Below are 72,089 nucleotides of genomic sequence, written 5' to 3'. Positions count from 1 at the left end.
TTGCGCGGGATAAATGTAGCCGCTGCCCGTGACTCAAGTCCCAGACTTTCACAAAGCAATGTACATTTACTATACGCCAAATCACTGTGACACTAGACCCGTGAATATACGGGCAGAGAACAGGCATTCAGCAACCCATGCGTGTCGTACGAGACTTGGTTGAATTTAATTTATTTATAAAACATGGCCCAATTCTATCTAACAAGTTGCGCGGCTTGGTGCCACTGTTCAAAGTATATTTACACACATCAACGTGTTCAAAGGCTGGATCAAGTGACGAGCATCACATGTGACATGGGAGAGCACTGTGGTCAAAGGGGATGGGGAGTCAGGATAGTTGACCTTGAGCACAGATCGTATTTAATACTCTGCAAAGCCACCGTGCAACAAAGTATATATTCATCTCTACAATTATCCCCGACAATTAAGAGTTAATGAGTGAGTTATAGTTTTACATTGCATCGGTAATATTGCAGCCATATCGCCAGGCATCTTGCAAGTACCACCCGGTTTTGTGCCACGGTTTTTGAGAATGTTATTCAGGCTTTATCGGTTTATATCTCCGACAGATCTGGGCCTGACTGGATCCCAGCTTCCAGATGAATTCCTTGCCTCGTCCAAGAAAGCAGGATTCACCACTCCCTACCTCACATGTGTCGGCCCTGTCAATCTCAGCGAGGCCTACAAGGCCAGGCTATGTAAGTAACGACACATTAGCAAAACTATTACCATTGACAGATTATGGTCAAAGTAACTGAGGTGCTAAGTGTTAGTATAGAAAACATCACACTTATGTCGGGTGTCCCTGTGAATCTCCCTTCTTTTAAAAAGAAATCATACTGAACATCGTCACGTCGACGACAGCACTGCTTGTGTCACGTCCAGGTTGATCTGCTCAATACCTGTATCATCACTATATGATAGTGATTCATTATCACAGATACTATAGTCGGAATCGTACGATGGACTTTTGGTAGATATTTCTTATTCTTATCATGGGTATGGAAAGGGTTTTGTCGTTTTATATTTACGTCCATAGATGGAAACCGCCTCCCTGGTCTAGTGGTAGAGCCCGGAGAGCGGAAGGTCCGGGGTTCGATCCCCGGCCGCGTCTTACCAAAAGACGTAAAAGATGGACCCTGCAGAGCTCCAGATAAGCTGCGTGTCTGCGTAAAATACGCATCAGAAATGCAGAAATACGCAGTGAGACAAAATCCAAGCGTATCAAATACGCAATGAACATTACAGATACGTTACAAAAATAAAACTTGTGCGTATCAACAAAATATTGTGAAGTAACCCTGCGTATTCGATTAGCAAATCAAACTTATTTTGAAATTATATACGGACATTCCGTCAACCTTGCCAAACTACACAATGACAGTTACATCATGATCATTTGCCACACACTCTCTTGTGGAAGTATCGCGGTATTATTGAGTCCTATAAAACTCTCGAACCCACAGTTTGCAGGGACAAGATGAAGTGTATAGTGTTTTTATTTATTTAACTTAAATACCCACATGTGTAAAAACTAGTGGGTAACAGAAATTTGAATACCCAGATAGAATTACTGATACCCAATGATTTTAAAATGCATGAGTAAAATACCCACAACACCAAAAGCTTATCTGGAGCTCTGGTTGGTACTTGTTACACTGTTTGGCGCTCGGCATAAAGGGGCTAAAACAAGGACTGGTCGGCTCGGAGTCAGAATACTGTGTCTGAGTGGGGTATTCAAGTTAAACTGCGGCATGGTATCTCAGTGAGCTAGCACTATAAATCGGCATTCGTCCTGACTAGTACAAACAGCCACACAAACACACACACGTGCATGCACGTCGCTATATAAGTGCAATAATCTTGGACGCAACCTTACACCCAATTTCACCTCTCCATAGATGGCTTGCGTCACTTAGATGTCACGTCTGTCGTGTTTGTCACGTCCCAGATCTCTTTGCATTGCGTCTATTGGTTGATAGTGTCACGTCCATGGGCTCTGTCACGTCCCAGATCTCTTTGCATTGCGTCTATTGGTTGATAGTGTCACGTCCATGGGCTCTGTCACGTCCCAGATCTCTTTGCATTGCGTCTATTGGTTGATAGTGTCACGTCCATGGGCTCTGTCACTCCCAAGATCTCTTTGCATTACGCTTATTTGTTGATAGTGTCACGTCTAGGGATCGTTTGTGTCATTTCCATGAGTCACGTCTCCTTGTAACATGTGTGATATCCAAAGGTAGTATTCATAATTGTATCGGCAGAACAACTAGCGCTGAGAGGGGACATTATTTACTGTATCAGATTAAACACACTCTCTTGCTCCGTCGTATCAATGCATGGCCACACCCTGTAACTGTGTCAGTCAGTGAGGTTTTGTTAACGCTCAGGCGGAAGAAGGTTCATTTGCGCGGGCAACCGGATGTTCCGTTTGGGAAGCGGAAGTAACAGAGGGCCGGCTGCGGTGACGTACAAAGGAAACATCCAAGGTCATGAGTCAGAGTTCAAATGGGACATCAATCTGACCTTTAAGGTGAGATATTTGATAGTAGTCGTGTCTTTTTCGTTTAACGCCCCACTCGGCAAGATTCCAGGTTTTATATGACGGCGGTCTGTAAATAATCAAGTCTGGACCAGGAATGAAGTAATCATCGGTCTGCTCACGACATGCATCAACCAAGTCACCGAGTGTGGCCCCCGATCCCGTTAGTCGACTCTTACCACAAACGTGGGTTGCTGAGACCGATTCTATCACAAATATTATGGGGAGTGTGATAGTTGAGGAAAATGATTGACTGAACAGAATTGTCGACCCCTAATACAAATAATGTAGATACTCAATTAGTAATTAGGGTAACCATCAACTGATTGATTAGAATAAATAATAGAAATAATCAAATTGCCATACGAGAAATTTTGTGTTTGAACGACTTTCATCAGTTTCTAGGACTGTCAAACCTCGTACCCTTTAAATGTAATTTATTTTTCTGATGAGTCTTTATTTGTGATCTGTGTTTTCGTTCATAACTAGTATCCTAACAATAGCATCAACAACGGGCTATTGAAAGCACTCATGTTTCCTGTTTAAACAATTCAATGTTTCAGACTGGGGAATCCGTATCGGTAGACGAGGAACTTGCCACAATTTTGACCCAAACTCGCTACAGTGCATTCTTCGACCTGGCGGACGCTATCGGTTCTGTCAACACTCTGCGGGTAAGTGTGTGTTCGCCCTTCGCTGGCGAAGATCACCACGAATTCGGGTCAGTGTTGGCAGGGGTGTTGTGGATGCGGGGGTGGCTGATCGAGCCAATCCGCGGGGCGAGAAGCCCGATGCAGCGAGGGTACGGTATTTGGGGAGGGGGTTGCAGACGCTGCTCTCCTGATCATGTGGTCATTGTAGGCGGACTCACCGAAGTTGGTGAGCAGGCCTTGCAGGCTGATGCAGTTCTGGCTACATCTTCACAGTTGTCGGGACTGATGACGTCAATTGAAGGAGACCTTGAATCGTCACCTCTGACCGCCATGACGTCACTTGCCTGCCTTCTTCACACTTAGAGCAGACTCTTCAGGCACACGTGTCCCGTGTCCCATTTGGGTTGAAATAATCCTTCACAGTGTAACAATATAACACCACGTCACATGTTTTCGAGCATCACCTCGTGACCACGTGCTTAATGATGTAATCAAGGTAGACAATTGGGTGAGTGAGTGAGTATGGTTTTACGCCGCTTTTAGCAATATTCCAGCAATATCACGGCGGGGACACCAGAAATGGGCTTCACACATTGCACCCATGTCGGGGATCGAACCCGGGTCTTCGGCGTGATGAGCGAACGCTTTAACCATTAGGCTACCCGACTGCCCCTAGACACTTGAAAGCCCACTGAAGACATCAAGGTGTTTTCCACTTGCCGATGAAGTTATGTTACTTATTAAGCTACACGAAGTAAGATATTCATTAAGTAACGAAGACGTACATCAAAACCTTTTCACTAATGCTAATTTTTATCAGACTTTATCTGATGGTAATCAGAACAATCGTACGCCCCGATTATGAATCGACTGCAGTTTGTAAACTTCCTGTCTGTAATGTCATGTGACTGATCATGTTGTGCATCTATTTTTAACTTGCTTGTTACGATGAGGCTCGAAATCATGTGACGGTAAAAAGATGACGACTGACCAACTCGTCTCGCACAGCGAGTTATTTTCACTACAAAATTAACAAGACATGGTCATTTGACTATCCAAGTGTTAACGGCAATAAATGTTCACAAAAGTTAGACTTAATATTAGTGTATTGGGATTGTTATTAGACCTGTAATGAGAAATACTTCTTAGGGGCTCGAAACTCCATAACACGAGGATAAAAAGAGATGCTGTTTACTGAACGCGCCGCAACTAGTATACGTACATACATGTCAGTATCCACGTCTTATTTCAGGGTCAAAACCCCTTCACATACCTGGACCAGATACAGTCTCTGGGGAAATGTCCTCCCCATATCTACACAGTGGAGTAGGATGACGCTGGCCAACAGATGCTGCAGGAATGGAAAACGTCTTTGCACTCTTGCACGTCTAGCAGAAACTTATTACCAGTTATTCGTAACGGAATACTGATTTATGACCGCGTTACTGACTCGAGATCTCAGCTATCCAGGTTGATAAACTCGTTGCCGTTGGGACACTGGCTATTTTATCAAGAAATGCTCACGATTTCTCATTCAAGCGCAAACTTTAACCCTGTAATCACCGTTCTTTCACAATTAAAACCAACATATTTTCTTATCCTACTACAATGTCCTTATAATTGCCTGATATCAACGAATTACTTTGGTAGGCATACTGTGATAGCAGCTGACACTTTACCGCGATTACCTTCACTCAAATGACTTTGAAATAGTGATAGCATACTTGTGTACTGGTAAACATTGATCTTTGTTTAGTATCTTGTTCCCTGAATATTCTTACACGAAAGTTCTGAATAGCCATGGATGAAACACAGACAACTTATGTCAATCAGATTCAAGATATCAGCCACGTGACCTCGTCTTGTGAAAGCTTAGGAAATATTTGTCTTCACTTTTCCCAGAACTAAATACGTGAAGTTGAGATAACATGGATGTCCCCGCCTTCAATCTTTAAGATATGACAAAAGGTATGTGAAGACGAAGACGAGAGGAAACACCTGTTAAACCGCCGCACCCCCGGGGATCCATACCTCTAAATACCAGTCCGTAAAAAAGTCACTCCAGCATACGTTGCTTGGGATCATTTCTGAGCCGGAATATTCAAGTGAGTGAGTTGGGTTTAACGCCGCTTTGAACAGTATTCCAGTTATGACATGGCGTGACAGCTTGTGCGGGAGGAAAGCCTGAAGTGATGCAAGTTTCAGACGTTTACCTCTTTGGTGAAACACACGAGCACGGATATGTTGCTGCCAAACTTAGAAACACAAACAAGGCGAACCAGGATTCGAACACACGATCATAGGTTTCAGGTGCCTGGCGTTCCCAAGGGACGCCACTCTGCACTGATGGAAAATATGGGTACCGTTGTGATCAGATACATCTTATTTATACGACCAATGGCTTCTGCATGATCTTTTGCGGTGGTTTTAAGAGAATGCATGATCCTGGGAAATGTTATTGTCATTGAAACGTTTGTGTGATTTGACATCTGTCTGCAGAACAACTTCCAGTGATTATATATGTGAGCTTTGGTGGGACTTTGTTTCTACTGGACCCGAATTATTCAATGACGGTTTTGGATCTCTTTGTCTCAGTTCCATAACCGTGACGCTGGAAAATAGAAGCATTTGATTAATGAGAGTAGGTTATATCATGGAGGATACATTTGAAGGAGAGGGTTCTACTGATTGCCGTACCACAGGAAGAGACCAGTGGTCGTGAGCGCGCGGGTGTGTATAAGATGGCCGTTGCACAACGTCCACCAGGAGAGGTTAAATTAGAGCTTTGACTTCGTTAGTTAAAAGGGATAAAGTAGTGCTGTTTTCACAGGTCTGTTGAATATACTCCAAACGCTACTGTCAATGTATCTTCTACTCAATCATTGATACGTGATTTGGGCATTTACAATATATATTAGGGAGAAATACCGTGCTAAAATCACCAATTCTACCAAAATGTAACCATCTATTCCCATCTCTACCAGATCCACCACACACATGTACTAAGCTTAAACGTTTCATTTGGGGAGGTAAACCGACAAAGTAAAGAGAAGTCAAATTATATGTGACACATCAGATGGAGGTATAAAATGTCCCCAAATACTAGAATTAATGCACTCGCCAAAAATATCAATGGTACGTAGAACATCACATCGATATCAAAGTAGTGTCCATTCTTCTTAAAAAATGCCACGTCCTGGACCCATTCGAAATTACCTGCAAGACATTAAGATTACAAATGATTACCAAGATAAATAATGTATACTAAAAGGCCATTATCAAGGCCTGGTGGAAATTTATACATAACATCCACGTCGAGCGTATAAATGACAAGGGTATCCTAGCACAATTATATGTTATATAGGGGAGGGGAGGGGAGGGGAGGGGAGACCCTTGTTTGTATTATGACAAGTAACACGTGCTCACACAAATTACCGGTTCAAAGTGCGGAGCAAGGTGTGTCAGTAATGTTTATATACTGATCCTCTTTGAAAACTCACCAACATGAATCCATGAGTGAGTTAATATTTAACGTCACATCGGCAATATTTCATGAATCCATGTAAATATCCTGATAGTTGGCAAAGAACAACGAAAATACCCCCTGGTTAGAACTTAAAACGTCACGTTGTCCTCTGTCCCCGTCAACACCAAGAGCTGCATACTTTCCAACAGGACGCCGGAGCGGTTTCTCTTCTCTGGGGTAATTATTTAATCAACGATTGAGTTATTACTTTAGATGTCATCATTGTTGTGTAGAGTGTCTTACTGTAGTCGGAAAGAATTAAACAGATTAGATGTGTTGTGCAAAATATTCATGGATGTTAAGTCAACAAAATCTTTTAAAACAGTAACATTTAGATAGATTCAAACGATTGTAGCTTATCACACTTGAAATTGAAAGCAATACAAAAAGGTATTTCGTACAATCGATGTTACAGAATCACATTTAGAATATTTGTCGATTCCTTTTAATATTAAAGATCTCTTTTCAGTTCAGTTACTTCACCACTATACCCACATAAATAATTGCCAGCTGGGGTGACAAGAACCAAGTGCATCTTCCTGAGGCAAGGGAGTTAAGTGACTATAAAAGTCCAGTTTCCACCCTTGCCGAACTAGGCTGGAATTTCTGGCATCTATCGCAGGGCCACCAGTGGCTACTACGAGTTATGTCCCTTCTATAGACCAATCCGATTTCATCTATCATATGCATATCACATGCATTTGCTTTAAAAAATGGCGACTCCTAGTGAAGACAATAATCAAGATCTATATTGTAACAAAACGGATCTTCAAATGAATCAAATCACGTAAGCAGCTTGATTAAAAACATGAAAAGATTTGGAAAATATTTTTGTTGACGGTACACATGCTTTGCAAATCCTGCAATCGACCGAAATCTTCACGGCCGTTTACTAACGGGATATTGATATCGTTAAGCGATTTTGATTGGACTATGCGTGGACTCGTTAGTCCAGCCAAAATACAGCTCAAAATTCCAGCCTTGTTCGGCAAGGGTGGAAACTGGACTTTTACAGTCAGTTAACTCCCTTGCCTCAGGAAGATGACCAAGATAGGAGGTATATGTGCATGACATGTGATAAGCAGCAGATTAACATTGGCAACAACAGGAAATAGATATCAAGTAGCATACAGATAATTGGAAGAAGTCAAATGTACAGTAAGAATAACAAATAGCACACAGGTAATGAAGCCAGATGTAGAGTAAGGATAAGGATTACACTATTTGAACAGTTGACAAGCTGATTGGATACTTATTGAAAAAGTCTATTGCTTGATTAGATCTTCACAGGCAGACAAGATGTAATACCCTTGATCTCTGTTGATCAAGGTTTGTGGCGGCGGATTTCCAGAAGTTGTCATCCATAAAGCTGTACGTTTTCTTACTCACCAACTGCTAGAATGCCAATCAAACACTTGAAACATTGTATATATTATACAGGTTATCTCCCAAAACCCGTACATCCCATTTCCTCTACAACCCAGTTCCCCTACAATTAGTTAAAACAGCACGCGGCATTTACCTGTCTGACATTATGAACTCACCTAAAGGAGAGATTAAGGCCTGAGGTAGTAGAAATGAAAGGGGTAGAGCTTTACGGGATTAGGGGACTTAAAGGAAAGTTTAAAAAAAAAAAATTAACGTAAGTGTAATGAAAGATTCCTGTAGGCACTGTATATCATGTAGGCACTTGCACAACAATGCGAAAAGCCCCCGCGGAAACTACACGGGAACTACACAGAAAGTTTCATTCATAGCTATATCTACTATAATTTGGCTCCTCGGTTGAAAACAGGAAAGCTGTTTAACAATCCCGACTAAAGGCTAATTCATTGTTTTTCATCATGACTTCTATACAATTATTCATGCATTATTATATTGCTTAATTAACATAAGGGGGCACGGGTGGCCCAGTCGTCTATGGCGCCGCAATTCACTGTGCAGAGTTGCGTCCCTTTGGCACGCCAGAAACCTATGATTGTGGGTTCGAATCCCGGTTCGCCCCAATTATGTTTCTAGGTTTGTCAGCACCATACCCGTGCTCGTGGGTTTCACCGAAGTGGTAAACGTCTTAGACCTGCATCACTTCGGGCTTTCCTCCCACATTAAGCTGACACGCCGTGATATAACTGGAATACTGTTAAAAGCGGCGTTAAACACAACTCACTCACTAATTAACTTAATTTCGCATTTAGTGACTGATTTCATAACACAAGTTTTGGTGTAACCCACCAGTGTCCCAACTCTCATGTATCATAAAACACTTTTCGTCCTCGTGATCTAACGGTAGAGCATGTCAGGCACAACAATCAGCCAATACATAACAGATGTTTCCAGAAAAAATATTATATTTTGGTTCCTTTACCCAAAACTGAATTTATTATGCTGACAATCTCACACAATTTGGTATCTTTATCGCACGTCATGTCAAAATGAAAACTAGACAGGACCAGTGCACGTGGTTCCGATACGGTGCTTAGTTACAATACAAAACAAGTGAACAATGGAATATATAATGCACTCAATGTGAACGTTTAATTAAGTATTCTAGCTAAACTGAGTAGAATTATCATTAAAATTCCCGCATGCTATTAGAAATACGCGGGCCGCTGTAACTTGATAGCAGTCCGCAAACGACGGGCTGTTATCTATTCTATTGCACGTTTCTTGTTTGTGACGTCATCCCATATTATGTTCTATCACGTCTCTATTTACAAATCAGTAACCACCATTGTGAACTGTTTTCCTCTATATCATTTATGAATAAAGTCAAGATCGCGGTTTCTTTAAAAAAATATGCCTTTCCACATCACAGGAGGGTATTGGAAAATCCAAGATGGCTGTTACTGACGGTATACAGTCTCATATTAAGTCAGTAACAACCATCTTGGATTTTTACTGACAGTATATGGACTCAAGTGGGGTCAGTAGGTCTGCTCTCTTAGTCAATCTCACTTTGAGGCATAATAAAGCTGTATACACACACACACACACACACACACACACACACACACACACACACACACACACACACACACTCACTGGGTGTCAGTATACAACGTAGATATATATAGTGGTACATGTACACACATATGTTGTCAACACATGAAACAAAGCTGTATATGGACAAGGGACAGATGTGTCAGTCAATAAACAATATTAAGGCATTTTGTAAATTGTCTAAATGAAACACATTTTACACACTGGCTGTAACATTTGTGTGTTTCTTTGTTGTTAAACGCCGAACTCGGCAATATTCCAACTATATGACGCACGGTCTGTAGAAAATCGAGTCTGGACCAGACAATCCAGTGATCAATTTCAATGAGTACTGATCCACGCAATTGGGATACATTGACGTGCATCAGTTAAGTCAGCGAGCCTGACCACCCGATCCCGTTAGTCTCCTCTTACGACAAGCACAGTCGCCTTTTACGACGAGCATGGAATGCTGAAGGCCTATTCTACCCTGGATCTTCGCGTGAAACATGTATACTGGTACGTGTACATAGGGAGCCAGTATAGAACATAGCAGGCTGCGCAAGCGCCACAATAGCACGTCACTGAAAAGAGTGCTTCGTCAAAATCGCGGAACACCTATATCATTATCAGATTATGTCGCGCAAAAATAAGGTCATGTGACTTAAAGCTACCAAGAATTGGTTCATGTAAGCGAATCATGAACATATGGAGGGTTGTGCTTAAAATCATGTGTCCTAAATGTATACAAATGTGAAAGACAATTTACACAAATATTGCTGTTGCTGATTGACTGAGTTTCCGGGTAATCAACAAACAATGATCAGCCCACACAGTAGCATTGAATACCTCTCAAAGAATGAAATTTCTTTCGTTTGAATAGAAAGATTAGAATGAAATTGATTTCTCTTCTTGCGCAAACCAGATACAAAAGGGAGTAACTCATGTATAGAGGGCGCTTGTATGGAGTATATACGTGACGTCATAGTGCGGTGAGTTCATCCTCGTCTGCGTCTAGCCACAAAGCAAGCAGCTTTATTCCCGCCAATGTATGGAGTGTGAATTGAACATTCCGCCTGATATCAACCAAAAACTTGATAGCATTTTGTCACAGTTGGTATCCAAAGAAGACATTGACAATACAGTGGATGCTAAACGCACCGGTGGCAATGGTGGTTGGAATAGAACTTCATTGGAACTGCAGAAAATTAAATCAGAGAAAGATTTCTTGTGGAAACGTGACGGCCATAACATACAACTTTAATGCTGACACTATAGACAATTTAAAGCAAATCAAATTTTTGACTATGGTAAAGCTGATTATCTTCATTTCATTTCTCATTTCATGATATTTCATGCATCGAAAGAAGAAATAAGCACATTAAACTAGCAGATACGTTAAAGCTGGATGGAAAACAGTGATCAATATGAGAACAATGAGCTGGCTGTCAGTTCCGCCGATGAAGAATGTTTCGAGCTGAAGCCAGAGCTGTTGAGATGATTGAGAAGAAGCAATCCAAGTTTTGACAGTTTCTTCTCCGTATAGGAACCTTCAGCGACTGTTATCCAGTCTAGTTTTCCTGAGGCTAGTCCTCCAATTCCCCGAGGCTGTAGTTTGGTGATGGTGTTTCGTGTATACAACCGGCAAGATTATATCAGATGTTTATTGTACGGGAGATGCGGGATGCAATACACAACATTGAAAAGGTACCTTGAGAACTGTGAGCGACATGCCGGCACAAGAGGGAGCAAGCCATGCATGGCAGTTTATGAGTTTACGTTACATATCAACCACGACTGCTGTTATTGTACTGTATGACTGAGCAGTGTTTTTGCTTGTTGTGATATTGTGTAACATGATCTATATTGGAATAAAACGGGCCTTACCTCGCGAAGTGCATTAAATCACATTTGCAAAATATCTGTGGACGACCATTTGGCGGTAGACATGCCTTGGAAAGCTTTTAGTCATGAGTTACAACATCTGAGCGGCAGTTTCTCGAGGATGACAGAATCGGAGTTGTTCAGGAGGATTGATTCTATTCCCCAGATTCCCCTATTATATAAGATTACTGGCTCGAGTAATGTTTTGAATAATTTGCAAGCAAGAGTTTTAGGTATATCTTGGTTACAATTGGTAGACTGAAGCTTGTGTTGGCCCTAAGGCATTTTTTCAAGCGAGATATAGCACTATTTTTAAGTTTACCAACTGCTTCAAATGTAATTCCTAATTTAAAAATAAATATTTTTTTGACATCATTTATTCATGTTTATTGTCGACGATACATGGCCCTGTACATTGCCACGTGGACTGGCATGCCAGGTTTTATAATTGGGTTTGAGTTGCTTAAAGCAATAATACTCATCTAATTGTTCAGTACACATTTAATTTTTTCTGCAAGATTAACATTGTTATGCTGTAGTACCTTGTATTGTATTTCTAGTTCTCTTTTAAATATTCTAAAAAGGCACTCGGTTTCAGTTACTTTACATCTGTACACAATATACTTTGCTAGCAGTAGTAAATAATTCATCAAAGTACACTCCTCTGTGCCTCCTTCTATACCATACAATACAATATCTCTGTAATTATCATAATCTGATTATGTACATTAACCTTCGCCCACTTAAAGAATTCTATCCAAAAGGGTCATACATTTGAACAGTAAAACATGTAATGTCTAACAGTATCTATACTACCACAATGTTCACATACATTACTTTCTTTAATGTTAATTCTATTCAAATACTGATTGCAAGGAATGATTGAGTGTAGAATTTTGAATTGCAGTTGCTTATACTTGTTTCCAATTCTCATGTCCTTTAAAATTTTCCATTTAAAAACATCTCCATTAGCAACTTGGAACACTTATAGATTGTATTATACCAAAATTTACTTTTACAAGGTGTGTCAGCAAGTCTGATTCCTTTAACTTCAGGATGTGGTTCAATTTCTATAGGACCCGCGTTTTGGAAACTAAACATGTTCTGCCCTATTGCCTTCCTAATAGCATTGATATACCTACTATATTTTCTTGGTGTTATGTCAATTCCATATTTCCTAGCAATTGTTTCGCGTTGAAAGAAATCCCCATTCTTTTTAAGTAATTGCCTTATATAAATAATGCCCGTATCTTTCCATTTCGCATCAAATATACTTTTTCGATTGATTAAGATATTTTTGTTATTCCAAATTATTTCATTATAGATGTCATCTTCTCTTTTTGCAAGAAAGGTCTTCCACAAGGATAACATTTCTTTATAGAATAATGGGATTTTTAATTTTGATTTGAACACTTGGAAGTTACAGTTAAGTAAGAATTCAAGCGAACCAATGCTTATAAAATAATGTGCAATAGGAACTGACCAGATCTTCTTAGAGAAATACTTGGCGAGCCAAACTTGTTTTAACGCTGCGTTAAAGGTACCAAAATCTAGAGCGTTAATGCCACCTTCTTCTTGTTTTTGGATTAACCGATTTCTTGGTACTTTTTCTGACTTGCTGTTCCAAATAAAGGTAAACAGTTCTCTATTGATTATTTTGATTATTTTTGGTGAAAAGGACTAACCTAGAAATTCCTTCAGATTTGCTTAAAAGACAACGTCCATATATTGTTAAATTTGTACTTTTCCAGATTTTTAAACGTCTTTTAATTTTTTCTAAAGGTCTTTCAATATTTTCCTCGTGACACACCGTATCATTTACATCTATCATTACGCCAAGAAACTTATATCTAGACATTTTCTTTATTCCAAAAGGAGGAATAAAATTGTCTTTTCTAAGTGACATTACGACTGATTTATCTAAATTCAGTTTTAAGCCGCTGTAGGCGCTTTGATTTAAATAAAATTCCAGGGTTTTCTTGACCGATTTTATATCTCTTAGAATGGGAGCCGAATCATATGCATAATATATTCCCCTTGTTTCTTTTTCTCCAAATATTAGGCCCTTAATGTTTTGATCTTTTCGAAACTTTGTATTTATTAACTCTGCACAGATTAAAAAGATAGGACTTAGGGGACATCCCTGTCTGGTACAACTGAGGTTTCCAAACCAACCTGTTGTCTGACCGTCATTTAATACACATGATGAAATATCAGTATAAGACAAATTCACTAAATTAATAAATTCATCTGGAAAACCAAACTTCCTTAGAGCTGCATCTATCTGCTCGCCCGATTGAATCCAATTGCAAGCGGAGACAATATTATCTCCCTTACCCAAACATGATCGTTGCTCAGAAATGTTCAAATCTATCTTCAGTAAATCATGAAATTAAGGCGAGCATGACATTTATGCAAAAAATGCGATCGTCAGTCCCTCTGATTATTTTGATATGTTTCATTTCATCATGATAAAAAAGTTAGTCACTTATAAGGTTACCACGTTGAAAATGGAAACGATCGTTAAACAAAAACAACAAAATGTATTCACATATCAGTCAGCCTAACAGTGATATAACTGCACCTAAAACAATCAAGTTCGCTAAAGTATTCCACATGGTGGGTGGACGAACAGGGGCACTTTGAGTTTGACAGGTGTCATCAACTGGTGAGGTGAGGTGAAATGGGGTTTAACGTCGAGTCCAAGATTATTGCACTTATATAGCGACGTGCATGCACGTGTGTGTGTGTTTTGCTGCTTGTACTAGTCAGGACTAATGCCGATTTATAGTGCTAGCTCACTGAGATACCATGCCACAGTTTAACATGAATACCCCACTCAGACACAGTATACTGACTCCGAGCCGACCAGTTCTTGTTTTAGCCCCTTAATGCCGAGCGCCAGACAGGGTAACAACAAGTACCATCTGTTAACGTCTTTTGGTATGACGCGGTCGTGGATCGAACCCCGGACCTTCCGCTCTCCGGGCGGACGCTCTACCATCAGACCACGGAGGCGGTCCATCAACTGGTCAAGTAACATCACGGTTTGTATATTCACGTTGATTGGACAGTCTAGACTGGCGCCATCTAATCATGACGGCGTCTTCAGAACAGAACAGAACTTTATTTCTCCCAGGTTTAGGCTGACGTGGACAAAAAATGGCAAACATATCCCAAAAAATCCAAACAAATCCAAATGGAAATGTGACCTTGACAAATTTTGGAATGGTGATATTTCCATTTGGAATGGTGATATTTCCAAGTTTTGGATTGTTTGGAATGGATGATATTTTGTCCAGTGTGAAATTCAAGTTTCAGACACGTGTTTGCATTTTGCTCCTGTGTGAGATTCCCCTTCTAATAGAGGTTGAAAATCAGCCATGGTGAGGAGAAAGTTAACGAACGCTGAAAGATGGCAAGCGATAGGCATGAAAAATGCTGGCATGTCATGCAGGGCCATTGCAAGACAAATGGGTCGTCATCACAGTGTTATGACTCGTTTGATTGTCAAACATGGTCAAACCAATGATGGCACAATGACAGGCATAGGTCTGGTAGGCCAAGAAAGACCTCTAACAGAGAGGATAAACGTCTTTTCAGGATAGTCAGACGAAATCCATTTACCACTTCAACAGATTTAAGGCCCATCAGAGATTCTCGACGATGACCGTAAGGAGTCGCCTCAGAGCGGCTGGTTATAACGCCAGAAGACCAGTAAAACGTCCTCAACTGACTGAGAGGCACATGCGGAATCGTCTGATATGGTGTCGTGCCCGTAGTCGATCGAACTTGGCCACCTGGAGAAGGATCCATTGGTCTGACGAGTGTCGAATGCTGCTACGTTGACTTGGTTGATTCATGTCATCGTATCCAAATTGTGTGGATCGATGTTCATGGTGTCAATCACTGGATTGTCTGGTTCAGACTCGATTATTTACAGACCGCCGTCATATAGCTGGAATATTGCTGAGTGCGGCGTTAAGCAACAAATAAACTATCAACCAACACTGAGGGATATATTAAACAATAAAACAGCCTTGTCACTATTCCCCGCCATTGGGCACATTAGATTTTTGTTTGTTCATATAGTAGTGACTATAAAGTATAAAAAAAGAGTCATATAAAGCCTTAAGAAGAGATCGGCACTTGGGGCGCTTAATGTTTTAGAAAAAATGATTAAGTGTGTAATTAATAGACACAAAAGACCCCTTCTAAAAAAAAAATAGGTCAGTCTTGATAAGTATCTCTCAGAAAAGCTAACTTAAGTAGTTTCTGAAAAAAATGTGTCCCCATTGCAGACCCTATGCACCATGTAAAATAACATGGATCAAGGACCGTAACTCTGTAAAACAAATAATTGACGGGACCAATTTTCCAAATCAGTCTTGACAAAGATCTCTTAGATACACTTGTTAATTCAGTAGTTTCTGAGAAAACTTGGCCCCATTGCAGACAAGTTGACAATCACGGCGCAAGGGCAATAACTCTATAAAAAATATAATTGACGGCATCAATTTTCGAACGCAAACTTGTAATTTCAGTTGATGCTGGGTATCCACCATTGTCTATTAACATTAATTGGTAAATGTAGGTAAATATCAAAATACAGTCCCATGATAAACATGATGATTTGAAAAAAAGTACAGTATTTTCAAAATTATCATAAAACCAACACAACAGTCCACTCTCTTACCAATGAAAGCGTATCAAAACAGCAATACCACTGTATTGCCCCACTTATAAGTCTTGGGGAGGAAACAGCTTAAGAAAACCGGAAGTCCGAGAATTCATTGGAACGTCTCACAGAACGAGATCAAGTTTAATTGTTCACAAAAGCCTGGAATCATATTTTCGAAGTCCATCTATATTCCACGAGAGAATATCAAACGCTGGGCCGTGGCCGTCACATCACTTACCAGAATTGTCCACATTGAGTTGCCTCCCCTGTTCCGTGTTGCTTCCGGGTACAAACAAATCACTCGGTGAACGATCGCAAAAAGAGGGCCTTGCATGCGCACCGCCTCCCATAGATGCCTTTCTCACACAGTTGTCTTGTCGATCGGTCGTACAAATATATACCTGTTCTTCAACAATAATATTGTTAACGCACATTTTCTGTCGTTTCCCGCTATCTCTGGCTTCTTGAAAGTAGGCCGATAATGCACGTCTATTGCCTCGGATTGCCTGTGGCAAATCCTCAATTCGCAGATCTCGCTTGCCTCTTGGATTATTAGGGTTAGTTGTGTTTGGGCAGGGTAGCTTACCCCCAATACTATTCTTAACCCTTGGATCCACCTCCGATCAGGCACCCCTTTGCGATTATAAGGGTTAATTGTGAGGTATGGTGTGGATTAGCTATATCTTTTAACGATGAATATCCAATGTAATTTGAGGAAACTCGGTACAATTTTTAACATAACTATGTCATTTGCCTTTCTCCACATGTAGACTCTGCAACCAGAGTGTCTGCTCAGATAGGGGAAGGTCTTGGGTTTGATCCCCGGCCCCGTCATTCCAAAAGATGTTAAAAGATGGTAATTGTTGTTACGCTGGCTGGCGCTCAGCATTAAGTTTAGCTTACCCACCATTGACTGCAAAGCTTTTCGAGCGACTTTGTGCTTAATAGCAAAGCATGTATGATCGTGGTAATTCTTTTCTCGTGGTATTCTGACCTGCATTCTGTTTGTATAGATTTCAAGCCCTAGGAAAGTTAAACAAGAGTTTCATTCCCAATGGGTACACCAAAGTCCTGGAACTGGGGCCTTTATCCAGGTTACCACCGAAATCTTTAATCCCTGCAGTGCCGCCTGTAAGAAAATCATCAAGGTTACACATAAGCTGCTTTTTTTGCCACTTTTGCTGAACACACAATTGCACAAAGGTACTGAATATTTCAAACACTGAGCATGATGTCGAGCAGCCAAATGGCAAGTATTTATCAAAGTCGTATTTATCTCTAAATGACAAATCAAGTAAACATTCTTTTGATTTTCATGAGTACCTGACTTTATTGAAATAAGAAAACAGATAAATGGGCAATCGCTGCAGTAGACTTTGGTGACTCTGACAAGGATTTCTAAAACAAAATGACAACAGCCATGGAGATCATCCTTAAAAGGACGCCATCTCTATGGCATCAATCCTTCTATTACAAGTATATCTAGAAACAAACAAAAAGAAGAGTTTCTCTTAACCAGACGTCGCCTCGGGAATTGTGGTTTTGCAAATTGTCTCCACATTCTTGTAAATGACATTTTTGCAAAATGTACAGTTTGTAATCACCTTGAAAATGTGGCTCATTTATAATATTTACAGAATTGCCCCCCCTCCCCCCACAAAAAAACAACAACAAACAAAACAACAACTCTATTACAGTTGAGTGAGTGAGTGAGTTAAAATTTAACGTCGCATCGGCATTATTTCAGCCATGTAGCGACTATTACAGTTGACCTCTTATTGGCTAGCCTATTATGTTCCAGGAATATATTTTGCCATGGCATGCAGAATGTCATTCTTATATGTTCTCAAAGCGTGGGGAAGCTTTCTCTTCTTTATAACCTTTCTAGGAATTTAGCAAACCTTTATCATGGGCACAAAATAAATAAGCCTTATAGCCCCAATACCTACCAAGGGGTCAGTCAGTCAGACAAACCTAGCAACTCAAACTCCTGAGAGTGAACAGGTTTTATCCTGAAACTTGATTTGCACATCCAATTTTGCAAACAGTGCATTTGGACCTAGTTGGTGCACCACACAGAACATGTAATGCTTCACTGTCAATGTGGTAGTTGATTGTTCTGCCATGTTGATACGAAATGTGATGTATATGAAAATCATCAGTCACATCCAGGACTGATAGTTACCCGTTGTATTTTTGGGACGAGAATGATAGGTGAAACTTGTAGGTTCGGCAGAGGCTGCACATCAAAGGGACCTGTGACTCAATCTCTTCAAGTCTACTTCCTTCTTCATTTTGGCTCGTCACGATATGGCTGAGATACTGCCGATGTGACGTTAAATATTAACTCACTCACTTCTTCAACTTGGCAGCTACTAGTGGGGGCCACTATATTTTGGTTGAAAACCTGATTCAAAACATTGTAATAAATGGCACGAACATGGTTAGACTGCTTGTACAGTTGCAAGTGCGATTTAGATCTAGCAGACATGAGCGGAGTTGGGTCAGTGCCTTTAGCATGAGTTGGCTGTGAAGAGTTAAATTGTTTGGCCTACGACCCAACATTACGGAAAAGCAAGAACAGGCTGGATGTGGTTACCTGCATTTGGGGCATTTATGAGTAAACTTGACCTGATCTGGAGCACCTTGACCTGTTGTAGACACGACGTGCGTTGACTGTAAAGTCCTGCCTCCTGCTGAAATGTCCTCTTGGACATGGGGTAGAGCCTGTGTCTTGTGCTTCAACCACAGTGTTTCCATGCATGCCAACGTGCCCTATATGGTCGGCTGAAAAGTATGTTTTATCACATTAATACTCATGTTAATGTGAGAAGCAGAGATCTATGCTAAATATCTTAGCATTTGTCTGCTTGGCCGGCAAAAACTCAGATTACCTGACAAATCCATTTCCACCCTAAACGAATCGTTATTGTCATGCGACTGTTTCTTGGCAACAATGAAGTCAAATACACACTCACCTCTCCATACTTTCTCTCATAACACTTGCTTGATACTAAAAGTTAATATGGGCTCAGGATCAATTTTCAAAGAAGTACAATTTTCAGAGAAGTACATCGTACCCATGACAATTGGACAGAATATATGTGGGCCATCTACACAAGGATGAGAGATGGCAGTGAGGCATGAGAGGAGCAAATATCTAAACTTTCACAATATTACAAAAGACAAAAAGCTGAAGGAAGGAAGCATTTGGCATATGAAAGTAGGGCACTTGTACAACAAGCATCAGCTCAAAGGGGTGATTACTTGAAAGACGACCTGAGAAAATCCTGGTTGGAATAGGTCTTCAGCAACCCATGCTTGCTGTAAAAGGCGACTATGCTTGTCATAAGAGGCGACTAACGGGATCGGGTGATGCGTGTCATCGATCCCAATTGCGTGGATCAGTGCTCATGATATTAATCACTATATGTGGGTGTGAGTGTGGGTTAAACAACAAACAAACAAGAATTCAAGTGTCATTTGCACGGTTCTATCGTGTTTTGTTTGCACCAAAATTTCCCCCAAGCGTCGTAGCTTTTGGCACAGATGTTGTGCCATGAAGTTAACGTGCCGTTGAGCATGGACACATGGGGTTGTGGATTTCTGGACCATAGGCCCTTGTGTCGTACTTACTTACTTACTTTGGAGATTTAACGTGCGCTTTCCGACTGATGCGTATTTCGCACACGGGCCCGGCCAGGCCATTTAATGTGTTTCCGAAAGGGGCGAGGGTGGTCTGTGCAACCCAAGAGGGGGCTTTAGGGGTTGCTTATATAGAATTTGGGAATTTTGAGATTTGGAATAGATGCCGATGGGCTTGGGGAGGAGAACTAAGGGAGCTGGGTATGGTGGATGATTGTTTGTTTATGTGATTTTGATTTGGTAGGTTATTATGGTTTTAGATGCGTTTTATTAGTTCCGTTTTTATTAAGAATACGCCTAAGGCCTTGAAGTTTTCTAGTTTATTTTGTGGGTTTAGTATTGCTTCTAGAGTGAGAGCCTTGTTTAGATTGAGGGTGGTTTGTAATGCGGTTCGATGTGTGAGGTAGTGTGTGCAGTGGATGAGTGCGTGTTCTGGGGTTTCTGGTTGTTTGCAGTGTGGGCAGTTACCTGTAGTGTGTTTTTTAAATTTTTTTAGGTGGTTATTTAGGTTGGTGTGTCCTGTTTGGAGTTTAGTGATTACTCTGTCGATTTTTTTTGATGGATGGAGAATTTTTGGTTTGGTTAGTGGTTTGCTGAGCACTCTTTTGATTTGGCTATTTGAGTTTAGATATAGGTTATGCCATTTTTTTGTGATTTTTTGTTTGTTTACACTTTTAATTTCTGATTTTGAGATGGGTAAGTTTAAGCTTATTTCTGGGATTTTGAGGGATAGTTTAGCTGCTTTATCGGCGTTTTCATTACCGTATATTCCTACGTGGGCGGGTATCCACAAGAAGGTTATTTGTTTGCCTGCTTTTGTTAGGTCGTTGGAGCTTTTAAGTATTTGATTTATTAATTTAGGTCGGTTTTTGGTATTTTTGTTTTGGAGGGCTTGTAGTCCACTTAGGGAGTCAGTAAGTATTAGGATTTTTTGGTTGTTTTTGGATTCTTGATTGTGGAGGGCTGAGGCCATGCCCATTAGTTCGGCCGTGAATATTGATTGGTTATTTGGGAGTCGGAAGGATTGTGTGGTTTTAGTTGGTTGTGTGGTATGGACTCCGAAACCCGTGTGTTTGGAGGTCGGATCTGAGGATCCGTCCGTGTAAATGTGACACCAATTTGGCCAATTTTTGTGTATGTATGCTAGTGTGGTAGTTTTAGCTATGTTTGGGTCGGTTTGTTTATTTATTTGGCTAGCTAGTGTTGTGTCTATTTTGGGTATTTTAAGTTTAGGGGTGAAGATATTTGATTGTTTGCAGTTTTGTTTAAGATTTTTAATTTGGTGTTCATTTAGGTAGTTTGTTATTCTTTGGGATATTGGGGTAAGTAAGGGGTGTTTACGAGCTAGAGCTTGGTTTTTAGGGCTGATGTTTTGGTTTATTAAGTTTTGGATGAGAGGGTTTGATTGGGACGCGGCCCAGAAATTTAAGCTTAGCTGTTCCCTGCGTAGACTTAGTGGCATTTCTCCTGTTAAGGCCTGAAGTGAGGTGTAGGAGGTGCCATGTTGGGAGCGTGTAATGAGTTTGAGAGCCTGATATTGTATTGAGTCAAGTTTTTTAGATAGAGAGTTGTTTAGGGTGTTGTATATGGCGCAGCCGTAGTCTAGTTTTGATCTAATTAGGGATATGTAGAGAGAGAGGAGAGTATCTTTGGAGGCTCCCCAGTTAGAGCCAGTTAGGCATCTTAGGGTGTTTAGGTCTTTACTGCATTTAGTTGTTAGGTTTTGGATGTGAGCATCCCAGGTGAGATGTTCATCGAAAATAAGTCCTAAGAATTTGGTTTGTTTTTGAAATTTGATTGTTTGATTGTTTAGCTGGAGGATTGGGGAGGCGGGTTTCATGTTTTTATGTTTGAATACTATTCCTGTTGTTTTTTCTGAGTTAAGGGAGAAGCCCCATTTGTCAGCCCATTGTTGTATTTTATTAAGAGATTTTTGGAGTAGATTTTTGGCCATTTTCATGCTTTTAGTGCGGATCCAGATGGCTCCATCATCCGCGAATTTTGATGTGTTTACTTTAGGGGATAGACCCTCGAATAGATCGTTTATCATTATATTGAAGAGGGTGGGGCTGAGGATACTGCCCTGTGGAGTGCCATTTTCTAGGGGACATTGGTCCGATAGAGTTTGGTCTATACACACGGTTATTTTACGATTGTTTAGGAAGTCCTGGATGTAGTTTATTATCTGACCTTTGAGTCCTATTTTTTTAAGTTTTTGTATTAGCCCATCGTGCCATACCATGTCGAAAGCTTTAGAGAAGTCTAAGAAGATGCCTGTGGTATATTGTTTATTTAGTTGTCCTGTCTTAATATCTTGTTCTAGTCGGGCGAGGTTATCTAGGGTTGAGCGGCCAGGAGTGAAACCGCTTTGATCTGGGTTTATGGTGTTATTTTGGGTTAAGTAATGTTGTAATCTATTTTTAGCCATTGATTCCATTACTTTACATAAGTTTGAAGTTAGGGATATTGGTCTATATGAGTTAGCTTGATTAGCTGGTTTATTAGGTTTAGGGATTGGTATGACTAGGGCCTGTTTCCAGGGAGTAGGAACCTGTCCGTTTAGGTAGATGAGGTTGTATAGTTTGAGTAGTGCCTGGAGCAGTTTTAAGGGGAGTTTTTTAATTATTTGGTAAGAGGTTAGGTCTAATCCTGGGGCTGTGCCCTTTTTCCTGTTTTGGATTACGTAGAGGAGCTCCTCCATTGTGTAGGGTTGATTTATTTCTAGATTGTTATTGTTTGGTTCTTTTGTGGGTTTGTTTTCTGTTTTAAGTTTATCTTGGAATTTTTGGCTGAAGTTGCTGTTACTGCTAACGGCCGAAAAGTGGTTGGCGAGATTATTTGCTTTTTGGGCGGGGTTGGTTGAGTTGTTAATGTTAGGTTTTTTTTTATGTCGTTTTAAGCCTCTAATGGCGTGGATTTTGCGCCAGACCGTTCTGGCATCTGTACGGTTATTTATACCTTCGCAGAATTTTTTCCAGTCTCTACTTTTGGCTATTTGGACTAGTTTTTGAACCTGGTGGTTTAGTTCGTGGGCTATGTTTAAATATTTGTAGTCGCGTTTTGCTTTATTGAAGGCTGATTTACGTTTTCGTCTAGTCTGTTCTATTTCCTCATTCCACCATGGTACCGTCGGTTTGCCTGTCTTAGATGTTTTGAAGGGGATGGAGGTTTTGGCTGCGTTTATTATATAGTCTGTTAGGTTTTTACAATAGGTTTCTGGATCATTATTTTCTATTTCGTTTAAGTTAGCTTCGTTGCAGATATCTTGGAATTGGTCCCAGTTAGCTTTGTTGTAATGGAATTTTGGTTCTTGGTTTTCTGTTTGGATTGGTACGTTTGTATTTCCTATGGTTATGTTTATGGGGAAGTGGTCGCTACCTAGCGGGACGTCGTGCACTTCCCATTGAGTGCTTTGGGCTAGATCTGCGGTGCATATGGTTAGGTCGATAGCCGACATTTTTTGGTTTATCTTATCGTACCTCGTGGGTTGGTTGCTATTAAGGAGTACTAGGTCGTTTGTTTCTATCCATTCGGAGATTAATTTGCCATGATTATCTATTTTATCATCTATGCTCCATGTAGGATGGTGAGCGTTAAAGTCTCCTAGGAATATAGTAGATTTATCGCTTATTTTGAGTAGTTTGTTTAGATCCTCAGGTTGGACTTTTTGTTCCGCCCAGTGGTAAATATTTATGATGTTTATGTTTCGGTTATTTAATGTGATTTTAATGCCGTTGGCTTCTAGGTTTGGCGTGTCTATTTTTATTTCTTCGTAATTTATATCTTCCCTGATAAATATGATTAGTCCTCCTGCGGCTCTTCTTGTTTTCGGTTTAGCTCTGTGTCGTTGCTCAAAGGGGCATTTACCGCACTCTGAGTGGGCGGAGCTTATACGAGTGATCCGACAGGTCAATATGACGTCATGATAACGCACACATTTGTGCCCCTATCCAATTCGACAAAGGCTACTTCCGGTCTGACGATATCGTTGAGAAAACAGTGCTCCTGTGCCCACTTCTCATATATTCTCCATACAGGTTTCAGATAGGTATGTAAGATATTTCACATTAAAGCTCTCAACCATTGGAAACGAGCCAAATATGACAAATTGGTCTGTATTTGAAGTAGGGGAAGCGAGGCAAAAATGTAGGTTTCGTTTTAGGGTGATGTGGTGAAAACGAGCGTAGTTGTCAAGGAACAACAAGACATGATATTGTCAGCATGATTTATACATTTCCACCCCGATTGTCAGTTCATTGCGTTTAGCAGCATACCGATATTTTGAATTACTCGTACTCTGATTGCTTAATAGGTTATGCATATTTTTTAGATCGCTTGTATCACTCACAAGAGGCCCCAGTTCAGTTTAAATAAACACTCGGAATGGGAAGGGAGAGAACTCTTGTCCTTTCGAGTTTTTAATTATGTATCAGATTTTTGTTTCATATCTGGATATCATTATGGATTGATATTCATACGCTGTACGTTAAGCTGTGCATAGTGCAATTCTGCAGTCGAGAACAGCGATGGGGTCCTACAGACAAGACACTGCCGAGATGTAGGGTCCTGATCCCATATTATTAATCGGCGTGTGTGTGTGTGGCGGGGGAGCGGGGGTCTATTCCCACCAATAATTTGTTTATTTCATCGTGTTGATATTTCCATGACTTTCGAGATGCCATTTCTACACATACATATCTGTGGTATATTAGTTAAAGTAAATATAATATTATAGAACTTCATCTGCTTGATGTCTTTCATCGTACGATTATCTTTGCATCCAAATATTTTCATCAGGTTAAACATAAGAATTTCTTGAAAAATGGATATATTTGAGCGATAGGTAAATATGAATGTCTGCGCAAGAGAATAACATGTCCAGATGTTAACAGATTAACGTATAATGATACTCGACAGCAATGTCATATATGTACAAAAGATGGACATGTCCTTTCAACTAATGGTATTTTTGGCCAGCGACCTTCACTGGACAAAATAGCATCCATTCCAAACAATCCAAAACTTGGAAATACCACTATTCCAAATGGAAATATGACCATTCCAAAATTTGTTAAGGTCATATTTCCAAGCTTGGATTTGTTTGGAAATGTTTGGATACAACATGTCATAATCTGTTAAACGTTGTACAACTTTTGACCTTATGTGAGATTAGTAATGACATGAAAGTAAATAATTAAGAGTATTTTGACACTATTTACCACAAAAAGACCAAATCATGAGCAAATTTAACTAAAAGAATTTCTGTCCATTTAAAGTGGCTACTCTTTATATTTAATTTCTTATCTTCCTTGTCTATAGTCAAATGACATTGACTATGAACTTTGAACAATTAAACAAATATTTTGTTTTCCCATACCGACTTACGGTTGTCGTAGAACAAAGACCGTTTCGAGAATAGAGGGACTCATTATTATAATTTGAACTAATATACATATGTACAAAATAGTACTAGGTATAAATGAATTTTGATAAGTGTTCGTACAAGAATATGAACTTCGAATTATCTCGGAATTATGCGCAACACATAGGGCTGGAAATTTTATAATTGGTCTGGAACGATCTGACGGTAATTCAAAACAGGGGACAAGATCTCGTCAAATGAATCATTGAGCCAGGAATGCAACGATTTAAATGCTGACAAAATAAATCAACATATCTGGAACAGAGTAGACTGTTCATGCGGACAATTATATGCTATGGCTATTGCCAATGAAGTTTATCACCCCATGTTATAGCATTTGTTTCATATAAAAGATAGAAGCCAAATGAATGGAACAATTAGTTTTTATGAATTAGCTTTACCTCTGTGACATATTACGCATTAAAGGAGAATATGTTTATCAAATAATCACTTACAGTAATTAACCTAGTGTCCTTATTTATACACAATTTAATTACGTATTGGGGTACAATATATAATACATATATACACGGAATGATTTCTTATTTTGTCAATATAATCATAACCCAAATCATACAAATCGAACATGTGAAAGTAGTTACTAACTCTATGATCAAGGGTATAAATACTCAATTGTATCTATTAATCCTAAAAGTATAACAATAAACCCTGTGTATTTACTGTGCATATTTAGATACATCCGGATCTACGACCGCAGCCATATAATCAACAAGGAAAGTATATTAGAATGAATTACAAATGTGCTATCACTAAAACCAAATTTTCCGTTATCCACGTAAGCCTAAACCTGGGAGAAATAAAGTTCTGTTCTGTTCTGAAGACGCCGTCATGATTAGTTGGCGCCAGTCTTGACTGTCCAATCAACGTGAATATACAAACCGTGATGTTACTTGACCAGTTGATGACACCTGTCAAACTCAAAGTGCCCCCTGTTCGTCCACCCACCATGTGGAATACTTTAGCGTACTTGATTGTTTAATTTGCTGCACTTGATTGTTTAATTTGCAGTTATATCACTGTTAGGCTGAGTGATGAGAGAATACATTTTGTTGTTTTTGTTAACGATCGTTTCCATTTAACCTTATAAGTGACTAACTTTTTTATCATGATGAAATGAAACATATTAAAAATAATCAGAGGGACTGACGATCGCATTTTTTGCATAAATGTCATGCTCGCTTTAATTTCATGATTTACTGAAGAGAGATTTGAACATTTCTGAGCAACGATCATGTTTGAGTAAGGGAAGTAATCTTGTCTCCGCTTGCAATTGGATTCAATCGGGCGAGCAGTTCCGAGATCGCAGCTTGACTGTTACGGCCGAAAGGCGGCATCCATGTTGTTCACGCTCCGCTGATCATGGGGCCTCATTTGTCTGTATTGTGATTATGAGCCGTGATGCGCATGAAACACGGGTGTCAAAACGAATATATTTACCAATTATATGTACGGTCAATTAGCCAGTTCAAGAAACAATTCCCTACCACCTTTAGGTGTACCTACGTCGCATGCCCCTGGTTCACGGTTCGTCTGATCTCCCGTCATAAAACAACGATGTTTATTTACCTGGAGCCTCAGACAGTGCCGGCCCATTTCTGGTGTCCCCCGCCGTGATATTGCTGGAATATTGCTAAAAGCGGCGTAAAACCAAACTCACTCACTCAGACAGCGCCGACTTCCTGTGTACATGTACGTACATGGCAATAAATGGTTTGACAGTTGTTTGACGGAATCAGTCAATAATTATTGACACAGTGATGTAATTCAAATTTGTCACTATTCACAACTCCTATTTTGATTTTTCTATTGTTCAGCCTGTATTTTCGATCAGTTTTATATGTATAAAAAATCTTCCCTAGTATTTATAAAACCAAACCTAAAAACATTATATAAGAACAATTGTGTTTTTAAAACGTAAGTGTTCTATTAAAACAACCATGCAAGTAAGATTTCAGCCGTAATATTACTTTAGTCACTCCACAGATTACACATCTTATATGCTGCAAACGCAGCGAATGTAATGCTACTACGTCACAGCTGCCTCGGTAAATTAGGGCTGAAATGTTTTTGTGAAGGCAGTTAGAGCAGACGAATTTCTCCCCTCGCTGTATAATGACGGTTGCTAACCATATATATATGTATTTTTCGTGTTTTTGGCTTGATTTGATTGTCCTTTGGTGAAAACAAATGTTCAATTGTGAAAGCAAACCCTTTTCCCCTGAACGTTAAAAGACAGGAGACTTTGTTTTTGTGTGAAATATCAACGTTGAAGTCGTTTATATATTCGGAAATCCATATTATGGTAAATATTTAATAAATGCATGTCCTGTTTTGTATATATGTATATATTATTATGTTAATATGGACAATGTAAAAATTCATTATCACAGTTTTAAGTGCTATTCACAAATGTATGTAAATCTACTTCGTGATGAATGAAGCATGACAATAAAAGTATGCATCTGATTCTTCATTTGTTTTGTATTCTTTGATGAGAATGAGTGTTTCATTAATGATGATCACTCTCACAGATTGTTTGATAAGAGGATAGGACTTTAACTGGAGAATAGTTATGAAAAATATATATATAAGTATAGGCGGTCTGTGCACATGTGGTGAAACTGATACCTCATTGATTTGATAATCGGGACTCGGAAATCAATAGTCCAGAGCTCCAGATAAGCTGCGTATCTGCGTAAAATACGCATCAGAAATGCAGAAATACGCAGGTGAAACAAAATCCAAACGTATCAAATACGCAATGAACATTACAGATACGTTACAAAAATAAAACTTGTGCGTATCAACAAAATATTGTGAAGTAACCCTGCGTATTCGATTAGCAAATCAAACTTATTTTGAAATTATATACGGACATTCCGTCAACCTTGCCAAACTACACAATGACAGTTACATCATGATCATTTGCCACACACTCTCTTGTGGAAGTATCGCGGTATTTTTGAGTCCTATAAAACTCTCGAACCCACAGTTTGCAGGGACAAGATGAAGTGTATAGTGTTTTTATTTATTTAACTTAAATACCCACATGTGTAAAAACTAGTGGGTAACAGAAATTTGAATACCCAGATAGAATTACTGATACCCAATGATTTTAAAATGCATGAGTTAAAATACCCACAACACCAAAAGCTTATCTGGAGCTCTGGAGTCTGTCATTAAATTGATTATAAGGTTGAATATATGGTTTTGACTGAAGTACGTCCTGACATCATAATATTATGTTGTAAACAATTTATGTTTCTTATGTTAAGTAAAACAATTATTGATAACTTCCTGAATTCCAATTGTTCAATGAACAGAATTATTCACAGCTCTGGCGTGAGACAACAATAAATTAGATGTTACCAAAGATTGTCCATTTTATTATCTTAGGCACATGTCGGCGCACTTACATGTGAACCGTCTAGACGACTGTCTGTTTTGTAATTAAATGAGAGCTGACATCCAGCCGAATACTTAATCTTGAGACCTATTAGTGTCTTGCCGAGTCAAGTGCGGGTCTCTCTCTCTCACCTTAGGAGAGAATGCGACTGTAAAAGCCCCTCGCTAGACAGACAAGTAGTGAATGTTTGAGATAAATTTAATATTTATTATATATAGTTTAAACTAAAAAAATAATTCATAGTCTTATTATCGTTTAAATTACTAATCAAACATATTTTAACTTGTTTCTTCTAACCATATTTCCAAACAATTACAAAACCATTCCAAGTCATTCCAAACATTTCCTGTGTTGGAAATATGTTTGGAAATATTGCCAATCCAATTTTGGATTTTCTGGAAAGATCGATCCTTCCAAGCTTTGGAAAGTTTGAAATGAGCGATCTTTCCCAAAGCAATCCAACGTTCATTCCATATTGGAATGGACGCTCCTTGGCCCTGTGCTTTTTCTTTCAATTGGTAGCCTGTGACAAGACAATCTAAAATGTAATAGTGGCATGTGGTATCATTCTGGTAACTTATCCGCGTAGAATTCTGTTTTAATTCATATTTGATAAGCTTGAAGAATCTAGATTTTGTGGATGCCTCCATATCAACGTGCCATTGTTGGATGAAACTGATCTTCCACGGGCGTCTTCATCATACATTTAAAAGACATTGGTATGCATGGATATTTATTCATTCAGAAAACATTGTATCCTGTTTTGAAAGATATGCAACCGGGCGCAGCTTCGCACTCTACCAACTGCTCAATTACCGCGCTATAGCGCTTCCGCAGTCTCGCCTTGGCGAGCCAACCCATGGGCGGATATAGAGGAGGGGGGTGGGGGTGGGTTTTTTTATTTCTGTATAAATTACCACCAAAGACAATAAATAGATCTTAATTGTGTAACCCCCCTTTTCAAAAAAAGCTGTATCCGCCCATGCAACCCCCATATCGATCTCAGGTTAGCCGGGCTAGGGTTAGTAATAGAGAGAGAGAGAGAGAGAGAGAGAGAGAGAGAGAGAGAGAGAGAGAGAGAGAGAGAGAGAGAGAGAGAGAGAGAGAGAGAGAGAGAGAGAGAGAGAGAGAGAGAGAGAGAGAGAGAGAGAGAGAGAGAGAGAGAGAGAGAGAGAGTATTTTATTAAGATGTCACGTGCAAATAACATATACAATATAAACAATTATCAATTATCATCATTATTGCACCCAGCCTTTACAGGCTTTTGAGACATCGTATGTACATTAAAACATGTATAAAAGTATCTAAGTAAAACATTGTAACATCATCCTTTCGTATTCCAGCAGCCAAGGAACTGTCAATTTTGTTGGACACCATATTTTAACGTTATATGTGCTTATTAAGATCGTAAGTTACCAAATGGCTGACTATTTTTAGTACCAAATAATAGGAAAAATAACCATCAAAACACCTATTTATGTGTATGTTAACACCAGTATGGTTAAACCATTTGATTAGTACCTACGAGCAAGTTTTAAATGTTAAGGAATATCTTCTAGTAAGAATACCAAATGTTAATTTCAAAAGACATGGTTTTAGATTGTTGTCGATGTGTAGATATCTAATAATATGAAGACCGTTACTTTTCAGGGAAAGTGACTTTACATCTCAGACAAGCACGTCTTTAGTCTGCGTCCTCCTGCGAAACATTTTTACAATTGTTGTAGCTAAAACACTTTGTATATGTGGGTTATTCATCAAGAGCTTAAGTTTATCTACATCATGCACGGTCGCGTTGGCCAGATTTGCTTTTTCGAGCAGTAAGATTCTAAAATCAGAATAAAAGGGGCATTTTAAAAGGAAGTGCATTTCGTCCTCGAGACATGAATGGGGACATAATTTACAGACTCTATTTTGCAGCGGTACAGATGGCCTACATATTCTACCGGTCTCTATTTCTAGAGGGAGAGTTCCACAGTGAAACTTAGCTTAGTAATAAATTCGTACCTTTTCACAGTGTTTCCGATAATCCACTGAGGGTAATCCTATTAATGTATACTCCGTGTTAACACGTTTCGTCTCTCGATTGGTTACTCATTTTGACGGACAATGCCAGGCGTGGCTTCCTAAAAAAGATGAATGGAAAGGGTATGAAATCAATAACACGCATCGAGTAATAATTCATACATAAAAGAAGGGATTGTCGAGGGATTAGTGTTGTAAAGTAGTTTATGTCCCATGTCTGCTTACAAGAACAAAATAATAATTATAATGTGGAGTAATCTTTTGAATAGGTAAAATGTCCCCACCTCCCCCCCCCAAAAAAAATCAAGTTGAATCTATTCCAGTATAGTGCAGTTTTCAAAATGGCCGGTTTATTAACCATAAGTTAGCATGGTTAGCATCATTCTGTCAAATAATTTTTTCTGTAGCTTATTGAAAAGTTGTGTAATATAGCTTTGGTCAAAATGAAAAGCATTGCCTTTTATGCTTTCTCACACATTAATTGCTTGTTGGAATGTACTTGACTTTTAAAAGTTTCTCCTAGGTATATATATTCATTCACATTTTCTTAAACAACGTTATTTATAGTAAACATTGTGAAATAATCCCCCTTTGTGTCATCAAATATGAAAATTTTACATTTGTCAATATTTATCCTGAGCTTCAATTTATAACAAAACTCATCTAATGTATACAGACGTCTTTGAAAGTCATTCTGATTAATTGCTAAAAGAACAGAATAATCAGGCTATGGAAATGCATATAACTCAATAATACACAATTTGTTTAGTTAGAAATTTCTTACGATCACTAAGGAATAAAGAAAATAACAAAGGCGACAGTTTTCACCCTGTCGCACACCTCTAAGACATGGAAAAAAGTATGTGGTTATCCCTTTGCTTGAAATACATGATATATTTTATATTGCTGTACATTGAGTTATTATTTTAAGACATTAAATCCCATATTTTATTTTAAGACATTTAATCCCATATTTTATAAGGTTCTTGCCATAATCCCTGTCATTAATTATATTATCGCACTAATTGGCTTTCTTATTTTATTTTCTAGTTCGATTCTCGACATGGGTACAATGTGCGAAGCCCATTTCTGGTGTCCCCCGCCGTGATATTGCTGGAATATTGCTAACAGCGGTGTAAAACCATACTCACTCACTCTTATTTTTTAAAATCATTAAAAGCAAAAGAAACTCAAATGTAAAGTAGTTTGTAAAATCAGGCGATACTATTTTCGGTTTCAGGCCACACACCCGAGGAACTTCACAGGTAAGTTCACAGAGAGTCTGTTTCTTTTCATCAGTAAGGTTTTTTTGTTGAGCGTTGTTTGTTTATAGCGTTATAGCGGTGCAGGTCAGTGTGACATCGTTGACAACGCTAGTCAGTATAAACCTGTCGACCATTGATAAACGGTTGACCTCTAACCAGCTTAGCCTCTTCTCCGTTGTCCTTGGCACGTCGGAAGGTGGGGAATAACTGCTTCCTCCGTTCGTTCATCATTCTAGGGAGTTGTTCGTTGACCAAACATTAGTCCCCTTCAACTCCCTGGGTACTGCATATCATACTTACTCTCTCAAGCAAGCGGGTTGTAATGTGACGAGGGTGGCCCTGGCAATGGAGGCCCTGGTGATGAGGCCCTCAACGGTGTACTTGATCGAACGCAGTTACATTTCTAATCTTTAGGTTATCTTTGATGAACTCCTTTAATTTAGTTTCTGTGTCTTCGTCCCTCTCTTCTGCGATACCACTGAAGATCAAATTGTTCCTCATCAGTAGTTTAACGAGCTCTTCTCAAGTGTCCTCCCGTTCCTGTGATGCTGAGTCTATACTAGTCTGTCACATACAGACCCTGAAACAAATATAGCCAACACAGCCCACGCAAGTCTATAATATCTGGCAAGTCTAGATTACTGCAGTTTCAGGGTCTGTATAAATCTTCACAAGCGAGGACAGAGCTTGTAATTATCAGTTACTCTCTGATCTAAACATATTTTATTCAGATTGAAATGGATTGGGAACAAGTTATCCAACTTAGGACTCCCTCTCCATGGTATTTACAAAGCTTGTACAGTAAATCATATAAAAGGAAAACAGAAAAGAAGATGAGTGTAAAGATAACAAGAAATGTACAAAAGAGAGAGACTAGTATATGTACATTAAAGTGTTACCCAAATCTCTTTGTATGACTTATAAACATTTGCACTGCATTAAAGATGTGTTGATTTTCGATAATGGACAAACACTCATTTCCGTTTAACATCAAATTTAAATCTAATTTAGCATATTTTTTCACGGCGTTCTGTAAAATGTCCCGAATTATTATTAAAATAGTTTTTTCTTTGGTGGACGTACAATGGACACTTTAATAAATAATGATATGCGTTTTCACATGGATCCCCACATTGACATATTGGATCACATTTTACCTCTATTATGTATAAATCATAATTTAACTGGCTTTTCATGTATCTTAATCGAGTTTGATAAATATTCAACTTTCTAACACCATAGGAAAAATATGGAGGTGCAATGACTTGCTCTTTTTGAATGTATGTCTTGAATTGGGATGTAGATGTACAATTTCTACCTGCTGCAGGAATAGTGTTCCATAACCTTACAGTTGATGGAATAAAAGAACACGTTGAGTGTTTTAATCTAGTATATGGAATCTCAATATTGTCTGAATTTCTTAAATCATATGATATATTTGAACCTACAGTGGTTGGTACAATGTCTTTAAGGTAAGTTGGGGCAATATTACTTTGTATTTTGTAGAACAAACATAGCATGCGTTTCCTTCTTCGTTCTATTAACGTTTCCCATCCTGTTTCATAATACAGATGTGTGTGCGAAGTATACTTTGGGAGCCCAGTAACTACTCTGGCAGCTTCTAGTTGGAGATTTTCTAACTGAGTTGATAATTCTATATTACGCCCACCCACACTTCACACGCATATTCGAAATGGGGTCTTATGAAGATTGTATATACTTTATTTAATGTATTTCTGTTCAATATGAATTTTAATATTCTCATTGAATGTATCATTTTTGATGTTGACTTAATTATGTTATCTACGTGACTGGACCATTTTCCGTTTGATGCAAACGTTATACCCAAATGTTTATGATTTTGAACATGAGGTCTGATTTATCTTTTAAGGAAAATATAACCGCATCTGCTTTATCTGGGTTGTATTTAATTAACCAGCGTTTTGCCCAGTTACACAGCTTGCTCAGATTTAAATTTAGAGTTGATTCAACAAGTTGATTGTCTGGTGAAGAAAAGCCGAGTGCTGTATCGTCAGCAAAGAGTCTTGTTATGCAATCTAATTCATCAGCAATGTCGTTAACAAACACAATGAATAAAAAGGGACCCTTGTGGAACGCCAGCCTTCAAAATCCTTGGCTTGGATAGAGCCCCGCTTACAAACACTGATTGAGTACGATTGCTTATGTAACTGGACAGCCATTCAAGTAAATTCCCTTTTATACCATACATTTCTAATTTGTACATAAGCCCTCTATGCCAGACACGATCAAATGCTTTTGACACATAGCAAAAAAACATGCAATATTTTTCTCTATTATCTAAAGATATACAAATTTGATTATACAATTCAATTAATTGATGGACAGTGGAATGGCCTTTTTGAAAGCCCGACTGGTATTTATATAACAATTTATTGTCATGAAAGTAGTTATAAGGATGCTTAAATACAGCTCTTTCAAACACTTTACCAATACAACTAATGAGTGATATTGGTCTGTAATTTTTCACAACTGAATGATCTCCTTTCTTATACAATGGCATGACATGCGCTCTTTTCCACTCTGTTGGATATGCATTTAAAGCCAATGAATGATTGAATAACATACCTAAAACAATACTAATGCTGTTTACTGTTTTCTTTAATAGGTTCTTACTTTTTCTGTCTGGACCAGATGCCTTGTTAATTTGAAGACATTTTATAACGTCAGATATTTCATTTTCTGAGACAGTTAATTTGTCAAAAATACTCTTAGTGCGTTGATTGAAATATGGTAATTCTTCCCGTTCTTCTGTTAGGGTAGATATGGATTGGAAATATTCATTTAATCTCTCTGATTTTTCTAAATCTGAAAATATATTGGGACAGTCATCGGTATCTTGTTTCCTTAACGGGGGGATGCTCGTAGATGTTCCAGAGTTTTTGACGACATATCTTAGTAATTTCCAATATGATTGTTTATTTAATATATATAGTTCCGAAAGAAATTCATCGATGTTAGAATAGAACTTTTCTTTCGCATAACTTTTCATGTTGTTGACTTTATTGCGTTGTTTTTTGTATGCTATAATATCTGTCTCCTTATTACTCCTTTTTTATTTCTTTCGCAACCTATTACGTATCCTACACTCCTTTCTTAAATGTGAATCAAACCATGGTTTGTCATTTTGTCGAATAGTGACAGTTTTAGATGGAATACATTGTGTTACAAAATCATTCAATCTTTCATACAACACTTCACACATATCATCAACATTTGTACATTCATTAAAACATTTGTACATTCATTAAATAATACAGACCAATTGGTAGTGTTTATGAGATCATTCAATTTAACAACGTCTCCTTTGTTATAACATAAAACCTTGCGTTTATAAGCTATCTTGGTGCATATTTGTGTGTCCATTTCCATATAAGTACCTCTGTGATCAGATATTGTACTATCGAAGTCGACCACACCACTGACCTTTACATCAACATCTTCACTGACAATGATTGGATCTAAAAGTGTGCTAGATTTAGAAGTGACTCTGGTGGGCTCATCAATTACATTCCTTAATTTTTTTCTGTGTAAAATTTCGTTAATGTAATTTTTCCTGTTAGATAATAAATTTTCATTTAAATCACCGACAATCACCATTTTACCAGATATATCCAATGCAACTTCGATAGAAGTATCTATAACCGACTCCAAAACTGTATAGAATTGTGTTCTGGTGTGTAAACAGCACAGAGTAATAAAGGCCCTTGAGGAAGAAATATTTTTATCCATATACTTTCATCAGTAATATTTTCTAGTTCGTGCATTCTCTTGTATGTTAAACACTTAGTGATGTGTATCATAACCCCTCCCCCAAAAGCATTTCTATCTTTCCGTAATGGATCATGAAATGATTGCCACTGTAAAGTTTCAATACCCACAGATTCATCCAGATGTGTTTCAGTGAAACAAAGTACATCATATTCAGACAAATATTCTGCAAGATACCTTTGCTTATTACGGACACTCCTGGTGTTTAATTGGAAGATCGATGTCCAATGAGTGGTCAAGATTAGTTACATCACCGGTCAGTGGGCCAGGATTAAGTTCAACGTCCCCTGCAAGCTGTATTAACAATAGGAGTACGAGAATTACAGAGAGAGAGAGAGAGAGAGAGAGAGAGGAGAGAGAGAGAGAGAGAGAGAGAGAGAGAGAGAGAGAGAGAGAGAGAGAGAGAGAGAGAGAGAGAGAGAGAGAATATTGTTTATTAAAGTGTCACATGTTATATACACTTCGTGATAAGATATATACAAAACAGTAAAATATAACATCCGGACATATATGACCTACGAGACACTATAAAACATATCAATCATAAAACTATTCAGTTGAAACAGAATAAAAAAATGTAGCACACGGACACATACCTACGTGAAGCTACTTTTCAGCACCACGGAGGCGCGTACTCATACTAAACATACACCGCACATATACATACATCCATAGACACATATACATAAATACATACCTCGTGATGCAGGCGCGGGGCACGGCCGTGGGCGGTTTCAGTGAGGAGCGCACCAGTATGCCAGGATACAGGGCAACTGACTTCGAAAGTCCCAAGTTAAACAGTGCGCTCCCACCGCGTTGCGCCGCCCCCGCTCCTCGAGTGCGTGCGTGCGTGCACACACACACACCCCCACGTCATACATACATACATACATACATACATACATACATACATACATGCATGCATGCATGCATGCATACATACATACATACATACTTGGCTTAAAATGAAATTGCCTTCTTTTAACCATGTTATAAATTGATTAGGCTAAAATACATTGGAGCGATTCTTCGTTCATAATAAAAATAAACTTTTCTAAACTACTCATATAATGAAATGCTTTATCTACTGAAGTTGCTTCTTTAGCTAAGTTGTATGTTAAATCATCATAAAATGGACATTCTATTAAAAAGTGACATTCATTTTCAACATAATTTACATGACATTTACATTGCCGAGATAAGCCCGCAGAACACAAAGGCACAGTCGAGTGTTACAAGCTTTAACTTCTAGTGATAAAATATAATGCATTATGTCCAGCTCGTTCAAAAGAAACTTTGTGATGGAGGATTGCAGATAAACAATTGACACAACCTGTTAGAACACAGCACAGTTGAACACCCCGATCGCATTGCGATACTGAGATATATCATTACCCATATGTCAGTTTCAGTCTGGGAACAATCGTACTTTTCTTCTGGGTTAACGATCGGGGAATGTTATGACGCTGTGACAATATGCTGAGTGAGGAATCAGTGTGTATAAGCATGGCAATAAAAGAATGGATTGTATATATATTGGAGTTTTCATTTTCTGTATTTATCAGAGGAGAGTGAGATTCAGGGATATGGATAAAACAGAAAGTGAATGGAAAGCTAAGGATAAGGTAAGACAATATACAAATAGTATGTACAACATGACAAACATTGTCAGTTACTCTATAGCTGTCATTAGTGCATAGTATTAGCAAATGGTGAGCTCTCCCCACCATCCCACACTGACATGGAGGACCTCCTGCTCCTTCACTGGAGCCTGCCACTCAGGCAACGTGTGCAATGACATTGGAGCCCAGGTGACATATATGCATATATGTGCCAGTATTAATAAACCAATAACAGCTAAGGAAATTCCCACTTGCATAAAATATTTCAAAACAAACAAAGTCTAGGAGAAGATAGCATAAGTTATGATCTTTTAAAATCAATATCTTGTCCATTGATAGACCAGTTGGTTAAACTGTTTAATGATGTATAAAATAGTGGCCCCACCCCACAGACCTGGGTCACCTCGGTTTGGTTATCACCGCAGTACATAAGACGGGCGATAAGACTGATCCAACATCTACGGGGTTATTGCACTAAGCAGCTGCCAAAGTAAACTGTTATTTACTCTTGAAAGTATAATGGAACACATGGAAACAAATTAAATACAAGACCACTGTCAGTCTGGATTGAGAAAGAGATACCGAACATCAGATAATGTATTCGTTCTTAAAACATTAATAAAATCTACAAAAAGTAAAAAGAAAGACTATTCGATTGCTATTCAGTTAACAGATCGCTACACCCAAAAAGCTTTAATCAAATAAAATCTCAGGAAATGTATAAAAATGTCTTATAAAGTGAAAACTGACAGAGGCTGTTCACAATCCTTTGACTCCAACATCGGGGTAAGACAAGGATGCAGTTTGTCTACCACATTATTTAATATATTCTTCAATGTCATTCCACATTATATCAAATCTTTATAGTAATATAACACTTAATGGTTTTAACATTTGCCATTTGTTTGTTTGTTGTACTATTTTCCGATTCCCCGAAAAACAAACTACAGGTGTTACTCGATGGTCCAAGTGTATTTTGTGAACACAAATAACCTAAAGATTAATAGTGACGAAACAGATGTTGTAGTTTTTGGAAAATCAAGTAAAATAGAAGAAAAGAAGACACAACGAGGCAAGCCGAGCAGAACTACGATTCTATCCACCTGTCTACACAGTACTAATAAAAGTAGCGACTTTCTATCACAATGTTGGTTCTTCCTGAAAACGAAATACTTCAGAACGCTTTTGTTGAAAGTACATATTTGGTGAGCAAACAATGAGGATGAGCATAGATAGATAGATAGATAGATAGATAGATAGATGCCAAACGCTGAGCATGTATCCTCTGGCGTCGTCGATGTAATCCCATTAATTGTTAATTTTGACATTTGTCTTGATAAGCGTTTTGTCACTTTCACATATTCGGTAATGTCCACTTCAGCAACTTTCGATATTTCACAGAGTTTACCGTCAAGACTGCGTTGTTTTGATCTCCGATGGGGTTTTCTTAATTCAAGTTTAGCGTCTTTGTACTTTCTATAGCCAAAGTCCGCGACATCGTCTCATTCCATTATGGAGAGGTTTCAAGCCATCTCCTTTCCAATATGGTTTTAGGTACGAGCGATACCTGGAGTACGGTATACTGTTGAGATTTCTTTCTGTGAGTGCTCTCTGTAAATATGACGCACGTTTTCTTGTGGATTGAAGATGTTTGCGCAGATCTACTTTAAAATCCCCCAGGAGAAAAGTGTCACCTTCGTGTGAATATTGATCATACATCGCCATGGTAAAGTCAAGAGCGTCTAATAAAAGTATATATATCAGTATCCAAAACATTGGAAGATGGCAGATGTGTTCCAATGACATAGATCAGTTCTTCATTCGTTTTTAGTTTTAGACCTAATATACGTCTCCGGCCATTGGTATCCAGAAGTGTGACCTTGCACTGGTTTGATTTTCTGACGACAATCGCCACTCCCCCCAACGCCTCTGTGACCTGGGGTATAATCCACAGAACATGAAGTAAACACTGCAAATTGGTCGTCAATATAATACTGGGTGTCTTCATTCATTCTATCAAGCCATCAAGCCACAAACATTAGATCACAGTGGTCTAATCTGGAGGAGAGTTTTTCACAATGCCTCGTATATTCCATGTTGCAAGTCGGCTTATGAGCATCATAAGAAGTAATGGTAGCATCAGTTGTATACTAATAATTTCACTATCATTATTTATTGGTATTAAATGTGCGTGAACTATCCTCGTCCTGACCATACAAGTATTTCCTTGGCACCCACTCGCGGCAGTTTACATTTACTGGCCAAAACGTATCATCATCAAGAATGATTTTTCCACACTGAGGCGACACACTGATTGATATTGTATAAGTCGGATTATATCCCTGCCAGTGTTTCAGTAGGGAGATCTTGTGGATTATTACACCCCTCTCCTTAGTATAGTTAGTAATGGCGTCTTGGACAGTATCAAACAACTGTTTCGCACAAACATATGACATTACAAATCGTTTAGTTCTGGTACGTGATGCCCACGAGAATGCACGTTTCCTTTCCCGAAAGAAGTTAACTGTGCGCTGTTCATTGGTGTCGATGTGTTCCTCAATGGACTGGTTATCCATTGATACATGCAGCTGAGTTGAGTTGCACGCTTGGCTTGAGCTGAGGCCTGGAGCAGGGGACACTGGCGGTGGGCTGGGTGGAGACAGACGCTTAGCTAGGGCGTGGGTGTCAACAGTTACCTCCCTTTCATGGCCGGATATTCGAGTTTCTGGTGGACTCATGACAGCTTCTGAGTCGAGTAGCTTATCCCTCGTATTCATGCAGTCTATTTTACGATTGCGCTTGTTCGCTTGATGCAATTCCGCTCACACTATCAGCACTCATTCCTTGGGCTGTATTCGTCGGATATCGAATCAAGTTTACATGGAAATGTAACTGTTATCGAATGTTACACATTTTCACTCAAAAGTGTGTGTGTGTGTGTGTGTGTGTGTGTGTGTGTGTGTGTGTGTGTGTGTGTGTGTGTGTGTGTGTGTGTGTGTGAATCACACTGTCATACTACATTTAGTGCAAACAGAACCTTCAGATTTTGCAGAAAAATGAAAGTAACTTTGAAATATTTGTTGGAGTTTTCGAGAGACCAAGTTGTTAAGCCATAGGAATCACACTTGACTAAAATCTAGTCTCTGAAATGAACATATTTTACAGAAAAATAGTTGTTCAATTATAGTTCTAAAATATAATATCTTCCTGAAAATGATGAAATCTAGACTTGCATGGACTGTGTTGGATATATTTGTTACAGGCTAGAATCACATAAAATGCTGCCCCGAAGCGCGCTCTCAAAATAGATTTCTGTACATTTGACACTTCCAGTCCTCTAAACTGCCAACCACTGCCAGTGGGAGGGTGTGTGTTTGGTGAGAGGTAATAGGGTCAGTCAATATTCCTGTCACACGCCATCAAACACTTTCAGTAGCATAACCGTTATGGGTGATAGGAGTATGTGTTGTGAAATTCCAAGAATTTGATGCTCTGAAGATTTGTTTCGTCTTTGAAAAAGAAGAGAGTCTCTGGGCTCTTTTCAAAAATTATATTTCATAACTATTAATTAACAACTGGTTTATCATTTCAGAGACTAGATTAGTCAAAGTCTATGCGTTCTATGTCCTAATATGATTCTTGATATTGTTCAACTCATGTTACTGTTTCTTCTCCATGGCTGTTATCATATCCCTCAGTAGTGTTTACATAGAGGATTAAAATAGCAACATAGCTTTCCACTCTCAGGCAGCCAATAAGATTGTGTGGAAAAAATAAATCACTGTAAACCTTTGATGGGAAAATAATACAGAAAAATTACATTTCTTATTTTTTCATATGTCGAGTTTATCATCCAAAGAAATGCTGAATAATTATCTTTAAAATTAAGCTGGCTATTCACATTGGGGTTCTTTAACTGCTATGATAATATAACAGTTTCATTATTAAAGAAATGTTTTTTTCAGTAAACATGGTTAATAAAAACAACAACTTTGGTTTAAAGAATATACATGAGACAAATATAATTCTATATTTCTTTTATACTCTGTATTGTCTGTTAATTCTGAAAATAATTAACTGTGATAGTGAATATACCTAAAAATGATAATATGAAATAAATTTTGAGATGATTTCATCCTATCCAAAATACTAAATATATTTTAAGATGCATAAATGTAAATCATTATTAAAAAAAATAAATTGTTTTTGAAAAAAAACAACCTAATAAGGTTGAATGGTGCCACCATCTTTATCTTCATCATTTTGTCTGCTTCCTATAAGAAATCAAAATAGCTAAGAAAAAAATAAATACATTGATCTAGGTACTTAAACTAAATACATTCAAGTTTAAATCTAGTAATGTTGTTGTTTTTAAAGATAAATGAGTTTCTTAATAGGCCTGAAATAGTATGTTTAAATAATTGAAGTGTTCAAGTTAAAAAACAAACAAACAATTAATTACAGGCCAAAATGAATGAATGATATTGATCTGGATAAACTCCAACTGTTGAAAGGGGAAACAACTGCGGTGGTTGCAAAACATCTTGGTCGTGAGATGTTCGGTCCGGCAAAGGTTGATCGTTTAATGCATTAAAATTGAGTATGTCTTTTGATATAAATTATGTGAGGTGTTTATTTTCTTAAAATATAAAATATAAGCCTCTATTTTTAAAATATAACTATTCAATATGTTTTTGATGGTGGATTACACAAATGATCGATCGGCTCTTGATCAATACTTCGAAACAACCTGACATTTCTTATGTGGTTGATGGTTATTTTTTTAAAAAAAAACCCAAAACAATATGGTATGTTTCGCTTTTTTTATCAGTATTTTTACAAGAATCAATTAAATGTTTCATTAGTTGTTTTATTAGTCTTGAAAAAGCCCAGTGAAGAATCTACCGGAGTGGCTCACCTGGTCCCGTAATATCGAAGCGGTATCTCGCTTCGGTTACCGTCTTCTAATTCTGCAACTGAATCTCGTACACTTGGAAGCCGTAATTCTCTGATACATCTCCACATATCATATCCCTCCGCCCCCCCCCCCCCCCCCGCCCCCCCAAATTTCTCTTGGTCACCATCTTTCGGAGATGGAAACATCGTCGCTACGGTAATATTTTGACAGCTGGGGATTTCCTGTACTGAGACGACATCGGGATTGTCTGGTCCAGACTCGATTCATCAGTACAGACCGCCGACATATAGCTGGAATATTGCTGAGTGCGGCGTTAAACAACAAACAAACAAATAAATCATGTGCTAGGCGAGTACGTTCCTGCTCACTCAATAGTCACATTATAGACATGGCCCGAAGTGTGGCGTCGGTTGGTGCCTTGCGCCTTGATGTCTGTATCCGCGACGTAAGAGGATCCATGCACACTTTTTGTCTGGCGCGGTTCATTATTTGTATACATATCTGTAAAAAGACCTGTGACAGGAACTATATTCATCACCCACCTTGGCTATGAACACAATATCTCTAAAAATACTTATAAATCCACCAGAGCCTTTTGCTTTTAACTGGATATGGAGTGATATGGTTTCAGTATGCGATGTCATACAGCTTAACATTGAACCTAAGCGCTAAGGTTGCCACACCGAATTAAGATCAACTTATGTACAGTTGCTTTGTGAGACGGGCATAACTTCAGCCTAAGGTAACCTTAATTCTAACCTTGTAGGTTAAGGTTTACATTAGCTTAGCTTGTTTTGTGTATTGGGGCCTTGACTGTCTACAAATAGTTCATCTATAATCATTCCAAGATTCAGTATGATAGACTAACAAATACGTTAGCCCTGTCGTAACTGTTTTCGGGTGTCAAGTGGGACCCTACTACAGTTACTAAAAGTATTGTCGTTCCTTGTCATCACGGTCAGTTAAGCCATGACTTTGTACTCGCCTTGTCAGCATCGGCCCAGCTCAGTCCAGGAGTGATTGGTCTAACGACGCCTACTCCGAATTGTCTCCATCAGCATTTATACTCGCATATCAAAGAAACGCAACACCAGCTTTATACTCACTTTAGTTTTACTTACTCTAAGTCCATCTATCAATGCACGACAGGAACAGACCGGCCAGGCTCGCCTCTAAATGGGGAGAACTTAGAACGATCGGGATTCGACTTGATCGACTGCAAACCGCGCTCTCCTCTCCTAATGTTGACGGTATCATTTTACAGTGTTCGGGCCTGGTCTGTCTTTGTCACATGTCCTCATAAATCATTTTAATTAGTTAAAAACAATTTCAGACCATGAGCTCGTGTTTGTGTCGTGATTGGAAAATTACCGGAACCTGCTGACCGATTAAAAGATGTCTATTGATTAATTGGCGGCAACACCAACGAAGCTATCCCGAAATATTCTGTCACTGTCATCGTCCTATTGTTTTCCTGCTTGTTTGCGCCGACACTTCGGCTTTCTGTCTCCATCGTTTTTAAAGCTATTACCATCAATTTAAAGGTTGACTTTGTTATGATTTTCTAAGGTTTTTGGTATGCATTTTTACCTGGGCCTGATCATACACCAATGTCATGGGTCGTTCCTCGAACATCAATCTCTGGTTTCCCCGGCCCCTTCATATTGCTGGAGTATTGCTGAATGCGGCGTTATAAGAAGAAACAAAGTTCATTTTAGTATAGCGATCAAGACTTAAGACATAAATGGTCCATTTAAACAATTATTTATCACAACAATGCGTGAAAAGTCTTCAATAGCCCAATTTTCTTGTTTTCAATTTCGAACAGCTAATTTAGAATGGTGGACCAGGCGGCTAGAGACTTCTACAATGAGACTTGTGTTAAACTGACGTTCACATGTGGCGTCAACGACTGGGACTTCACCCCCACCATCAAAGACATCGTAGCCAAACTACATCCCGAGACTATGAAAAGGTAAAATTATGCGAATGTGGTATGTTTAATCCGAAAGACAAATAATTCAAGTGACTTTTACCTATCTGGTAACCCTCTCACCAACGAGCTGACACGCCGTCATGTTACTGAAACACTGTTCAAAGCGGCGTTAAACCAAACTCGCACACTCACTAAAGATGCATGTGCTTTGATGCACCCTATCCATTTCTATATGGTAAGAAAGATCAAATTTAAATACATCTGTTCATTAATAGGATAGGAAAAGAACCTACCTATGTTTTCTTTGCTCTTTACTCAACTAAACAACGTTAAGCAACACTTTTATCAATCCGTTTTTATGTCTTCGACATCAAATGACAATTTTGACAAATATTATTCGCTCAATCAGATAAGAGCGAAATGACATACGAGATGAAATATTGATCTGGATTATTTTTATTTCCCATAAATTCTGTCACATTAAGCTGACACGCCGTGATATAACTGAAGTCACTCCACATGTCGACTTCCGGTTATCCGGGGTGACTGCTGCATCGAGCCCAGATAACCGGAAGTCGATCTTAGGACAAGTAGTATGATATGATGCAGGTACTATGGGTCAGGGTTCATCGTCCCCGGGCAGCTTGAAGGTCTCAGTATCCTGGACATAGGCTGTGGATCCGGAAGCCTCGTTTTCATCCTCAGCAAACTGGTTGGTCCAACTGGGCGCATTGTTGGTGTGGATTTCGCCGAGAATTTGGTTGGTACTCCATCACTCTCCTTTTCATAGACATCGCATGCCGTAACATATAAATGAAAAATGCGATATGGAAACGAACTTACGTATTGTTTGACTTAACTGTAAACTATATTTGATAAACGAACAAATGAAAAAAGAAATGTCTTATCACAGTATCCTGCCGTTTCTGTGAGTGACATTTGTTACAAGCAAACCTTTGCTTGGCCGCATGCATGTATACATGCAAACAAGCATATGTCTACTTATACTTTCATTAAATTCAATGTAATAATTGTTACACATCTTCTAGATAGTTGGCTGGTTGGTTGGTTTGTTGTTTAACGCCGCACTCAGCAATATTCCAGCTATACGACGGCGGTCTGTAAATAATCGCAATTAGGATCGATGACATGCATCAACTAAGCCAGCGAGTCTGACCACCCGATCCCGTTAGTCGCCTCTAATGACAAGCATAGTCGCCTTTTACGGCAAGCATGGGTTGTTGAAGACCTATTGTAACCCGGATCTTCACGGGTGTCTTGTAGATAGCGGAGAGCAAGGCGAGGGAGGACTTCCACCGCGAGGCTTGGGGATATGAGAAGGCCAACACGGAGTTCTTCTTTGGAAATGCGGAAAATCTCTCAACTCTCAAAGACAATACATTCGACGTGATTGTGTGAGTGTTCCAGTAAAATCATGATCAGTGAAGTCGTAGATGATGCAGTTGAGGTTAAATGGGTAGTAGAATCTGAAGCAGAAGTATAATAAAATTCGGAAATCGAAAACTTGATACAAGTAATAGAAGCAGCTTGATGTAGTATTTGTTGTACTTGTATCAGTACAAATCTGTGCAGTACAATGAATATTGAAATAATATGTTGATGCAGCTGAAACCATCATTAAACTATCCATTTAGTCCAGCAAGATTCCGTAAACTGAAACTTGTGTCAGAACTTAATTTTGTTTTATGTATTATTAAACAGATCTTGCGTTTCTTTTTGATTCAGTTCGAATGGTGTCTTCTGTATGATAACCGATAAGAACAAAGTCTTTGCAGAGGCATTCAGACTACTGAAGGTAAGGTTTTGATTGTTTGTATATTGTTTAGCGCCGCACTCAGCAATAATCGAGCTATAGACGGTGGTCTGTAAATAATCGAGTCTGGACCAGACATTCCAGTGATTGACAACATGAACATCGATCCACGCCGTTAGTCGCCTCTTACGACAAGCATTGTCGCCTTTTATGGCAAGCATGGTATGCTGAAGACCTATTCTACCCCGGATCTTCACGGTAATGTATTGGCGTAAGGGACGACTGCACTGAGGGTGCGAACCCCCTATTAGTACTGATGAGCTTTCCTAGACTAATTTGACTGATATCACTTTATAGTTTACTCGAATAAACTAAGAGGTTGTTCTGCTGACGTTGGCGGGAAGAGAATTCCTGTGAGAGGCATCATTCTGTGTTACGCTCAGTCTTTCAGCCTCTTATAACGGTATCATATGCGCATGTGCAGGATGGAGGAGAGCTGTACCTGAGCGATGTCTACGCGAGCCAAAGGGCGCCGCCAGAGTTGATGGACGACAAAGTATGTTGGGGTAAGACACGTCTTTTTTGTGTGGTACATTTAGATGGGGCGGTCGGGTAGCCTAATGGTTAAAGAGTTCGCTCGTCAGGCCGAAGACCCGGATTCGATTCCCGACATGGGTACAATGTGTGGAGCCCATTTCTGGTGTCCCCCGCCGTGATATTGCTGGAATATTGCTAAAAGCGGCGTAAAACCATACTCACTCACTCACTCTTACTTAAACGCCTCGGAATAGTTTTAAGAGCTTTATTTGATAATTCATTCTGTTCTTTCCTCACATAGGTTTACCTGACCTCTATTTGAGTGAGTGAGTGAGTGAGTGAGTTGGTTTTAACGCCGCTTTTAACAGTATTCCAGTTATATCGCGGCGTGTCAGCCTAATGTGGGAGGAAAGCCCGAAGTGATGCAGGTCTCAGACGTTTACCACTTCGGTGAAACCCACGAGCACGGGTATGGTGCTAACAAACCTAGAAACATAATCGGGGCGAACCGGGATTCGAACCCACAATTATAGGTTTCTGGCGTGTCCAAGGGACGCAACTCTGCACAGCGAATAGCGGCGCCTTAGACGACTGGGCCACCCGTGCCCCCACCTCTATTTGAAAGGTTAGACCATTGTGCCCCTGGAGGTTTAGCAGAGGACAATACAGGACAATACAGTAACAACGTTTCCCTCCAAATATGAGGTTGTAAAACCGCCCGCTGGTATAGTGGATAGAGCGGCTGCGCGGAGAGCGAAAGGTCGGGGGTTCGATCCCCTGGTCGCGTCATACCAAAATCTGTTAAAAGATAGTATTCGTTACCCTGCCTGTCGCTCGGCATGAGGGGATAAAACAGGTACTTGCTGGCTCGGATTCAGTATACTATGTATGAGGGGGTATCTATGTTACACTGCGGCATGATATTTCAAAATTGCTTAATGGACAATCACTGTTAAACCGGCTAGTCCAGACTAGTACACACAGTCACACACACCTGTATGCATGTCGCAATGTAAGGAACTAATCTTGACCGCAACGTTAAGGCCCATATCACCCCACCTCTACATTGTATCACATGTTGATGTATAAACTAATGCGTGTTGACAGTATTCGGCCTCACCGGCTCCCAGGTGAGGGAGGAGCTCCACGCCTCGGCCCGGGCAGCTGGATTCACCACCCCAGTGCTCACTGGTGTGGGACCCGTTTGCCTCAGCCCCGACTATCAGGAGAAGCTTCGTAGGTACATTTTGTGCTATTTAATCGTACATATGAAAGTGGCATTTGAGATGCTTTAGCATCAATGAAGGTGGAGTAGAAGTTTATGATGCTTCATTGGCAAAGCTACTAGCACCTGAACCGAACTGTCACATTGAAAGACATTGAGACCCACAATTCAAGCTTGTCTTTATCTAACTAACTGAATGTATGGTCATGTACGGGAGAGCGGTATGACCTCATGTAGTTGGAAACAAATCGTTCATTGTTGTTATATGGGCAATATTCGCACAACGGTCCAATAAAAACTGTCTGAAGGGGACTTGTTTCTCGGTCATGCTTGACTCTGCTGTCTGTAGATGTTTATTGAGGTTCAGGTATAAACCATTAAGAAAGCATCAATGTTACCTAACGTGGCCAGGATTGTGTGGAATGGACCATGGACTTGCCTACGGTAGTTGCGAACAAACCAACCATTCGCTTCCGGGAAACACATTCAAACATCTCTCATCAAACTCACTATAAAGAGCGATAAGCCGCTCCATTGTCGGTAACCGTTATGGACAACACGTTTTATAATATGTGGCCACTGCACCTTGTAAACTGTGTATCTCGCTTACAGCCGGAAGCAGATACTGCTGTGCCCGGAACCGGATGTTCCGACTGCCCCCTAGCGGCAAAAGAGGCCCTGCCAAGGTCACGTACAAGGGCAGTGAAGAAGAATTCAAGTGGGATATCAATCTGACATTTAAGGTTTGATTCCTACATGTATTTGCTAAAGGTTTGGCAGTTTGAGGAGGAACATAGTGTGCTTCAAACTGGGAAAGAGATGATTATGACGTAGTCTTATCTGTCCGAGGACGCGGTGAATGTGGGCTGGGTATTGGCACCTACTGGGATTCAGAGAGTGAGGAGGTGACAAGGATGGAGATGTAGTTGCAGTGGTGGAGAGCGCAGGAGTGGGAAAGTAAAGGATGGCTTAGAAGCGTGTGTTAGGGTGGGGGATGTCGGGGTGATTTTTTTTATCAAAGATACTACTCATGCATGAGGGGCGGTCGGGTAGCCTAGTGGTTAAAGCGTTCGCTCGTCACGCCGAAGACCCGGGTTCGATTCCGACATGGGTACAATATGTGAAGCCCATTTCTGGTGTCCCCCGCCGTGATATTGCTGGAATATTGCTAAAAGCGGCGTAAAATCAAACTCACTCACTTACTCATACATGAAGGCAATAATTTGTAACTCAACGTTAAACCCCATTTCACCTCGCCTATTAATATCTTCTATCAGATGTTGATGTGTGAACTTCTGTTGTCAATATTCGGGTTAACAGGGTCCAAGCTGGTTGGGGTTATCCACGCCTCGGGCCGGTCATCATAATATTACATATAATCATGGAAATTGTTTGTCCCCTTTATTCACCACATCTGTGCTCAACCTTCTCCTTTCGGGGTAGATGGTGGGGAGCGATGAATCGACAAAGATTACTGGAACCTGTTAGGGTAGGGAGGGTTAAGCGTGTTTGAGAATTGGGGAAGCAACCCAAAACCAGTCGTATAACCCACACATCTGTATAGTCACACATTTAGATATTAATCCCACGGACGCAGCTCCCATGACTGGTTTCGTTTGGTTGGTAATTATCAATGATCAGTCACAAATGACCATCAAGAATTCAGTGTATGTATTGCGCCGATGAATTGACAATTTGCCTTTTACAATGTATTCAACCAATATTGTGTTTGAATCTTATATTAGATATAATACAGACCCATCCATGGAGTAGCCATGTCACCATGGTACCCGCCTCCTATTGGTGAACGACAACACATTGAGTAGCTATGTGGTTAAGTAATCATTTTACGTTATGGAAGCATTTTAACAAATGAAATACAATGTGAAGGAAACACGTTTCATTTCACAGTCCGGTGAACCAGTCTCTGTTGATGGGGAACTAGCAACCATCTTGACCAACAGCCGTTACGGAAGTCTCTTTGACGTCGCCGACAGTGCTGACACAGCCGTTACTAAGAGGGTAGGCTACTTGTTGTGACGCTGCAATACCCAGTAATGATGGCATCGTTTTTTGCCTTCAGTTTTATCAAACAAATTTAAACGACAAAACCAGAAATCATAAGAAACATATAATAAGCATGTCTTTATGACAACAGATATCCGCCAGCCTATTCAACAAGGCATACTTTATTATTGTTCTTTTCAACAACCAAAAGGGACATAAACCGTTTCCATGATCATGAAGTATGAAAGCTGAGTTCAATGTACAAATCCAGCTGTATCATGAGCATGTGATTGTGAATCACTATAAATAGTGATGATACCACTGTCAAGTCAATGTTCACCTGAAGTATGAAAGCTGAGTTCAATGTACGAATCCAGCTGTATTATGAGCATGTGATTGTAAATCACTATAAAAAGTGATGATACCACTGTCAAGTCAATGTTCACCTGAAGTATGAAAGCTGAGTTCAATGTACGAATCCAGCTGTATCATGAGCATGTGATTGTGAATCACAATAAAAAAGCGATGATACCACTGTCAAGTCAATGTTCACCTGAAAAACAGGGGAGCATTGTTTTTGGTTCAAGTCAAAATAGGGAATTGCATCGAACATGATTGGAAATGTCCGCCAAACAACTTCAGGAAGCCACACCTTAATCTCTTAAAAACACGTTATTCCTAAGAACCGATTTATGCGGATAGAATGGTAATACTATGAAGCGACTAACGGGATCGGGTGGTCAGGCTCGCTGACTTGGTTGATGCATGTCATCGTATCCCATTGCGTGGATCGCGATGCTCATGATGTCAATCACTGGATTATCTAGTCCACACTCTATTATCTACAGACCGCCGTCATATACCTGGAATATTGCTGAGTGCAGCGTTAAACAACACAAAAAACAAACAAAATCGGTCTGACAGTGTGCACCGAGCTTGGGATTGTTGCTCATGCTATCGATCACTGGTTTGCCTTCCCGTGACAAACCTGCAATATTGTGGCCTAAAACAAGATTCATTCTGCCAAATGTACTCTGTGCCGATGGCGTATGCTAACTTACTTTTAGGTGTCTAACCAGCGTATATAACTTAATGTATTTCCAGCTATTGTCTTATATTCCAGGGACAGTGTCCATTTGACTTTCTTGATCAGCTGACTGCACAGGGCGTTACTCTGCCGTACGTCTACACGGTAGCGTGACCACGGTCCGGTCATCACGTCCCCATCGCACCTGCTGTTGCAGACTGATGCTCATCTTACTAACCCCTTGTCTTTATAGTTAGATTGCATCCATCATGCCATTTACTTATCTATGTATAATGACAAAGTTTGATGTATTGTCCTATCTGTTGAAGTCTGTTTCTGTATAATTGTCTTAATGTGAATCGTTTATTAGTAGTCATCAGCCTCAGTATTTGTCATTCATTCCATGGTGCATCATGGTGATACTAATCACCCTAGGCCCTCCCACAGTGGGGGGCGGTCGGGCAGCCTATTGGTTAAAGCGTTCGCTCGTCACGCCGAAGACCCGGGTTCGATTCCCGACATGGGTACAATGCGTGATGTTGCTGGAATATTGCTAAAAGCGGCGTTAAACCATACTCACTCACTCACTCTCCCACAGTGGGGATTCCGGTATAGAATTGATGTACAGCAATCTATGCTGTTTCCCCAGTTTTGTAATGCATGTTGATGGTTCCAAGACGGTTGGTAACACGCGGCAGCCAACGATGTTTGTGTATATGTAAAGTGCATATGTTTCGATTTAGATATAATTTGTCAGTTCTATACATATGTTATGTTTTGTTATCAGGCAGTCCCTGGGTGTCTGTCTCAACATGATAAAACGAGGCACGCACTGAACCGCTTACATGTATACCCGCGTGGTACTGCTACAACGAATTCTCTTGCCGTCATGTTTCAATCTGCCATTGTAAAAGAATTACTGCAAATTGAAAACAGTTGGAAAACAATTGTTCGATTGAGATACGTGATAAGGTTGTGGTGTGACGTTCATTGACTCGCCAATATAAATTGTCAAAGCAAGATAATAAAAAGTCTATTTTATCCGCCGAAACAGATGCCATTTGGCGAACAGGCCAAAAACGCTGAGACAATTGTATTAATTGTACATCTATGTGTTTACAAGCTACTACATTTATTCATGTGAAATTGTGAAACAAAGAATTTAATGTATAATCAGTTGTTACATTGTATCTCATATTAATTCTTAGTTGAATACAAATATTTAAATATACCACCCTGTTGTATTTTTGTCGATTTTCACTGAATCGTTGCCAATCTTTGGGTTAACTCGTAACACGTAACGTTAAAATAACATCAATCTCATTAAAATCAGACCTTAGTTCTTGCTACCGCTGAACAAAGATCTGAAGACATCCCATTAGGGGTCACGTCAGAACGACCTTTCATCCGACCAATCAGTGCGTCGCTTACCAGATTATGAAAGTGACTGTTGGAATGTGATTTCTAATCATGTAATCTCGAAAACTTTAACATGGGGTATTCCGAACGATAGTTACGGGTTTAACGACTGAATCCTTACAATCTAAACCATTCCAGAATGTTTTTTTGTTCAGGTTTCAAATATGTAATCGAGAATTTGTCAAGCGTAGTCTCCAATAAGAAATTTGTGCCGTAAAGCACGAGAAAGCTGTCTTCTGCTTGGTCATTCCATTGGTCGGTCAAAGTTCGCGCAAGGTCGGTCTGACGTGACCCGTAATGGGATGTCCTCAGATCTTTGTTCAGCTAGCGAGAACTAAGATCTAATTTTAATGAGATTGAAATTACATGTTTTCAGTCTCTATGGTGCTCGTGGGTTTCATCAAAGAGGTAAACGTCTAAGACTTGCATCACGCATGACTTTCCTACCAAACCAAACTGACATGCCATGATATAAAATATATTCCCTCACACACTCATTCAGTCAAATTTCAACACAACTGAATTTGATTTGAAGAACTATTTTGAAAATCAAACAAAATCATGATCTTTTTCTTTCATTTTATTTGAACGTAATTCAATTACAATATATAGTGAGTGAGTGAGTGACGCCGCTTTTACCAATATTCCAACAATATCACGTTGGGGGGACACCAGAAATGGGCTTCACACATTGAACCCACACTTTAACCACTAGGCTACCCTATAGCCACAACAATATGTAGGAAATCACCAAAAATATTAACCATTTTGTGGTAAAGTGTTTATCACTTATCTGACGTAACGTCCGGCCTCTGTGTTGTGACGACCTGGTTTCCAAGCATAGGCGACTGTTCCTGTGGCCTGGTACCGCTGCCACAGTCTCCCAATCTGAGTGACTTTAAAATGTACAGCCACCTGACGTTGACTATTGCCAGTTTGGAGCATCCCAAAAGTTCTGCCTCGATTTTCAACATTCAAAAATCAACGCATTGTTACAAGTGTTTCCTGTCATTCATTACTGTTAGTGGGGTTAAAAAACACGTGTCAATACTCTGATTTGCAGCTACTGACAACTGCTTGTGTTCGAGCGATACGATTTTGTGACCATGAACACAATGCTTAAATTTGTGAAACTTTGGTTTGTGTGTACCTGCTCCTGCATGAATTACCATGATTCATATATTGTTATGATCAATACCCCCCCAAACATTCACATCAGTGTGGTCTTAAACAACTGGTGCTTTGATCATTATCAGCCCTTAACTATACTCAGCAACAGAAGTTCCTGTGACACGATATAAAACAAGAACGTGATCAAAGAAGACGCACACACCTGAAAGGATTCATAATTTCAATGGACCAGTAAAACAAATTTACACATTTAATGACGTTATGACGAGAGAAAGATGCAACAACCAAATTGTCAAGTCACACATCAGAAGCGTGTGAGTCCCGTTCTCGCTTGGATGCATGCAATGCATCTCCTTCGCATTGTACGGATCAAACGTCCAACACAGTATTGTGGGATGGTCGTCACGATATGGCTGAAATATTGCCGATGTGACAATTTAAACTCACTCACTATTGTGGGATGGCATCTCATACCTTCACCAGCCTCCTTTCTACCAGTTCCTGTACTGTGGTCGCAGCACATGGTAAACGTCGGAGACGGCGGTCCATTTCATCCCATATGCGTTCTATTGGAGAAAGATCTGGAGAGCGAACAGGTCATGGGATCACATTCACGCTGTTCTGTCCAAGGGCTTGTTGAACAACCCGGGCTACATGGGGTCGGGCGTTGTCATGCCGAAAAACCATGTTGATTTAGACGCATTCGGCGGTTATTGTTTTGGTCAGAATTGGGCGTCTGGCTGGTCTTCTCGCAACAATCCCGATATTCGACAAAGGCCAGGGATGGTTCTGTGCTTTATACCCTGATTTACATAAGAAATGCATGATTGCTGCACGAAAGACACTTTTTTTTGCCATCTGATCATGCATTTTCTGCTGAGGGTGCGTTGTGCAATATGTTTTCATATTTTGTTTGAACACCAGAAAGGTTTTTTCTTGTATGCAACCGATTGGAATGGGGTGCCCGGGAACTTTTGTTGCTGAATATATATGGGTGATCATCCAATAGTTGTGTTTAGTACATAATAAACTTAATTTAAATTTTACAAACTTTAATAACGCATACTTTACCCTACAGGCAATATACGAAAGATGGACAAACAAGTATAAGTAGACATAGACATCGAAATCAAACAAGACAAGAGTGCTTTGCTTTGTACATACTTTCTGATGCTAAGGCATAAGTGTTTTCTGTCTGTGTTGTCAGTTATATTTCCAGATCGCCGACTACTTCCTGGGCCGTGTGTCAAGGTAAGTGTCGTCGTTGTACGTCTTGCACCGTTTATCAAGTGTGAAGTACATGCAGGTCAGTTTCGCACAGTCCTTGGCGCATGATCGCAGGGCGGCTTCTGGTGCAGCGTGTGTCGGATGACTGGTAAATTCAACCTCTTGTCTCCATCTTATCAGTGAGGTGACCTTTTCTTTGCATGCATCTATTCAAATTATACTTTTTTGAAATGATATAACAAATAACTCAATCTAAGCTAACCATTTTCTTTACAAATCAGACAAAAATGTTATTAGCTATGTTTTTTATTTGCCCATTTAAAGTCTTGGCCTAGACATTGAAGTTTGCTCCATGATTGAAATTGAGACATTGTTTCTGTTTAATTAAGGTAACTATGAGATTGATATTTATCACAAAAATGCGTCAGCAGACGAATAAATGGTGTTTGAATGACTTAAAAAAACATGCTAGGATTGACAATTTAAGATTTTTCTCCCAAATATTTGGAAACTGATATAGGCTTAAAGGGGCACTGATCTAACGCAATTTTCCCGGACTGGTTGCTGCCTTTGTTATTGTTTTCCCCCCCGTGAGTACCCGGATGATGAGCAACGCAACTGAGCATGACCAGAGACTGGGCTACCGTCTGCAAGGACAGCTAAATGAACTTGGAGGCTGGAGGCAATATTTGTTTTACGCATTTTTGCATAAACACGGATTGGTTAACTGTGATCTATAAAGATTTCGGCAAAAAAGGCGCATGTTAATTAATTTCTTCAGCCTAAACAAAGAGACAAAAAGAACGGCGGAGCTCATCGGATGTCGTAATTTGGAAATACCCCAGATGGTTATAGTTTAATACTAAAAAAAGTATCCATGCAGTGAAAGCATTTTCGGGTTTTGGATTACGTCGATAATACGATTACTACTCCCTTGTTGTCATCCACGTTTTCTCGTCTAACCATACACTTGTGTATTTGTCGTCATTCCCTTGATGCTCAGTTAATGAATTTATTACATGTACAATTAGTGGTAACACCACTTAGATTACCTGACAAAGGTTCCCATTTGGCATTTATTGTGTCTGGGGTAATTATTCAATCTAAATCCAGGTTTGAAGTGAGGTGAAATGTGTGTTATGTAATATGCACGTGGCCGCCAAGCAAGAGATGAATGATCAGTTTATTTACTTTTTTTGTAAATCAAGGGATCGTTCCTGGTCATCAAAGGATTAATAGAAAATACGTTGATTGATTAATCACTGTTATCTTGCACAGTGGATATGTCAAAAGTGAGTGTTTACATGTCTAGGTTTACTAAAACAAAGGGAATACACTCAAATCATGGCGTGAAGTGCCGATGTAAAAACAACATACTTTGTTCAAAGGGTTAACTGATAATACGTTGATTGATTGATTATTGTTATCTATCACTCAATGGAACCGTGGTCGTTATAAAAAAATAGTTGTCACGTGGGCTTTCTCACCCGACCCTTGAGACTTGACACCTATGTGAAACACCTGAAACAATCCAAGTGATTAGCTGAGAAACGAACACGGGTTATAATATCCCGAAACGATATATATCTTTTAAAATATTTGATTGTTACAGAGACACGTGGCATCGAATAAGTTTCTTTGTACAGCTGCAGACGAGTGGAATATTGTTCCTTTGTGTGGATATTCACGGATACATTCCTCGAACAAGGAAGCTGCCTAAAATTTATACACATAAATTTGGTGGGTTGTAATTATGGTATTTGCATTTTGTTTTCCTTCATTTGAACTGATTCGTTCTTGTTTCTATACGCATTGGTTCAATGCGCGATAGACGTTGTTTTCACCGGTCTTTTCCTTTGTAAACCTGTATATATTACCGTCAATTTGTAAAATGTGATTCTCGCAGGAAATTAATAAAATGTGTAAATATTTCAGCCATTTTGACTAAGAAATCTGTCCAGATCACAACAGATTATTATGTAGGATTAGAAGCCAAACAGCATAGAAATGTACTTTTCAACGAAATGTTTTTCAGTCACTTTGTAAAATATTTAGACGTTTAATAGATATGATACACATTTTGACAGTAAAAAAATATGCACATTATAAAAAAGCAATGCTTAGGTGAAATATTTACTTCCTGTTGCAAGTAAAAATAGTGTAAACGAAAATCGCAAAATTACCAAGCAAGTGACTTATGAAAACTTCGTCACCATTACCGATGCTACCCCCAAAGATACCTACATTTCCTTATTATCTCGAAAACTGTATTTCATTTTGTTGATCGATGTGACCATACGCCCTTATTACTACCGGTATCCATAAAAGTGACCAATGCGCTTACGAAAGGCGCAGCAGAGGTCGCGAACTAGTCTAGATTTCTGCTATACATCCGGGTACTCACTGGGAAAAAACAATAACAAAGGCAACAACCAGTCCCGGGGAATTGCGTTAGATCAGTGCCCCTTTAACATTACCATAAGGTTGGTAGGGGCCACACAGCGAGGGATATAGCTGTTTACAAGGGCGAGTGTGCCACACTTTAGGGTAGGTTGGTTGGTATGTTGTTTATCGCCGCACTCAGCAATATTCCAGCTGTATGACGGCGGTCTGTAAATAATCGAGTCTGGACCAGACAATCCAGTGATTGACATCATGAGCATCGATCCACGCAATTGGGATACGATGACATGCATCAGCCAAGTCAGCGAGCCTGACCAACCGATCCCGCTAGTCACCTTTTACGACAAGCATAGTCGCCTTTTACGTCAAGCATCGGCTGCTGAAGACCTATTCTACCTTCTTCACGGGTCTTTGGGCTTTAGGGAAAAGATGGGGCTGGGGCTGCGACTTCAAAAGGAAAACGGCAACGCATAGAAAGCAGCTGTTATTTACACGAAGGACATAACAGAGATAAGTGTGACCTTGGCCTAGACCCACGTCACCGACAATCGATTACGTAACTAAACGTTGGTTGTCGTCATTCGACCTTGGAGTTTAATTCCACCAAAATCAAGCCATTATAGCAGCTTTTCGAAAGTCAGTGTGTTGAACACTGATATTGTAAATGATGGTGCAGTGATTGATACTGACACTGAACTTCGATCAAGGTCCTGCTCTGATTCATCTGCAATCTGCCGTGTGTTTACTCATTTAAATCGCTATCGTTTTTTCTAAGTATGTGCCTGGAACTTCATCGACACATATATCCACAGTCGGCTTGAAAGCTCAATCACCCGAGTCGTACCGATAAGTCAGATGCCAAGTTTGATCATGTTGGTATGTAAATTAGCTATGACATCACATATGTTGGTGTCCTGGCCATGTTGGCATAGTGGGTAACACACTCACTAATCCCACAGGAAAGGCTGCACAAATCAAACAACACATTTTGCAAATTTACAATAACTTCTTGAATAAAAGGAAGTGGGACACCACGTATACATAAACACGTTACTTGAAAGCAAACCAAGCACTGGGATGTAAGTACAGATTTGAACAGATCATATCAGGACGATGTGTATCTCTTGTCAATAGAGAATCACTGTCAGCCACTGGATTTTCTGGTCCAAACTAGATTATTAACAGACAGCCGGAATAAAGCTGCAATATTGCCGAGTGCGAAGTTAAACAAACAAACAAACAAACACACAAATCATGCTGTAATTCTTTCTTCGCGTAAGTCGTCCGATGTATTGTTAGCCCTTTTGTTGGCCGGATTGAATCCATTAACTAACTACCTGACTATCCTAACCCGGAACCCCCCTGGGCTTAAGGAAGTGGGTCCTGGCTGAAATGTAGTAAGGAGTGATTGTGATTCTGAAATGGGACGCACATGATGTCTCTAGTGACCTTTCCTTTTTGATAAGTTCGCTAAGGTTGTGTTGATCCTCAGCAGACGTCACTTTTGCATTGTCAAGGCCATGCTTTTGACAGAGGCGACGAGCGTCTACGTAGTTGGCTTTCTCGCGTGCGTAGAGGTAGGTGGCAGCTGAAATAGGAAATTGTCTTGACCTTTGTAGTTTAAGATATATATCCACTTTACTTTCGGACATTACATGTTATCAGGTAACACAGGGTGATGGAAAAGTATTGAACAAGAAGTGCGAACATTATTCAAATTTTAGAAAATTATATAAGCAATAAATAAATAAATAATAAATACATTTGCCTCCAGGCAACTATGAGTACTTAACTGTATACATACTGTATCATCAATCATTCGTAGTTATCATTGTTAAATATATCTGTCAATTTAAATTGTCTTTGATTACGTATATTATCATGTAACTGTTATAGATAATAATATGACAATATGAAAATATGTCATATGACAATAATGTTGATAGTATCTGGAGTGTCAGAGGAAAAAAGCTGCATCCCAAAAGAGAGACACTTTTGGTTGAGACCATCCATCAGTTATAGATTGTACAGACTTGATAAATCGTGTAAATATTTGTCAGTTCATTGAATCTAATATTTGTGTGTTTGTTTGCAGTTTAACGCCACAGTCAGCACTATTCCAGCTATATGACGGCGCTCTTTAAATAATCGAATCTGGACCAGACAATCCAGTGATCCATCAACCCACGCAATTTGGATAAAATGACATGCATCAACCATGTCATCGAACCTGACCACCGATTCATTAAGTCGCCTCTTGCAGGGAACCTATATTCTCACCCGGAATCCGCGTATAAAATACATTTTGGGACTGTCTATCAGTGCCCTGGGCTGTATAATGAGGGTATGTGGTCGTAAGTCACATTGTTATTTTTTCTATTGAAATTGTGTATAAGTAAACTGCATGAACATGTTTATTTGAGAGCTGAAGAAGTTGATACAGGTATTGAAATATATAGTGCATTAGTGAAATAAAGAAAGAAGGATATATTATCCCGAACAGGTTGTTTTTACGTGAATAATACGAAGGATTTGCAGCTTAGCCAGACACAGAATCAGCATGCTGACTGACTATATGAAGGCTCCCGTTCCACCGCCACCGGGAACGAAGTCAGCTCTACCCACTGTCGCATTGGTGTATGACGCAGTGACTGCATGGTAATGCGGGCTTATACTGATTGGGTGTTAGATAACTTCCTGTCACGTGATCACAGTTGAGATTATACATCACTCCATTATTACAATGGAAAGGTTGCTTTGAAGCATTTTACACATGGAGTGAGTGTAGAATTGCTATCCATACCCCCCTCATGTGTCAGTGCATTCCGCTGTTCTGAAGAAGGGTCCCTATGAGGAACAAATTAAATATATAAATAGGTCTTCTAAGAAACCGTTCCGTGAAGATCCGGGTTAGAATAGGTCTTCCCTGGTCAATCCATGCTTGCCTTAAAAAGCGACTGTTGTTGTCGGAAAAGACGACTAACGGGATCGGAGGGTCAGACTCGCCCACTTGGTTGATGCATGTCATCGTATCCCAATAGCGTGGATCGATGCTCATGATGCCAATCCCTGGATTGTCTGGTCCAGACTCGATAATTTACAGACCGTCGTCATATAGCTGGCGTTAAACAACAAACAAACAAACAATCTAAGAAACCACTGGACTGTTGATGCTGAAATTCACAAAAATAATTCACAAAAATGATGAAACATTTTCTGCTACTTATGAACCACAAGGCTAAACCTTTGTGTGTATGATTGTGGCTGTAAGATGATTCAAGGCTAAGGCGATGTTGCAAAAACTGGTAATAGTGTTTGCATATCATTGGCGGTGCATAAATAGTGTCTGAGTTTGTATCTAGCTTTCACGATATCCAGATTTCGCAGCTCATACCGAATGATAACACAAAATCTGCCACCTTACTGCAATGACCAAGGAGGTGCGTGAGGAGACAGATATGTTCCTGGGCCCGGCGAGTATACAGCCTGACCCCTGTCGCGGGGAGATACAATGGTCCTTGATATAATGTGAATTCTTAACAAAAAACAAAAAATTGCTTGGATGTTTGCAATGTCACAAAATAACGAAGTCCAAATATGTCAAAACGTTTGATTTTTCAACTGTACACCACTATCGCACACGACAAACTTGAGTAAACTTCATTCCTTGGTCCACGGATCATTTGATGACCAGGGATGTGTGTGTCATACTGATATTACGAAACGAGTGTCAGAATTCTTGTATTTTCCGAGCGGGGTTTAAATGATATTCGAATGACGTCAACAATGCAATCCCGATGACGTAAACAACACCCTGGTGCGCGTGAAGTGATATCTGCACTAGTGCACATACGATTTTCATCAACTCGGTTATTTTTTACGCTATGGGTAATGCAGTGACATATCTATCTTCACTTGTTTTAGGACAATTAAGTAAGAAATGACAGCAAATGTCATCTGAGGTTTATTGAGAAACAATATTTCAGTTCCATTATACGTAAATGTATATTGAAGATTTTAGCTTTTCAAGAATTTGCTCACTACATTTGACCTTTGTTCATATGAATAAATCATGATACTGATTATTATTATGGAACTTAACTTAACGGACTATAGAATTACCGGAAGGTATGTCATTGAACCCAGTCAACATATTTTGTTCTTCTAGATTTCTATATATAACAATGACCTTATCTTCGTGAGAATATATCCGCCGGTTCGGAAGATAACATGATATAAAATTTAATCCGAAACCATGAAAATTGTTTCAAATCATACAATTGTTCTTTCAGTTTATCATTGTCAAGCATTAATTGTATCCGTACAACCGAGATGTAGTTGAAATCAGCGAGGCAGTCAACACGGTGCCAAAATGTTGTACGTTGAAAAGACAATATTTGTGGTACAGATGCAGAAATATTGCTTAAACCTGCCAAGCAAGAAATGTTGTCATTAGGTGCAGTCATATGCTGTGTTATGTGACTATGCATGTAGGTTATATGTGGTATCGCAGGGTCCTGTCACGTGACGAAGGTTACACGAACATCTGAAAGGACAGAACTGTATGCCAGAACAGTAGACGTGTGATACTGTAGAAAGTAAGGGATTGATTTGAGGCTAACGGAGAGTGACTTGGGTCTCGGCTCAAATCACCCCAGGGCTGACTCAGCTGAAATCACCCTGGAGTGAATTTGAAGGGACTGGTTTGAGCCTGTTACACAGATCTTCGAATCCATATAAAATATCTCTCTCACTACAAATTAACAATACCTGTATTTAATCTATTTTCCATTTACCCATAAGCCACCATGGCCTTTTCAGTTAGCTATAACACATAGTGAAGAAGTGCATGAATTACTGCCGAGAATAGGCATCAGTATGTTTCATGTGAGATATACATGCTGAAATATAGAGAATCTCACCCGAGTGCCTTTTGATATCAAATATATCAACACGAGTTGATACAAGTGGAAAGACTCCGAGGCTTGCAACGAGTGTTGATATATATTTGATATCAAAAGACACGAGGGTGAGATTTTATTTATCATCCAACATCATTCTTCTAGACAGTAATAAGCAGTGTCTTAAGTGTAAAAAATGCTGCTAACGACAATAAGTCATGGCGTATCATGGTAACAATGACGTCACAATAGTCTGCTAAGCATTGTGATGCAATTTCATTGCAGCGATATCTACAATGTAGATATCACTTGATCTCACCGATCCGATATTTCCAGTGGGAGCCAGTTTTGGGTGATAAATTGCTGAAACCTATTTCAACACATGTGTTCCATTTTTCGCGATATGTAAAATTATATCTTTGGGTTGAACTTTGCTTTCTGAACATACCGTCAGCATTCTCTCAACAGGCATGTTTGTCTTTCTGTTACAATGAGGAAGCTGAACCTTTTTGGCACGTATGTTTCTTCTATTCTAGACATCATATTTGGTCAAGATTGACCTTAACGCCGCACTGAACAGTATTACAGTTATATCACGGCGTGTCAGCTTGATGTTGGGAAAGCCCAAAGTGATGCTGGTCTTAGACATTTAACACTTTGGTGAAACCTACGAGCACGGGTATGGAGCTGACAAACCTAGAAACATAATCGGGGTGAATCGGGATTCGAACCAACGATCATAGGTTACTGGCCTGTCTCTGCACAGCGAATTGTGGCGCCTTACACAACTGAGTCAACCGCCTCTCCCCCCCCCCCCCCCCCAAAAAAAAAAACAACAACAAAAAAACAAGAACAAAAAAAGACCAAACGCAAACATATATTTTTATCAATTCCAGTGTGGCAAAGGGACAAAGTTTCATACTTAATGTTTAAGAGCTTATAGGAATATTGCCGAGTCAAGTAACAATCAAATGACATCTTAAATGTTAAAAGAACAACAGGAAATCATACAGATATAGTTTAGATGGATTTATTTATTTATAACCGCTCATCTGATACAATCCTTGAACCAGAAATCTGAACGTGTTCAGCTGGGACATTGGTCAGAGGTATTCCTTCAGGGTGAAGATATAGGGAAAACGTTTGCCCTGGGATGACAGCTGATCCAGATATGCAAAAGGATTCTGACACTGAAACATACAGGAAAACTTTACCCAGAAGGTTATTGCACATGAAACAAGATTTTGGCGGAAGATTATACATTTTAGCTGCACAACCAGATATATTTTTCCATTAAAACTATTAGCCTGAATATTTTTGAAAAACACCCACCTTGCAACAATATAATTTTTGTGGTAGAAAATTTCACATTTTTATCAACAGTCTGACGCATAATTATTTTTAAAAAAAGTTTTCTGGAACAATGTTATTTTGTTTGATAAATTCCCACAAAGTGTACACATGTGAGTAAGAACCCGGGTCAACCAGGCAAGAGGTTCATCCACTTGTTAGCCACTCGTTCATCCACCCACCGGAATCTTAATAAGACTGATCTGAGAGACCCTGGTGGATGGTGGAAACGTGGAGGGATGAATAGATCAGAATCTGACTCACCCGCCTTGTCTCGGCCGGACCGGAAGTGTCTTGAAGGTCAAAGGAATCCCTGTAGCGAGTATTGGCCAAAATGGCGGCCAGTTCCCCGTCTACTGTTACTGCCTCCCCTGTCTGAAATGTGGAATGAGCCTTCATGTTGTCGTGCACAATACATGCTACAGTCTGACATGGTAAGAAATGTTCGTTGACCAAACGACAAATAACACACTGTTTGGGCAACCTGAGTTGATTAAATCAAGATCTACCCGATTATTTCATCTTTCTATACTTAATCTGATTGTGAAATGGACATTGATGTTGTTGTGTACAATGCACTAATACACTCTGGTATGGCGTCACACGGTGAGAACCATTTGTTGAGAGTAACGACAAATAAACACACTGTGTGAAGAACTGTGTTGATAGTGAGTGAGGCCGGTTTAACGCCGCTTTTAACAGTATTCCAGTTATATCACGGCGTGTCAGCCTACTATGGGCAGAAACCCCAAAGTGATGCAGGTTTCAGACGTTTACCACTTTGGAGAAACCCACGAGCATCGTATGGTACTGACAAACCTGGAAACATAATCGGGAATTCGAACCCACGAGCATAGGTTTCTGGCGGCGTCTTAGACGACTGGGCCACCCGTGCCCCTACTGTGTTGATCTAAATATCATTGATACATCCTACATTGAGGAAACATTCACTAACAGTAGCACTATTAGTCGTCTGATTGTAAACTAAGAGTATAAGGTTTCTTTCATTCTGCAACACAATGAGACACAAAATGCAACAAGTGAGTGAAATGAGATTCGAAAGACTATTTGAAGAGTTCTTCGATTATATCAAGGTGTGTCAGCTTAAGAGGAAATACCGAATTAGAAGTGGTGCCTGTCAAAGACGTCACCCTTCTGTGAACCCAGCGAGCATAAGTATGGTGCTGACAAACCAAGAATCATAATCAGGGTGAATCTGGGATTCGAACCCAAGACCTTTACATTCAGGCATGTCTAAGTGACGAAAAATCGACAAAACCTTTTCAATAATCATAACAAAATTCTGCTAAAATCCACTGTACGATTCCAACATTATCAAATATGTGTTTATGAATCATTATCATTAAAAAAACGTTTATTTCCGTTTGCAGGCCAACGGTCTGAGTTGTTACATCGGTATATATATGGCAGTTACGCGATTAATATTACTATAAGGCCAACATTTTCATTTCATAGCTTCTTCACCAAATTTATCATATTTGATATAATTTGAAAGTGACAAAAACACTTTCCACAAGAAACTTAACAATAGTCGGCTTTCCCTTTATGACGAGCAATATTCCAGCCTTTAGTGTTTTATAATTCACAACTTTGTAGGTTTTGTTTGTTTGTTTTTCGTTGTTTAACGCCGCACTCAACAATATTCCAGCTATCTGACGGAGGTCTGTTAATTATCGAGTGTGGACCAGACAATCCAGTGATTGACATCACGAGCATCGATCCACGCAATTGGGATACGATGACATTTATCAACCAAGTCAGTGATTCTGACCACCCTATCGACAAGCAAAGTCGCCTTTTTACGGCAAGCATGGGTTGCTGAAGACCTATTCTACCCCGGATCTTCACGGGTCCAACTTGTTAGGTACAATCGTACAATCTACCAGTATTTCAAAGAACGTCATGCCACTCGGAAGTTGTTTGAGCAAGCTTCGGCAAAACTTTCAAAACGTTTAATGGAAGACATTTCCAAATTTGACAGTGACAAAAACGGTGTCCGATGTCATTCCAGATTTTGACTTGTACCTTATGATCTCGTGTTTTTTGCAGGTGAACAATTGACTTATTTTTGCATGTGTTTGTAATGGGTTCCATCGGTGGACAGAATACTCTCACTTTTTCGCGAACATCTGGTATCATCACTTTTTGATAGTGATTAATAGACAGACTGATGATATAGTCGGAATCGTAAAATCGACTCGTACCCTCTTTAAGCCGCGATTTCTGTTGAATGCGTAAATTAATATAGGTGATCACAACTATTGAGGATTGATAATACCAGGTTGAGAGTTGACTGGTTGTGGTATTTCTTATTGCCTCATTCATTATGAAGACAATGCACATTCACACGGCAACATGTCAACCTTGGCCTGAAAACACGATAACATGCAGTTGTCAGTGTAATGTCACTCACGCAGCTTTTCTTTGAAGCTGTCGTTGACGTCGATAGGTCCGACGGAAGTGAGGTATGGCGGGGTGAAGCCTACGTCCTTGGCCGAGGACAACAACCCATCTGGCAGCTGGGAACCAGTCACAGCCCAATCTACCAGAACATGCAACCATTCACTCACACAAACAGAAATATCCTGCACAAGTACTCTCGGAATCGGAGGCTTTCAATGGCTTCTTTATGAATGTCTCCGAAACTGAAATTGGTTATTGCGTCAAAGGTCATTATGACGTAACATTACATCATACATGTTTCGTTATTCAAATCATTAAATACACATGACATGTGTAGTGACGGGTAGAACTTAAAAGCATGAAATACAAATTTGGATTGATTGTCTCCGGGTTATTATAAAATCGATGGTGAATCAACCCCTTCTCTAAATTGACAAAAAGCCACACATACTAGTAAGAAATGAAACTCATTTCTAACATAATCAAACCAAATCTAGAACAAAATTGTCTATACATATCCCTATTTTTAGACTTTGACAAGATACTCTAACGTGTAACATATTAGAAAAATAAACATGTGTTTATAATGTGTGAGTACAGAGTTTATCACCTGCTGCTGTTGCTGTTTTACAATGAATCGTACAAAACTTCGTGTGGCCCAAATGAGTGTTGTGGTCAATCACTTGCGGGGAATATTTGAAATATGGAGCCCTGAACTGATCAGGATTTCTCCTATAGATGTCCCTTAACATGGTTGTCATTATTGTCAGATTTATGTTACAATTATTTGTGTAAGAATTATACACTTATTTCCAAATATCTAATGGTTAATTACACGCCAGCCCATCATGTGTCGCCGTAGTTGATCAATTCCATGTTAACATTGATTGAAATGTTGATACAAGAAAATATATGGGCGTTAAAACAACACAATGATGCCACAGATGTGTTTTGATTTAAACAAAAACAGCAGAATGAAACTGTTCGTGACGACATACTTTGCCTGTGTATTCATTGTAACCACGTCCTGATTCAAGGAGAAAATGGGTCCCACGTAACCTATCGTTACAAGTCGTATTGTTTGTTTGTTTATTGTTTAACGCCGCATTCAGCAATAGTCAAGTTATATGACTTTAAATAATTGAGTCCGGACCAGACAATCCAGTGAATTGACATCCTGAGAGCATCCATGGATACGATGACATGCATCACCCAGGTCAGCGAGCTTGGTCGTTAGTCTCCTCTTACGACAAGCATAGTCACCTCTTTTGGGAAGCTAGCTCTGTCACATAGTTGGGATATTGCTGAGTGCGGAGTTATTCAGACAAAAAAATAAAATATGAGATATTAACACCACGCAGCCTCACCCCATAACTTCAGGTCATCCATCAGCTCGGCGGGGGCAGGGTTTTCAGCGTATATGTCATGAAACAATTGTCTCTAAGAATCTCGATCTCGACTGTCTCGAAATAGTGCTTGTCTCGATGTAAAGCCAGGGTCTAAACTGTATATAGTGCTTGAATAATTCCGGCTTAATGACTGAAAGTTTCAATATTTAAATTGTTTTTGTCCAGTTTATACACCTCTTTGATTCTCTAAAGGAAAAATTTGATAATATTCGTACACCATTTATCTGCCACTTACCTTAATCAATCTGAAGGCTTCAGCGAACGATTTGGACTTGTTTGGTATCAGGCAAAACACACCATATGATCTGTTAATAGATAGATTGATCTGTTAACATGAAAATAGCCGTTGCCATTCAAGTTATTGCTCCAACAATATCTGTCTGCTGGAGTAACTGCCCTTTGTCAAAGGGAAGCTACTCTAACCCTAGTCTATGAGACGTCACGGCCACGCTCAGACGTTGTTGACAGTCGGTCTGTCCTGTCATAACGTTAAGTACAGTCATATGTACACAGAGCGACAAAACGAAACAAGGTAACAATTCAAACATATTTCGGCCAAATCCAACTATATGTATTTTAATTTTTGGAAAAGGTTTCAAGCCGCAGAGGACGACAAGCACAGATATGGCTACTGATCCCGCTTGGCTGGGCCTAGTGCCCTCGCAAAATTGTTTCGAAATTTATATCTCCAAAGTTGCCAAAAGTTATAAAATGCCTAAGCTACATCACAATTAGCCACTGATTTTCAGTATATTAGACTGTTCTTTTGATAATGATAGCAATAATCCCTTTAGTTTATCCAGATTCCCGATGGTTAATTCTGACTCGATCGCCGAATGACAAGGTCGACGCCATGTTTGTTTGTAAACACTGAAAGTAGTCCCTACTTGACCTTTGATATTTGCATCTCTATCCCCATATGACCCCAACGGATATCGTTTTTATCCGTTGGCTTTATCCTGCCGAGAAACCTACCCATTATATGATAAATATGGATACCTGCATAATTGATTGTTTCAGTTATTTCAGCCAACTTTCAGATCGTGCTTTGGTAGATAAATACTTAATCATATAAAACTGTATAGTAGTATATACGTCTGTTTCTCGACCTGTCTTTGTACAACTTACCCCTACCCACATATATTCTCTGTATTCTATATATACTATTCTGTTGCAGGGACTGTCGGTAGCCTAGTGGTTAAGGCGTTCGCTCGTCACGCCGAAGACCCGGGTTCGATTCCCGACATGGGTACAATGTGAGAAGCTCATTTCTGGTGTCCCCCGCCGTGATATTGCTAAAAGCGGCGTAATACCATGCTCACCCACTCCCTCACTGTTGCATTTCAAATACAAAGCCACCAGATATCACAACCATGTGATTGTATCAATAAGCAGTGTACCTTCATGGGAGGAAGACAATTTTACAACATTGACATTCACAACATCGTACACATATATGATATTGAAACCTTGTAAAGGACCTGTTATGTGATTGTAGCACAGGTATAACATTTCGGAGACTGAAGAATGAACAAAATAGTACCAAGCTATACATTGATGCATAATAGGTTTTCCAAACTAAATGAATTATTTTCAACATAATCGACCATGCAAAGGATCAGGAAAGGACCTTTGGGCCAATGATATCTCCGGGCGGACGCTCTACTACTGGACCACCGATGCGGCCCCATGGGGATAAGGGTTATGAGTGTTTTTCACTCAACTGTTACATGTTTTTGACAACTCAAAATGCAGAGGTTTTGGTAAAATAAGTTGAAACGGCAGATTTAGGAAGCATTTTTCTAATACTAGAAAACGAGCAAGTCCTTGCCCGAAGTTGTCGATAATGACAGCACGTGGGGGACATTCATCTTTTATCAAAACTTGCTCATATTAATTTGCCCCCAGATGTCACCGACCTTTTTCACTCATTTTAGTGTTACTTCTGTACTTGACCAGACTTCCGCAAGTTAATATACAATATGCTCTAGCTACAGTCATTCAGCTTTTCAAAGTGGGAGGTAACTTGACATTTCAAGAAAGCCAAATCCTTATAGAAAGTCTACGATATCTTGTAATGTTCATGTTCCCGAAGAGACGAATCGTGGCACTGAATGTACCAACACTAAAAATAGATGTCAAATAAGGTTCAAGAGCAAATTACATTTTGAAATGAAAAGAATTAAACTAAATCGGAAATCTAATTAAATATCTAATTTATCTGTAAATAAAAATGAAACATCTTAGCTGCAGTAGTCCCCATGCAGTGTACACCCTGTGCTTGTACGTGCTGTCGTGATTATGAGCTAGCTATTATTATCATTATTATTGAAAAGTGAAAAGTAAAGACATATTTTCACTCACACAATGACAACAAAATTGGACAATTTTCTCAATGTTCCTAATCGTACATTACTGAAATGTAAATTCATGAATACATATTGGGTTCGATACTATAGAATCTGTGTAAAAAATTGTTTTCTTTCGTTTGCTAAAGATGGACAAATAAACAACTAACGGAATTGGACGAACTACTAATTGTACCCATTGAATCCAACCTGGAACCGAGGCTACCCCATTACCTGTTGTGTATGGTGTAATCCACATCAACAATGAAATCTCATTAAAAAATATTCATGCGTCCCTGTACTATTAATCAACACTTACAAGATTTGGCGACAGGTCCACACCAACTGCACTTCCGGTTGGGCCAACTAATTTGCTGAGGAGGAAAACGAGACTGCCTGATCCGCATCCAATGTCAAGGACACGTTTCCCTTCAATGCCTTCGGGGGTATTGAGTCCGCAACCGTAACACCTACAAGTAATGCTCTTCCAATGAATGTCCATCAATTATTAGGGTCTTGCATTCTTGCCACACAGATATCTAATTCGCACACACCAGATTTCACATGCTTATAGCTAATAAAGATAGAGGTGCTAGGTTGCACATATGTTGATGCCTAATAAAATATTATATACTGCTGATAAAAACCAGAATTAACAGATTGACAACACCTGTATTTCATTGGACATCAAATCATTCGGATGGGACATAAAGGATATAGCAAACACTCACCTTACACGCTTCACACACAGGAGATACAGACCTACTCCAGACACTTGGAATATCAAAGTCTCACTCTACGCACTTCACAGACATGATATACAGACCCACGTCAGACAGTGGTAATATCAAAATCTCATCCCACACATTTCACAGACACGAGACACAGAGCTCCAGACAGTGGGTATATCAAGCTTGCATCCAAAACATTTCACAGACACGAGACACAGAGCTCCAGACAGTGGGTATATCAAGCTTTCATCCCACACATTTCACAGACACGAGACACAGAGCTCCAGACAGTGGGTATATCAAGCTTGCATCCCACACATTTCACAGACACGAGACACAGAGCTACAGACAGTGGGTATATCAAGCTCTCATCCCACACATTTCACAGACACGAGACACAGAGCTACAGACAGTGGGTATATCAAGCTTTCATCCCACACATTTCACAGACACGAGACACAGAGCTCCAGACAGTGGGTATATCAAGCTTTCATCCCATACACATCACATCATGCACCTACCTCTTCATCGTCTCAGGGTGTATCTGAGACACGATATTCTTGATGTCTGACGTCGGGTTCCAGTCGTTGACAGCGCAGATGAAGTCGCACTTTACACAAGCGGAGTCGTATTCTTTCTCACGATGTCGTGAATTTCGGTCATATTGCCGGGGAGAAGTTGTCTCAAGTAGGAATGCTGTAACGCTGTTAATCAGTGAGTATTGCGTAGTTCACAAAGGTACTAACAATATGGACTATTCAGCTGATAGGTGTTTCGTTTCATAATAAATATACAAATGACAGCGACAAAAGACATTTTTTATAATAAATATATAATTAAGAAATGTCTACAAAAAGCAGAGTTAACTGTACAAATCCGGCTTTGTCGTGGACATATGTTAATGAATTACTACCAAATAATGATGATACCAAGTGTTTTTGTCTTGCCCTACCGATGGCAACCGTCACAAACACATACATAGACAATCAATTGTTCACCTTGCATATGTCATCATTTTGGTCACAGATGCTTCAAACTTGGAAATGTCCCCCACCACAAGTCTACCATAAAACCTGAGACATTGAATGTTGGAATCCTGAACAAACAACTACTGAGTCTTCATGCAAACAACATGCTCTACTGTATCTCAAAAGTTGAAATTTAGACACCAAAGTTTGGAGCCGCTGGTTTATTGCTCGAGAAAGTTGACTATTTGAAAGTCGAAGTCATCCCTCTTTTCATCCTGCCCTGTGGATAGGTTTTGTCTCGCTCTGAATATGATGCATAAATCTAAATATGAAACAGACGTGTCGGTTTCACTAGTCTGATTCACTGGAACGATCTCCTGTTCAGGTGGGTAAATCAGTGGAAGAAAATTGGCTATTTGATGGTTTTTGAACGATATCAGATCATCGATATACCAGAAGCTTAAGTCAAATTGCTTGGCCCTTATTTTGATTTTGAAATCCGAGCAGTAATTCCGAGTCTTGTGCATTAAGAAACAGATCAGCCAGAAGAGGATCACACAACCCTGTATGTTTTGTCAACTATTGTCGCACCAGGCTGAACGACTACACAAGACTTCCGTAGTCATAAAAAGCCGTTTACCTGAACAAAGTCTGCTGTTGTGTCGTCCCTCTTTACCTGAACAAAGTCTGCTGTTGTGTCGTCCCTCTTTACCTGAACAAAGTCTGCTGTTGTGTCGTCCCTCTTTACCTGAACAAAGTCTGCTGTTGTGTCGTCCCTCTTTACCTGAACAAAATCTGCGGTTGTGTCGTCCCTCTTTACCTGAACAAAGTCTGCTGTTGTGTCGTCCCTCTTTACCTGAACAAAGTCTGCT

The 72,089-nt window shown here is 39.5% G+C and overlaps 2 protein-coding genes across 3 annotated transcripts in view; both read left to right on the top strand.

The window, feature by feature from the left end:
* Positions 1 to 4,525, top strand: part of LOC139463989 (arsenite methyltransferase-like) — a 12,266-nt gene extending 7,741 nt beyond the window's left edge. Inside the window, exons 6-9 of the mRNA XM_071245468.1 lie at positions 570 to 698; positions 2,391 to 2,533; positions 3,106 to 3,216; positions 4,448 to 4,525. Of these exons, the coding sequence (XP_071101569.1) occupies positions 570 to 698; positions 2,391 to 2,533; positions 3,106 to 3,216; positions 4,448 to 4,525 (461 nt within the window). The remainder of the gene's footprint in view (positions 1 to 569; positions 699 to 2,390; positions 2,534 to 3,105; positions 3,217 to 4,447) is intronic.
* A 19,341-nt stretch (positions 4,526 to 23,866) lies between these two features.
* LOC139463988 (arsenite methyltransferase-like) lies at positions 23,867 to 52,059 on the top strand. 2 transcript variants are annotated; one of them, XM_071245466.1, is made up of 10 exons: positions 23,867 to 23,958; positions 44,229 to 44,375; positions 44,946 to 45,096; positions 45,621 to 45,751; positions 46,083 to 46,152; positions 46,595 to 46,676; positions 47,755 to 47,883; positions 48,485 to 48,615; positions 49,784 to 49,894; positions 51,003 to 52,059. In XM_071245466.1, exons 2-10 carry the CDS (start codon positions 44,239 to 44,241, stop codon positions 51,078 to 51,080), a joined length of 1,020 nt encoding a protein of 339 aa, XP_071101567.1. In that variant the 5' UTR covers positions 23,867 to 23,958; positions 44,229 to 44,238; the 3' UTR covers positions 51,081 to 52,059. The 2 variants fall into 2 exon arrangements, with proteins under 2 accessions (XP_071101567.1, XP_071101568.1); XM_071245467.1 differs by lacking the exon at positions 23,867 to 23,958 and adding an exon at positions 37,463 to 37,485.
* The last annotated feature ends 20,030 nt before the right edge of the window (positions 52,060 to 72,089 follow it).

This window comes from Haliotis cracherodii, unplaced genomic scaffold (assembly GCF_022045235.1).
Source record: "Haliotis cracherodii isolate W230 unplaced genomic scaffold, xgHalCrac1.p SCAF_16, whole genome shotgun sequence".
Classification (NCBI taxonomy): domain Eukaryota; kingdom Metazoa; phylum Mollusca; class Gastropoda; order Lepetellida; family Haliotidae; genus Haliotis; species Haliotis cracherodii.
This window is presented reverse-complemented; position numbering and strand designations above follow the sequence as displayed.

Coding starts and splice junctions, on each gene's coding strand:
- LOC139463988 (XM_071245466.1), top strand. CDS start 44,239: ATGGTGGACCAGGCGGCTAGAGACTTCTACAATGAGACTTGTGTTAAA. Junction 45,097..45,620: donor TGGATTTCGCCGAGAATTTG/GTTGGTACTCCA, acceptor GGTGTCTTGTAG/ATAGCGGAGAGCAAGGCGAG. Junction 49,895..51,002: donor ACACAGCCGTTACTAAGAGG/GTAGGCTACTTG, acceptor CTTATATTCCAG/GGACAGTGTCCATTTGACTT.